This window comes from Jaculus jaculus, chromosome 3, assembly GCF_020740685.1.
Source record: "Jaculus jaculus isolate mJacJac1 chromosome 3, mJacJac1.mat.Y.cur, whole genome shotgun sequence".
Classification (NCBI taxonomy): Eukaryota; Metazoa; Chordata; class Mammalia; order Rodentia; family Dipodidae; genus Jaculus; species Jaculus jaculus.
In genome coordinates, this window is record NC_059104.1 from 172275710 (window position 1) to 172336657 (window position 60948).

Here is a 60948-nt window from a genome sequence, read left to right on the forward strand (position 1 = left end):
GAAGACATGTAAGACATGGAAACATCAAATGTCCCTTCCTCTATGCCAGGCAGGATAAAGCACACTTTCTGTTCACTGATGTCAAGGAAAGTGGTTTATTCTATGGAGCAATGTAAAACTAAGAGCACAGATTTGAGACTAAGAGCGTGGGCTCCTGTCACCCACAAACTGTAACCCGCTTCAGTGCCTGTTCTCCACCTTGACAGTTCAGTGCCGTGCATCTTTGTGTCCATGAGAATTAAATGGCTGCTTTGTAGAGAACGTAGAAGAAATTGAGGGACAAGAATGGAATCAAGACATGGTTTAGAATGCTATTTTGTCTCGTGTGTGAGAGAGAACAGGTACACAGATACCAAGGTGCCAAGGCAAGCATATGGAGACGACAGGACAACTTTTGGGACCATTACTCACCTTTCCACATAATTTGAGGCATGGTTTCTAACAATCTCATGTTCCTTTTTTGCTTTGCTGAGCTCAACACAAGCCTCAGGAACTTCTGTCCCGCCTCCCATCTCCCCCTCAGCACTCTGGGATGACAGAAGCCAGCCACAGCTTGCAGCTGCTTCTCACTGGGATTTGGGGAAGAACTAACTTGAGCGCTCAGGCCGGAATGGTGAGCGCTTCACCCACTGAGCAGCCCCCAAACACTACCTTTTAATAATAAAGTGGAAGTTTATCATTAAAATGAAGTGGCATGTGTCAAACCCAAGCAAAACTGAGTAAAGAGGCTTGGGGGCGGGGTGGAAAACTCTTGATACGCAAGCCTGTGATAAGGGCTTGTATTAATGTATTTGTAACCAAACTTTAGCCAACAACTTTCCAAAGTGTAGCTTGTTATGTGAGTCACAAGGACAGGTTTCTGGAAGGGGAACATGTCTAATAGTTTCCACTAATGAACAGAAGTCAATTCTCCCAAAATAAGCCCCTCTAAGCTGGGCATGGTGGCCCACACCTTTAATCCCAGCACTTAGGAGGCAGAAGTAGGAGGATCACTGTGACTTTGAGGCCAACCTGAGATTATAGTTAATTCTGGGTCAGCCTGGGCCAGAGTGAGACCCTACCTTGAGAAAAACCAAAAAAAAAAAAAAAAAAAAAAAAGTCCCTGTAAATCAATGTTTTGTCTCAAATCAACTTATGAAACTGTCCTTGTTTTCTGCCTGTAGAAACCCTTGCCTTCCTTTGCCTCCTTGAATATGCCAATTTACATGGCACAAGCATTCCAGTAAGACTCATAATGTTGGAGAATCACTCTCCATTACGTAAAGTGACATCAGTGATTTGAAGAGCGTGTGGATCTTGTGCCTTGCTCGCGAGCCGCCCCAGCTTTTCTCCCCTCCTCCTCCCACTGACCTCCTTCCTATTCTCCTAATAGTCCCCTTTCTGCATAACTAGGTTCTACACATGAGACAGCAGGCAGTATTTGTCTTTCTTTCCCATCTTTGTCTTTTATGAAGTCCAAGTTGAAAGATTGCCACATAGGGCAGATAGGTGGAGACCTTAGGAAGTTGGATAAATCGTAACGTTTAATTCAGTACATTTTCATGCTCATCTCTACTTCACTTTTGGAAAAATATTTTTATTTACTTAAGAGAGAATGGGAAGGGGGTTGGAGCGAAGGTTTAGCAGTTAAGGCACTTACCTGCAAAGCCAAAGGACCTTGGTTTGATTCCCCAGGACCCACATAAGCCAGATGCACAGGGTGGCACATGCATCGTCTGAAGTTCATTTGCGGTGCTTGGAGGCCCTGGCAAACCCATTCTCTCTCTCTCTCTCTCTCGTAAATAAATAATGTAAAAATATTGTATAGAGAAAGAGATGGGAGCAGAGAAAGAGAGAGTATATGAATGCACCGGGGCCTGTTGACACTGCAAACAAAATCCAAATACATGCACCACTTTGTGCATCTGACTTCACATGAGTACTGGGAAAGTGAACCCAGGCAAGAAGGCTTTGTAAGCAAGCACCTTTAACTACTGAGCCTTGTCCCCAGCCCCTACTCCTTAACTTCCATGACTATTAAATGAGTGTAACCATCACCTACTTTTTATTCTTGTGCTCCCTTAAATAGCTTAGTGGCTCCTGTACCATTCCTCTGGCATGTTAGTCCCGTGTAACTTGCCTTGAAATCTGTGTCTAGTATCTTTTTTTTTTTTTCAAGGTAGGGTCTCACTCTAGCTCAGGCTGACCTGGAAATCACTCTGATCACTCTATAGTCTCAGGGTGGCCTCAAACTCATGGCAATCCCCCTACCTCTGCCTTCCAAGTGCTGAGATTAAAGGCATGCGCCACCATGCCCAGCTGTATCTAGTATCTTGTTTGAAGCAGTTAACCAATATTTTCCATGCACTGACTCCACCTCTATCAAACAGAAATATAAGCCCTTTCTAATTCTAGCCTTCCCAGGCTGACAGTATTTACTCCCAAGGGTCCCTCTGAACCGTGCTCACTCACGATCTGAGTGTACAGAGGTGCACTGATGCATAGAAGACTACTGCAGTCAAGAAGCAGCCTAGGGCTGGAGGGATGGCTTCGTGGCTAAGGCACTTGCCTGCAAAGCCAAAGGACTCAGGTTTGATTTCCCTAGGACCAGCGTAAGCCAGATGCACTAGATGGCACGTGCATCTGGAGTTTGTTTACAGTGGCTGGAGGCCCTCTCTATCTCTTTCTGTCTCAAGTAAGTAAATAAAAACATTAAAAAGAGAAGGAGGAGGAGATGGAAGAGAAGCTTAAAAGCCGTCTGCACACATGTGGCTAGTCCCAGCCTCTCTCAACTTGTTTCTACAGGTATAAAAAGAAAATAACACCCTGTGCCTATACCTTGAAGGCAATTCAAAGAAATAGCTATATGTTTTTTTAAAAAATATATATTTTATTTATTTGAGAGTGAGAGAGAGAAAGAGAGAGAGGGAGGCAGAGGTATGCAGAATGAGTATTCCAGGGCCTCCAGCCGCTGCAAATGAACTCCAGATGCATGCACCATCCTGTGCATGTGGCTTATGTGGGCTCTGGGGAATCAAAACCTGGGTCCTTAGACTTTGTAGGCAAATGCCTTAATTGCTAGGCCATTTTTCCAGCCCCCAAATAGCTACATCTTAAAAGCAAGTGGCTTCTAGTGGTTAAGGAGCAGTTGCTAGCATTGTCATTCCCAGCTTTCTGGCTGTGTCTCAAGTGTGCCATCACATGTTTTCCTGAGAACAGTTAACACTGACAACATATATTTCTAAAGGTGGGATGCTGAGCGAAATAGCAGTGTTTTAGTTGCATTTCCTTTGATATTACTAACATATTGTGTGAATTTCTTTTGTTTTACATTTCTGGGTGTGAATAGATGTCTTCATGCCAACTCTGCCTATGATTGAATCGCTCATGATTTTGTATAGCACACCTGCGGCTGGTATATGGCAGACATTCTATAGATAGGTACTACTGAATAAAGATAATTTATAAAGATAAGTATATTATATATTGATAGAAATGTATGTTTAACATCTATGTATTAAAACTCCTTGTAGGCTAATGTTATATCCTCCATGTAACTTAGTATTTGTTTATTTACAAGCAGAGTGAGAGAAGGAGCACCAGGGCCTCCAGCCACTGCAAATGAACTCCAGATGCACCACCTTGTCCATCTGGCTTTATGTGGGTACCATAGAATTAAACCCAGGTCGTTAGGCTTTGCAGGAAAGTGCCTTAATCACTGAGCCATTTCTCCAGCCCTTTTTCTTTCTTTCTTTCTTTCTTTCTTTCTTTATTTCTTTCTTTCTTTCTTTATTTTTTTTTTAATTTTTTTTTGTTCATTTTTTTATTTATTTGAGAGCGACAGACACAGAGAGAAAGACAGATAGAGGGAGAGAGAGAGAATGGGCGCGCCAGGGCTTCCAGCCTCTGCAAACGAACTCCAGACACGTGCGCCCCCTTCTGCATCTGGCTAACGTGGGACCTGGGGAACCGAGCCTTGAACCGGGGTCCTTAGGCTTCACAGGCAAGCGCTTAACCGCTAAGCCATCTCTCCAGCCCTATTTATTTATTTACAAACAGAGAAAAACAGAGATTCCATGTTATCTAGCCTTACTTTCATGAACAATTGATTCCACTTCATGCCTCAGTGAACATTGTGCATGGTCATATGGGTTGATTCATGGAGATTCGATTGAGTATTGTGGAATTCCACCCAATCATTCTTTGCAGTATCCTTCCTTGTTTCCTAAAATTTTCATCTTACTGCAGCACTGGCAGAACTCTCCCAGTTCTGGCTTCTTCAGTAACTATTCACCCTCCTTTTCCCTGCTAGAAAGGTAACCTTGAGGGACCTGTCTACATCCTCCACTCTGAGCAGGTACCACAGGGAAATAGCTCAGACAATTGCCCTGCATAATTTCCCCTTTGTGACAAACGCTAGAGCTTGCATTCACCACAGGTGAGAGATGGGTTGTTCTTCAGTCTGGCTAGAAAGTCTACTCCGTAAAGTTCTGTGTTTTGTTCCTTTAACCATCCTGCAGGAATAATGCATTATCTCTTTTGGTACAAGGAAAGATTTGTAAACCAGGAGTGATGGCACACACCTTTAATCCTAGCACTACCCAGGAGGCAGAGGTAAGAGGATCATTGTAAATGCAAGGCCAACCTGGGACTACATAGTGAATTCCAGGTCAGCCTGGGCTACCTTAAAAAAAGAAAACAAGAAAAGGAAAAATTTGCGGAAACCAATAGACTGTTATCCATCAAAGCGTAGCAGGGTTCAGCACCCAGAAAGAATACTCACAATAATTCAATGTCTTCTATTCTGCTTACAGGTCTAGCAACTGGAGCCTGTGTAATGCTAGATTAAGGAATCCCAGAATATTTCTCTTCTGATCCTCTACCCCCTTCCTTAGGTACTCTCAGGGGATACTTCCTTAGTACCCCCTGGAGCCAAGCTGAACTAGGAAATTCAGACCAACATGTTGATGCTACAGGAAAACAAAGAGTAAAGTACATGCCCACTTCATTGCTGGAACATGATAAGCCAGAAATATGTGGTAGACACCCCCTGACCTTCACAACATTTGAGTCTCTAGGAACATGGAGCATCACAACACAATTAAGAATTCAGCCAGGGGTTAGAGAGATGGCTTAGTGGTTAATTGCTTTCCCTTGAAGCCTGAGGACCCCAGTTCGAGGCTCGATTCCCCAGGACTCACATTAGCCATATGCACAAGGGGGCACACACATCTGGAGTTCGTTTGCAGTGGCTAGAGGCCCTGGCGCACCCATTCTCTCTCTCTCTCTCTCTCTCTCTCTCTCTCTCTCTCTCTCTCTCCCTCTTTTTTCTGTCACTCTCAAATAAATAAAAATAAAAAATATTAAAAAAAAAAAAGAATTCAGTCAGGGCTGGAGAGATGGCTTAGCAGTTAAGGCACTTGCCTGTGAAGCCTAAGGACCCATGTTCTACTCTCAAGATCCCACATAAGCCAGACACACAAAAGTGAGGCAAGTGCAAGGTCACACATGCCCACTAGGTGATGCAATCATCTGGGGTTCGATTGCAGTGGCTTGGGCCCTAGCAGGCCAATTCTCTCTCTCTAAAATAACATTAAAAAAATAATTAAGTCAGTGTCTACCTCAGAGATGTCAGCCCTCCCCAGCCAACAGCTTGAGACTCAAATGCACATCAGCCAGGTTTCACTGGCTCCTGAGGCTGATAACAAACTTTTTATGTCATTTCTTCTTAAATATTTTTCAAAATATGCTCTCCAGCAGCCCCATTTTCCCACCACCTTGTTTCATGCTACATGGTTGTGTTTGGCCACTGATAATCTGTTAGCATGCTCCATCTTCCTGTTCTATGAGTCATATGACTAACAAATCACAAGGTAACAGGAGAGGTGCTTGGGTGTATTAGAAAACTATTACTTTCACTAAAATAAAGCAAACACAGGGTTTAGAGTAGGAATGGACAGGGGAAAGATGCCAAACTATACTCAGACATTCTAAGACAGAAACGCCCTAGATGCCAGGTGTGGTGGTGCACACCTTTAAGCCTGGCACTCAGGAGGCAGAGGTAAGAGGATTGCAGTGAGTTTGAGGCCAGCCTGAGGCTACATAGTGAATTTCCAGATCAACCTGGGTTAGAGTGAGACCTTACCATGAAAAGAAAAGAAAAAAAAGAAAGCCTCCTCCCAATAAACTGTCTGCTGCTCCCACAATGCATAACTCACAACCCCATGGCGAGCACCGGCAAACCCGCTGAGGGCGGCCCCAGAGAAACAGGGGCAGGGAGAAGGGGAAGTATGGCACCAACACATGGCGTATCCATACAAAGAATATTCTTCATGAACAAAGAAGAAACTCCCCTAAGATAGCCAAAGTGAAGGCCAGTGTACTGGAGAAAGTACAAAAACTCAAATATTAGACTAAGAGATTCAGGAAGCATGAGTGTAAGAACCAGAACTTTGGCTTTGAAAATGGCCAAATTCTCTGAGACGAGATTTTTTTTTTAATTGATGTAATTAATATACCTCAGGAAGCACTATTAGGGAGTAGGTCTTTTTTAGACCAAAGAAAGCATCTTAAAAATAAAATACTGGGAGCTGGGCTACAGAGAGGACTCCATGATTACGAGGACTTCCTGTGCAAGCCTGAGGGCCTGAGGAGGCCTGAGACGGCTGAGTGTGGTCCCCTGGGCCCACAAAGGCAGCTGGGTGCGTCCACGCATAACCCCAGTCCAGTGAGCAGCAGAGATCAGAGAACTTCCAGGGCTCAGGAAGAAAATAAACAAATAACAGCAAGTTCCTGGATCAGTAAGACACTCGGGCTCAAGTAAAAGTGGGCAGAAGTTGGAGAGGGACACCCACATCCCCATCCAGCCACTGCAATGATGCACATCCAACTGTAGACAAATGAACGGACCCCCACCACACACACACACACACACACACACACACACACACACACACACACACTACATTACACACACATCTGTGGGGAAAAAAAAGATACAGTAGAACAAATTCTAAAGATAAAGACGATAGGTTTTAGAAAGTTGTGAGGAAAATTCTGACATCACTGACCTCACTCCCTGATTGCAGAGGGTCATCCAACATCGCCCCTGGAAAGGAGACACAACAAATTCAAAGACAAAAAAGTCAATAGCTGCTAAGGTGGCAGAGCCAACCACTTTGTAAGAGAAAGGGGAGGACCCTGTAGAGGACAGAATGGCTCTCAGAAGCCGGACCCCAAGGGAAGCAGGCGTGAGAGGGAGAGCTCCAGCCCAGAGGATCAGAGCCTGGCCCTGAAAGAGAGAGAAGCAGGAAGGCAAAGCAGTGAGAGGTCTCAAGAGGCCGAAAGGAAGCCGTGACTTCTTGGAGGAGCCACAGTCAGATTCCTTCCCCCAGGCGTAGCATGGAGTAGTCCATGGTGATGACGATGTCGGTGATGTTGGCCAGAGGCTGGGTACCAAACATAAGCAAAGACACCACAAATCTCAGAGGCTCAAAGCACTTGCTGGGCAAGTGATGACCACAGTGTGGACGCACGGAAAGCCAGACGCAGTGGCACACGTGGCTGGGATCCCAACGCGCAAATCCACAGCAGTGGGAAGCAGAGTCAGGAGAAACCCAAAGCTCCCAGGCCGGCTGGTCTGGCCTGGGCAGCAGCGAGTGAGAGAGACTGTCTCACCACCGGCTTCAGGTACAGGACACGCGGAAAAATCCAGCAGGAGCTCAGCTGAAAACCTGCTGCCCGCTGTCATGGTGCCAGAAAGTGCCATGCAGACTGACGGGACGGGAAAGCCATCCACAGTCTCACCCGACAGCGGACCCTGAAACTGACCAAGCAGGAAAGATGTGCTGGTGCCGTGGTAGCAAGACCCGCATGCGGGAAGACAACTGCCCTCTGATTGGATTTAAGGCCTGTTCCACAGGAAGGAACTCATGCCTGGGACTGAAAACCTAGCTGGGAAGGTCACAGGCCCTAGGAGGGAAGCTACTGCTTTTGTTTGGTTAAATGGCCCTCAACTTGCCTTTGCATATGTATATTTATTCCCATATATTAGCGCTACCCTCAGCTTTTGTCAGAAGTCAGAGGCCTGAGGATAAACAGCACAGCCCTAAAACAGCACACATCAACCCTTCTCCAAAGACTGTGCCCCTTGTTCACCCAGCCGCAGAATCTACAACACAATAGATGCAAGCTATCTTCTTTAATGTAGAACAGGCGTGGGTGGCAGCAAGAGAAATGTGCCCATAATCCAAGTAGGAGGAATTCCTAAAATAAGTACCTACCCTTCCCTTCCCCATTTCCTCCCTCTCCACGGGATGGTGCGTCAGTGAGGTCAGCTGGAGAGACCTAGGCTTGTGGAGCCCCTAGAAGCTTCTCTATAGCAGCGGGGATATCTCCATCTGTGGCTATCAGGGCCTGCAGGTTTGCATCCCGATTCGCAAACCCCAAGGCTTTCAGCTGCTCCAGTTCTTGCTGGTAGCGACCTTCAGTGAGGAGGGACAACGGCTGAGTCGACAGGGAACTGGCGTTGGCCAGTGCGTGGAGGAGCTGAAGAACAGCCCAAGTGGGCTGCGCAGGCTCCTCTCTGTGGCCTTGTCTCCTACCCCGAGTTTCTGGAGCTCCTCTGGCCCCACGTGGTCGCGCTGGGTCCCTTAAGAGAGGTCCCAGCTCGGGCACCTCCCTGGTCAGTATCTGTAGACCTTGTTCTATCTGCAGCAGTGCCTGCAGAGCCCGGGGGTTGGTGAGGATGGGGAGAAGAGGCACGTGGTGGAACAAGGAGCTGCCGCTTGTCAGCTGGTATAGCAGAGCTGGATTTTGCTGCAAGATATTCAAGGCTCGGCGTAAGACGGTGGGTGAGAGTCTCAGCTGACCAAGGAGAAGGCTTCTGTCTACTGGTGGGTGACCATCTTGGGAGGGAAGATCGGGGCCCGGACATAAGTCTGCCATACCAGTTCTGCCACCTGGACTGGCCTGACTTGAGGGCATGGCCTTGACCTGGGAAACTCCTCCTGTACTGGCCTCTTGGATCCACGGCTTGGCTGGGACCGAGGTGGTGGGGATGGTGGTGGTGTCAGAATCGCTGTGACCATTGACTTCTCCTCGGCAAGGCTCTGCACCGGAAACCTGACCTTTGGAAGCAACCAACAGAGCCAGAGTGGAAAGCATGCGTTGCTGGATATCAGAGCAGACCGGACGCATGGCATTGTCACCCCCAGGCACGGCCTTCAGAGCCTCCAGTCGCCGCTTGTCGTCCTTCAGGAGCTCCTGTTGCCGGGCGGGCTTCTGGAAAGCTTCTGGAGGCTTAGGAGCTGGGTCTCGTTTCTGTCCTGGCCTGGAGGATTCAGGAATGTGGCTGCCATTGGTTTGTTTGTCATTTGCAAAGCCTTGAGCCAGAGGGTCTTCCAAGAGCTGCACTGCAGACTCTGGCACCGTGGTCAGTATTTGAATAAGCTGGCAAAAGAAATCAGCTAGGTCGGGGGAGCTCCGGGCCAGGCGGCCCAGCCTGGCCAGCGCTCGAGCACCCTCAGAGGCTGATGGCTCAGAACGCTGGGTGCAGTGGCTTGTGGGGCCTGGCAGTGTTCCGGGACACGTTGATCCTTTCAAACGAGTTCTCACCACCACGTGGACCGTGGAGCCGTCGAGGATTCCACGCTGGTTCAGGATGTCTTGATCCTGGAGGATCTTCCCGGTGAAGATGAGCACCAGTCGGTCAGTGTTGCAGCGAAGACGTTTGGAGATCAGCTTCCTGAGGTGGCAGACACTGCTATTTTCTGCCAGTAAGAAATCCTGGCAGCCCTGTGGGGCTTTCACAGACACTCTGATGATACGTGACGATGGCTCCCGACCAGACACCAGCTGGCTGTCCCCTGCTTCTTCCCTGGCCCGTGCCATATTTCCTTGAGAAGAGAATGCTGGGTTACCTGAGGCCACTGCGGAGTGCACACCTGCAGAAGCTTAGATGAGGCACTGAGCACACCTGGGTGCAGGGGCCAGTAGGTGTCCGGTGATGTCCTTTCACCCACGTCCTGCAGATGCCACCTCCCAGTGTAGCTCTACAGCACCTGGCTCCCATAGAGGGACAGCTGCTTCTCTCTTGGACAAGCTTTAGAGGCTCTGGTGTCAGTGACGAGGTCACAGTTGAAAGGGGGACCTGAGTGGGGGAGGGGCAGAGGTCTCTTCCATCTGCCTGAGGTTGGGTGTTCTTCATGATTTCGTTTAAACACCAAAGGGGGCAGGGGGTGTTGTCACTGTCTAGAGACATTTTTCATATAAACCTACTCCACTGTTGAAAATCCTAACTTTTAAATTTATTTTTTAGTGGTATACAAAATTTGGGTTTCTTGATGGTGTTTTCGGACAATATGCCTTCTTTCTCTTCCCCTCTGCCTCTCTTCTCCCTCTGTCCTTGTGGCCTCTTCTCCAACTTGGCCTCATTTCCGTGGTCATACTACGTGTTTCCTGCTGTCATCCTCCCTTCCTTGTTTCCTCTTGTTCCCCTCCTGGGGTCTCTCTCGAATCATAGCTCACCCTTATCCTCACATCCTCTTATTTACATTCAAACAATAAAAAGTCGGGTGTCTGCATATGAGAGAGATCTTTTCTTTCTGGGCTTGGGTTCCCTCACTTCGTATAATTTTTTCCAAATCCATCTCTTTGAAACTTTAATAACTTCATAAAAACCTAACATCTGAGTTTGTTGACTATGCTTGAGTAAGAGAGGCATGGGACTAATTGTTAGAACAGGAATTTAGTGAAAGCGCTAAATTACTGTATACTGTGGATCATGGTCCAGCCAAGGCCTCAAGACCCTGTTTCTACCTGAACAGTGCAAAGCTGTATAATTAGCACAGGTAATGAATCCACACAATCTCGGTGGGAGGGTGGGTTTCTCCCTGTGGGCCCTCCAGGATGAGCAGTCCTTCCCTATGACTCTAAACACCTCATATTCCCAAAGATTTTGTAAGCAAAGTTTCTCTCAGAGACATACACTATTGTCTTTATACAAAGGTTCAGGGAGAAGAGAAATCATAGCAGTGATTTGAATCCAGGTTAATATGATTTGACAACGATTAGGTTTAAAGCAGTCAAAGGAAATAGGAGACATGTCACTGGAAGGGGACATTTCTGCCTTGTTTGGGCCACTCTCGGCAGGTAGGGCCCTAAGGAACATCACTCCCCACAGCAAGTATCTGTGACTGTGAGGATGGATGACCTTGTCTGGTTTGTATCCTAATTGTGATTTCGCACAGCCCTTTCTCCTGGTTCTCTGCCTAGAATGCCACCTCTACATGGAGCCTGCTAGAGGTGAGCAACATGGGCATCTAGAATGATCCCTTTATAGCCGCATTCCTTATTATATATTGTTTATATTCTTAAATTTTGATTTGCTTAAGTCAGGATCTCTAGTAGACAACCAATATCAAGACCTGAGTTGTAATTCCGGTCTGAAAGAGCGTCCCACTCCCAGGAACTTGCATAGGTGTCTGTGGGTGGCTAGTGCCTAGCCAGACTGCTGGACCTCTCCTGATAATGCCCAGATTTCAGAACAACTTCTACCATATGAGTGTTATTGCATAAGCATCTCCAGCAAAGACTCTCTTTGCACTGCCCCCGGCAGGATCAAACACTCAAATTAACGTCCAGCTTTTCCTTAGAGAACACATTAATGTATGTCAGTAGTTAAAGAACATTCTAGGTGGCAATCAAGAGCCCCCTTTGCATATCTCATTTTTCCAGGGATGGCCCCAAACAACAGGCTCTAAGGGAGCCTATCCCTGACTCTTCTTCCCACGGGCTCTAACAAGAACTAGAGAGAAGTAAGTTCTACAAGGGAAATCAAGAATACCAGTAGGCCATATTTAGCTTAAGATCCCTGTTAGATTCAAGTGAGTGACAGCCCTGAACCTGATGCAGGTCACAGCTGGGGCAGTGGCCCTGCTATTCCTCAGTGTGGATGGTGTTATCGAAATCCATAGCACCATGGCCTAGACAGAGTAAAGATAAAAAAAAAAAAAAAAAAAGTAAACAGGTGTGCAGCCCACGGTCAACCCAAATTTATGACTACTTGGTTTCACAGGATTAATTCTTAGAAACAGAATTACTCTTAAACCACAGTAACCAAACTTTTAAGCTTGTTTAGCAATTCAAGGTGCCCCTGAAGAATCTGCATCTCATCTCCCCACCACCATTAAGGCAGCAGAGAAAGGCACTGGGGCCAATTTTTCATAAGAAAAAATGTAAAAGACTACATAGTTCAGAACATCAAGATGGAAGACCTCAGCGCTCGCCTTCCTTCTCAGCGTGCACTCCGTTCTAGAAATTTGCCATATGAATATCACCACTTAGGATTTTCTTAGGGACTTTAGGTTCAAAAGTGTCCCATGACAGAAAAGTAGGCTTAAGAGATGACAAGGACTAAGCGTGGTGGTGCATGCCTTTAATTCCAGAATTCAGGAGGCAGAGGTAAAGGGATTGCTGTGGATGTGAGTTCCAGGTCAGCCTGAGCTAGAGTGAAATCCTACCTTAGGGGAAAAAAAAAACAGAGAAAGAGAGGACAAGGGATGATATTGTGGTTGAAGTAACGGCCTTGAAACAGGAAGTCGCTTCCTCCTCCTTTTCCTCCTATCAGCTAAGTGCAGAAACGAAGTATCAGTTTGACGGGGCTCCACACCTGAAACAGGAGGAGAAAGTGAGGTGTCATGGGAAGAAGTCACCTGACACTTAGGTGGCTGTAAGTCCAAGAGAAAGCAAAGAAAGAAAGCCAGGTGTAGCAGACATAGAACTTACTGATTTAAATGTCTAAAAAGGGGAAGAAAATTAAAGTTAATTATGTATGCATATAGTCTAACAATGTAATACATAATAAATTATCTATGTCTATACATAAAATATAACTAAACTAAAACAAAGGTTTAAGAACACATCAATCAATTATCTAAGAGTGAAATATTTACTGGTTTCTGACTGAATAAGAACAGTAGTTTTAGGGCTGGAGAGATGGCATAGCAGTTAAGGCACTTGGGTGCAAAGCCAAAGTATGCAGGTTTAATTCCCCCGTATGCATGTAAGCCAGATGCACAAGGTAGCACATGAGTCTGGAGTTTGTTTGCAGTGGCTAAAGGCCCTGGTGTGTCCATTCTCTCTCTTGCTCACTCTCTATCTCTCTCTCTCTCTCAAATAAATAAATAAATAAAAATTTTAAAAAGATAGTAGTTTTAGCAACATTGGGTATTGGATGTGTGGGCCCCTGGTGGATAGCTATGAGGTCAAAATAATATACCATAGTAGCCTTAGCAGTAAGTAATAGACTACTCTTTTTCTCTAGAGTTATGAACAGGCATTACTTGGCCATCAAATAGAGAACTCCTATTGGTGCAAGAATACAGCAGTGACCATACATGTTTCTTGCTTTAAGAAATGTACAATGGGGCCGGAGAAATTGCTCAGTGGTTCAAGGTGCTTGCAAAGCCTAATGGCATGGGCTTTATTCCCCAGTACCCATGTAGAGCCAGATGCACAAAGTGGTGTATGTATCTTGAATTTGTTTGCAGTGGCAGAAGGCCCTGGCATTGCCCATTCTCACACATTCTTTCCGTCTGCTTCTTTCTGTTTCTCTCTCAAGTAAATAAAGAAAACATATTTTTATAAAAGAAATGTACAAATGAAGGTTATAAAAGAGTGCCTAACTGATCTAAAGCCTTGCCCCTCCAAGGGCCTGCACCAGCTCAACCTCCGTCACTGACCAAGGGAGGCAAACTACAGCTTTTCCAAAGTGTTCTCTTCCAGGCTGTCAGCCCATAAGAATCAATGAGATTTTCCAGCCAGAAAAATATAAAAACCAAAAATAAATAAATAAATTCCAGGAGATTACCAATGGGAAAAGAAAAGAGGATAGCTTGACTACCACTCAGAGAAAGCAGAACAGTGCCTCATTTAACTCACTTCCAAGGCCTAACACCTCTCTGTATTATCAACTCCTTAGAGCAAGAAACATATGTCACCACTGTATCCTCACAACAAATACTTTCAAGCATAAATATTTATTGAAATAATTAATTGCAAGTGGCTATCTACTATCTTGGAATTTTATGACATATTACTAAATTTTAAAGATTAATTAGGACTGGAGGGATGGTTTGATTCTCCAGGTCCCACGTAAGCCAGATACACGTGGTGGCACATGCATCTGGAGTTCATTTGCAGTGGCTAGAGGTGCGGGCGTGCCCATTCTCTCTTTCTTTCTCTCTTCCTCCCTCTCTTTGTCTCAAATAACTAAATAAATAAATAAATAAACAAACAAACAAACAAACTGGTTAATTAGAAAGCTAGGTATAGCCAGGCCTGGTGGGGCTTGCCCTTAATCCCAGCACCCAGGAGGCAGAGGTAGGTGTATCGCCATGAATTTGAGGCCATCCTGAGACTCCATAGTGAATTCTAGGTCAGCCTGAGCTAGAATGAGACCCTACCTCAAGAAAAAAAAAAAAAGAAACAAACAAACAAACAAACAAAAGTATAAAATGGCCATAAACATAAACATATAAGAAAATGTTCAGCATCCTTATCCATCAGGGAAATGTAAATTATACATTCTCACCTTAGTGAGAACTGCTGTCAACAAGAAAATAAATGACAACAAATGCTGGTGAAGATCTGAAGAAAGAAAAAAAAAAACTGAAATGTAAACTGGGGCACTTACTATGGAAATCAATATAGAGTGGCTTCAACATAGTGCTGAGAAGATGTGACAGAGGACTGCTCAGCACTGAGACATCTCTATCACACCCTCCACGGCTCAGGGTCCACTGCAGAAGGGGTAATGGAAAGAATGCAAAAGCTAGGGGATGGAGAGATGGCTTAGCAGTTAAATGCTTGCCTGTGAAGCCTGAGGACTCTGGTTCAAGACTCGATTCCCCAGTACCCACATAAGCCAGATGCACAAGGTGGCACATGTGTCTAGAGTTCATTTGCAGTGGCTGGAGGCACGTCCATTCTCTCTCTCTATGTGTCTTTAGCTCTCAATTAAATAAATAAAAAAAAAAAAAGAAAGAATGTAAGAGCCAAAGGAAGGGTAGGACTCCTTACAATGCAATTGTCCAGACATAAACTGGCTTTGATATCCATGACCTTCACAAGACCCTCATAACAGGAGGAAAAGATGATGACATCAAAATAAAAGAGAGAGAGAAGGGATATGATAGAGTGTGTATTTGTGAAGGGGAAAATGGAGGAGTGGAGGGAATTATCATAGCTTATTGTCTGTAAGTATGGAAGCTGTCAATAAAAACATGAATGAAAAAATACAGAGGTATCTCAAAAAACTAAAATTGGGACTACCCTATGACCCAGCTGAGCCGCTCCTGTCAGTAGACAACAGAGATAATTACATGATAATTACAGGTCTATAGAAGAAAGGGATACTCTGATCTGAGCTGTGAAGATAGCTCAGTGATTAAAGGCACTTGTTTGCAAAGCCACCCAGGTTCAATGCCCCAGCACCCATGTAAAGCCAGATACACAAAGTGGTTCATTGAGTTTGTTTGCAGTGGTAAGAGATGCTGGCATGGCCATTCTCTTGGTTTGTATCTTTCTCTCTCTTCTTATATAAAATTATTTTTATTCATTTATTTTCAAGCACATAGAGAATGGGCACACCAGAGCCTCCAGCTGCTGCCAACTCCAGATGCATGTGCCACTATTCATCTGGCATTATGTGGGTACTGGGGAATCAAACCCAGGTTTTAGGATTTGCAAGCAAGAGCCTCAGCTGCTGAGCCATCTCTCCAGCCCCCACCTTGTTATAGCACTTGCCACGGATTATAACTGTGTATAAATTGATTTTCGTCAAGTATCTCCTCTGAAGAGCTACTGCAACTGGATCATTTGTTCATGAGGGCTGGGTTATGTCTACTTTACTCACATTGGCTTCCTAATAGCTACCAGATGCTGAGTAACAGGCTGGCTACCCAATTTTTGAGCTAGAAGTTGCAAGGTAACAACTCCGAATCTTGCTAACAGGGACATTTAAACCTGGGTGAGATTCAGGGAATCTTAGAATCAGCCTGAATCCTTGCTGCTCTATCTCTTACCCACTCGGGTATTAGTAGCAAGTCCTGAAGTGACAGCCATCAGTGAATAATAAATATAAGCAACTATGTTCATTCTTCAGTAAGGCAGACAATAAGGAACCTCCCACAGGACATGAAATCTAGAAGATTTTGGGGGGAGATGGTTCAGTAGTTAAAGGCATTTAGTTATAAAACCTAACGGCTTGGATTTGATTCCCCAGTACCTACATAAAGCCAGATACACAAAGTAGAAAGGTCACCCAGGGCTAAGGCAAGGTGCTCTCCGTCTCCATGCCTTTGGCTCCTCTAACTTCAAACCTTTTTTAGTATTTGCTACAGTCAGAGAGAGAGAGAGAGAATGGGCATGCCAGATCTTCCAGCCCCTGCATACAAACTCCAGAAGCATGCGCCACCATGAGCATCTGGCTTATGTGGGACTTGGAGAATCAAATCTGGGTCCTAAGGCTGTGCAGGCATGCACCTTAACCCTTAGGCCATCTCTCCAACCCCCCAAACCTTTTTTTAAAAAAAATATTTTTATTTATTTATCAGAGAAAGAAAGAGAATGGGCGCACCAGGGCTCCAGTCACTACAAACGAACTCTAGGCACGTGTGCCCCCTTGTGCATTTGGCTTACATGGGTCCTGGAGAACTGAACCTGGGTCCTTTGGTTTTGCAGACAGACACCTTAACTGCTAAGCCATCTCTCCTGCCCAAACCTTTGAGCTTCTCTCCACTAAGCCCTTCCCTCCATATCATTTGCTCATTTCCCATACCTTCCCCTTGTCCCCAGCCCACAATAATCAAACGCAGGCAACAGTTGGTACTGGAGATTGGATGTAATTGCATCTCAAGACAGGCAGAGGCAGAGGCACAGTGAAGGGCCCCACGGCAGGAGAGTGGCAGGCATGGTCACACACGGCACCCCCACCCAGTTTCTGGCTCTTAGTCTTCTTCGTGACTCTGGAACATTGTCTCCACAGTAAAGAGCATCGTAGTGAATTTGGTTTATAGTGCAGCTATATTCACGAATAGGAGAAGGAGGGCAACAGGACATGGGGGAAAGGCACAGAGGAAAAGGTATGATGCAAATAACTAGGGCTCCGAAGACTTCCTCAGCTTCTCCACGGCGGCATCGACATCACCCCCCGTGGCGAGGAGGGCTTGAAGATTGGCTTCAGGATTCAGGAAGCCCATGGCCCGCAGTTGCTCTAACTGCGCCCGGAAGTGAGCCTCGGGCTGTCGCTGCTGGGCGTTAGCAGTAGCTAAAGTTTGCAACACCTGGAGGAGGTGCGTGGACTGGAAGCCTACGTCCGCTGAGCTGTGGGGTGGAGACACGTGAGGAGCTGGGGCTGGGCAGGGATCTTCTCTAGACTCTGTACCTCCTGACGCTCCACTCAGCCCTGCCAAGCACGGCATAAGCCAGAGCAGGAGGCGAGGAGCTTCGGTAGCCAGAACCTGCAGACCCTGCTCGATCTGCAACAGGGCCTGCATGGCCCGGGAGTTCGTCATGGCTGCCTGGAGGTGCAGCAGCAGGGGCAGCTGTTGGTGCACCTCACTCTGCATTCGAGGGGCTGGATTCATGCCAGCCGGCCTCAGAGATCTTGGGTAACCTGGTGAGGGCAGCCAGGGAGACTCGGGGACGACTGGAGGAGATGCCACAGGGGAAGGTGGTGTAGAAACCAATGGGGCCCTGTTGGCAGGATCTCCTAGCCCAGAGACAAGGTCAGGCAAGCTCGTGCTCTGGCCAGGAGAGCTCCTCCCGGTGTCTTGTAGGCCTCCACCTTGCCCAGGACTGCTCTCGGAGGGGTGTCTCAAGAAAGCCGGGCAGGAGGACTTTCCTTTGATTGCAACGGACTCCTTGGACAGGGGCTGGCCTGACCCTGGTTTCTGGGATGAGGGTAAAGTTGGGGGGACTCTGTTTCCTGGTAGTGGTGGTTTGTGGCTTGGACTTGGAATGGGCGCGGTAGTACCTTGTAGATAAGATCCCAGGGACTGAGGAATCTCGTGTAATTGCTGGAGGTAATCAAAGAGCCCTATGTTACCCAGAAAGTTTGGAACCCTGTTTCTAGTTTCAGCTGCATTCTGGTTCCCTGGTTGCCTCCCTTGCCTGCTCCCTGACCTTCCATATGTGGAAGTCCAGGGGTTGGGAAGAGGGTCACAGTTCTCTGTCCTTGAAGGTCGGCTGCTGCTGGTGGTGGCATCAGCAGTCGTGGCGGTGGCAAAAGGATTGCCACCAAACTGCTCCTGAACGGCATTGAGCATGGGATCCATGATGTCTGTGTACATGGTGCGAAGCACGTTGTAGCCCCCAGGGATGCTCTCCAGGTTACTGAGTGCGCGGTCCTGGCTACGCATCATCTCCTGCATCATGGAAGGGTTCCGCAGAAACTCCAGCGTCTGCCTCATGATCTCGGGGTTGTTGAGAATGTGCCCGATCTCAGGGTTCTGCTGGATCAGCTGCTGCATATGGGGGTTGTCCAGAACCAGCTGACGCACCAGGCTTGTGTTGGACATCAGACCCTGGATGAAGGGGTCATCGATGAGATGAGCCACAAGCTCAGGCACTGAGACCTGCTGCCACATCAGTGAGCCTGGCTGGTTGGAGAAGCTACCTGAGGTCAGGCTCAGCCCACTGAGGCCTGTGAGGAGGCCTAAGCTGAAGGAAGGAGACCCATCCACAGAGTAAATAGAATTTGGCTGAGGGAGTGGGCCAGGACTTGGGCTTGGGGTAGAGACTGAGGGAGCTGGGCACTCGGTTCCCGTGGCGCGACGCTGCATCTTGATGACCAGGTGGACGGTGAGGCCATCTTGCACTCCACACTGTGCCAATGAGTCAGTGTCCTTGAGGATTTTACCAGCAAAGATTAGGACCAGCTGATTAGGATGGGCCTTAAAACGTTGCGAAATCTCTTCCTTCAGCTGCTGGATGGTGCTTGTGTCTGTGACTGAGAAATCTTCCTTGTCTTTGGGAGTCTTCACTGTCACCCTGATGAGGTGGGGATCCTGGGATGGCACTGGACTGCCCCGTGGCAGAGCCTCTCCACTTTTGGCCATGGTGGGCAGCAGGAGGCCCAGATCTGTGGGGACACAGCTGGAGGATGGGGATGGGAGACCAAGTTCACCCTTTCGAACAGAACAAAGGTGAAAGTCTTGAAAGGAGTGTGGGGAGGGCCTCAAGGTCAGGACAGGGGGAACTTTGGGGTTCACATGGAGGGAACCCTGAGATCCTCCGGGAAGGACGTTTGGGACGGATTATATAATTGAGGGATTATTGGTCAGGGAAGGGAAATTTAGAGCTGGGGGGAAGTAGTCTTCAGTGTTAATGAATGAGGGAGCAAAGAGAGAATGGAGGTGCCAGTGTGGGGAATACATACCAATCTGCTGTGGCCCCGTCCTTCCCCTTAGGCAGGGCTCCAAACTGCCCTCATCTTGCTACACAGCCACCTCATAGGCCTTCTGGGCTGGAACCCGCTCTATCAGGCGACCTCTGTGACCTCAGTGCTGACATCACAGCCTCACATCATGGAATCCAGAGACTCCCTTATGTGACTTCTTTTTTCCTTTATCTCAGCTCTGTTCTTATAATGAGGGCATTGGACCTAGCGCCCTCTTCCACGTAGGTCCATGTGTAGTAAATGAAGACTCAGGCCGGAACTGGAGCAAAGTTCCTTAGACCTGGCTGCCCCATTAAGAACTGAAAAGTTAGCTGGGCGTGGTGGCGCACGCCTTTAATCCCAGCACTCGGGAGGCAGAGGTAGGAGGATCACCGTGAGTTCGAGGCCACCCTGAGACTCCATAGTGAATTCCAGGTCAGCCTGGGCTAGAGTGAGACCTTACCTCAAAAACCAAAAAAAAAAAAAAAAAGAAGAAGAAGAACTGAAAAGTTCCTTAGTCTTGTCTGCCCCCATTAACAACGGAATTTAGCTCCTGTTTGAAGCTTTCCTTCCTGGCACACTTTGTCCCTGTTTTCTGTGTGACTCATCTTCAATCGCCTCTATAATTCTTTGTATATTTTCAAACTATTAATTGGCTGATGGATTAAAGGTGAAGTGTGAGAGAGAGGTTAAGGATGACTTGAAGTATTTTACTTTCCAGGGCCCAGGAAGCAGTGCAGAGGAGATAGGAGTGCCGCTGTCACTGCCGACCAGAGATCTCCCCCAGGGAGACGGCGAGAGACACTGAGGACACTGAAAACTCATCACAGCTCAGTACTGTGAGGAAACCTACAACATACCTTCCAAGCTCAGGAAACGCACACAGGAGGGGAGAAAGGAACGTAAGAGCCACGGGGCAGGAAGGAGTCCTGTGAGGTACCGTCCTCCCATGGGAACTGACTGGGGTGTTCATGACCCCACCATGACTGTGGCACCCTTCACTGAGGAGGGCCCTGAGTGGAATGGGGGAAAGGGAGGGGGTCAAAAGAGAGCAGATCAATAGGAATATGACCAACTTGCAGTATGTTCATATACTGAAGTTCCCAATAAAAATTATTTTAAGGGCTGGAGAGGTGGCTTAGCAGTTAAGGTGTTGGTCTGTGAAGCCAAAGGACCCAGGTTCAATTCCCCAGGACCCATGTAAGCCCGATATACAAGGTGGCACATGCATCTGGAGTTTGGTTACAGCAGCTGAATGCCCTGGCATGCTCATTCTCTTCCTCCTCCCTCTCTTTCTCTCTCTTTCTCAAATAAATAAAATTTTTAAAAATTATTTTAATTTTATTTTAATTTTAATTATTATAAAAATTGAAGAAGCCCCCAGCATCTCCTTTTGGCCTCTACATACATATGTGCACATGTCCCTGCACACACATGCACCCACCCATGAACACATATGCATGCAAAAATAAAATTAGTTAAGTTGACTCCAGGGAATAGATTGTTAAGCAGAAAACTGTCATGTTTTCTGTATATTTGAGGTGTCTGTTTTATATTTAAATGGAGTCTTGGAAAGGTAGTTGAAAACTAAGTTTATCAACATTTAGAGAATACTAGAAATAAGGACTGGTTATAACTAGCTAGTTAATATATAAAACAGCATAGGGATCAAATACTAAACCTTGTGATTATACATAAGATTAGCAGTTAGGGGCTGAAGAGATGGCTTAGTGGTTAAGGTGCTTGCCTGCAAAGTCAAGGGACCAAGGTTTGATTCCCCAGCATGCACGTAAGCCAAATGCACAAGGTGGCACAAGCATCTGGAGTTTGTTTGCAGTAGCTGAAGGCCCTGACTTGCCCATTCTCTCTCTCTCTCTCTTTCTCTCTCTCTCTTTCTCTCTCTCCTCAAATAAATACAAAACATTAAAAGGGGGGAAAGAAACAAGAAATAAATAAGGCAGACGAAGAAAGAGGAGTCAAATGAAGAATTTCAAAGTGGAGAGAAGATACAAGTATGTCAAATGATGCCCATAATTTAAAAGAGCAAGGACTGAAAATTGACTACTAAATCTGATCAAAGAAAGCAGAAGCCCATGGCAAGACCAGCTTTGGAACAGTGGCGGTGTCCAGAAGCCTGACTGGATGGTGTTTGAGAAGAAATAAGTCAGAAAGCAAACAGAGGACACTTGGCTATCTCAGTCAGTAAAGCATCAGACTCTGCAGGGCTGAAGAGATGGCTCAGTGGTTAAAGTCGTTTGCTTACAAAGCCTACCGGGATGGGTTTAAGTCCCCAACACCCACGTGAAGCTGGACAGGCATTCATTTGTAGTGGCAAGAGACCGTGGCACTGCCTTCCCCTCCCCCGAATACACACACATCACATGTAAATAAAAACTGTTTTAAAAGAAAGCAAATGGGGAAAATGAGACCAATTCAAATGGGAGGAGGGAGCTGGTGGCTTAAGTCAAAATCCAGAGTTGAAAAGCTTTTTGCTTTTTTATTTTTTTTTTTCCTTCAAATGAGACTAGCATGTGATGGTTTTATTCTGCTGGGGATTACTAAAAGATCAATGAAGGCTTCTGGTCATTTGTGTCAATAGAACTATTCAGCAGAGTTGTAAGCTTGCTTCTCTCTGCCTACGCAGACATGAGGCAGAAGTGAGTGTAAGTGTGACCGTTACACTAAAATAATCCCGTTAGTGGATCATGGCATCATCCTGAAGCTAGAGAACTTGGGTCAAGAGACATCCAGAAGGTACAAGAACAACACCTACCCACGTCTGAGAAGAAGAGCCGCAGCGCTGTGCAGAGGAAGCAGTGATTTCACGGGGAGTGCATCTCTGTAGCAAACAGGTAAAGGGGCCTTTGAAAGAAGGTTGTATTACAAACAAGGGCTCCTTGGGCTTCGCTAAATTATGTGTTCCAAATCGTAAGCTGGAACGGTTTGGAGAATTGCTGACCATGGGTAGAAAATAGGATCAGGTCACATGTGCTCAGAGCATATTGAGATGAAAAAATAAGAATAATGACATAGCACTAGACATGATGGCATGTGACTATAATGCTACCACTTGGGAGGATGAGTTTCAGGCAAGGCTGGTCCACGCAGCAAGATCCTATTACACACACACACACACACACACATACACACACACACAGAGAGAGAGAGCATGGAGATCTGGGCTGCTTATATAAACTGAGGCAAATGTGAAGTAGCTACCGTTTCTTTACTGAAACACATTATTGGAAGTACTCTTTCTGGAGACACTGGACATTTGGCAGGCCTGTCCCTTGACACTTGCTGACAGTAGGTAACGTCAAGTCTGCAGGGAGGGTTAAGGTCCTGTGGGTCCCTGGCTGTTCCTTCCTTCCACTCTTCCCACCTCAGTCCGCAGACACCGCACCTTCCACCCGCCGTGTTACAAAGACCTAGTGCTTCCCCTCCCTGCGTCTTGCTCTTCCTCTTCCCCTCCCTGCGTCTTGCTCTTCCTCTTCCCCTCCCTGCGTCTTGCTCTTCCTCTTCCTCTCCCTGCGTCTTGCTCTTCCTCTTCCTCTCCCTGCGTCTTGCTCTTCCTCTTCCCCTCCCTGCGTCTTGCTCTTCCTCTTCCCCTCCCTGAGTCTTGCTCTTCCTCCGCCTCAGTCTATTCACCACTCAGCAAACAAAGCGGCAAGTTGAATTGCATCACTCCATTCCTTTGCTCAAAACACACCAATGACCCTTCTTTTGTGAAATACCTTCTTTATAAAATTTAGTATTTTTAATATTTTATGTATGTATTTGAGAGAGTCCTATAATCATGGAAAGGCCGATGAGAAAGAGGCCCCAACTGTAAATTGTCATCAACACCTCGTGGACTGGCAATCTATTCATACTTGGACCCATCGGGGTTTTCTTTTTCTTTTTCTTTCTTTCTCTCTTTCTCTCTCTTTCCCTTTCTTTCTTTCGTTTCAAGATAGGGTCTCACTCTGGTCCAGGCTGACCTGGAATTCACTCTGTAGTCTCAGGGTGGCCTTGAACTCATGGCAGTCCCCCTACCTCTGCCTCCCAAGTGCTGGGATTAAAGGCGTGCGCCACCACGCCCGGCTTGTCATTCATTTTTCGCTTTCAAACTTAATTCGGCTTGGGGTATATGTGACCGAACATGAACTCTTTAGGATCCGTCTTTACAATTAAACACCTGGGCTGGGGTGATGCCTCTCCTCCTGCCATGCTGTTCTACAGTCATCCTCCCTCACCCTCCCTACACGTGGGTCTATTTAGTTATCACTGGGTACTTGTGCGTAGCTGTGTGAACACGCATCTTACATTATATGAATTTGTTCTAAAATGCTTGAGCATTATAAATGCAGAGAGTGATTATTTTTATTTATGCAAGCATGTTGTGTGTGTCTATGGCAGAGCAACCAGAGACATCAAACATATTCAGATGCTTTCCTGTAAAAGAGACAAACCCCAACCTATGCACAGTGCGCACACCTGCAACCACAGCACTTGAGAGGCAGAGGCAGGGGGATTGCCAATGGTTCAATGCTAAGGCTAGCCTGCCTAGCAAGACCCAGTCTCAAAACACAAAAGCAAAACAAAGCCAAACCTCAGATGACGGCAAGTAAGTGGAGCCATTTTATTGACAGATCTTCCAGCCATGACCAGTGGTCTAGTAGAACTCAGGTGAGCAAACATTGGGTAGTTTCCTTGTCCAGGCGTTTTCCTGTTGGAAGCAATAGGAAAGGTGGGAAAAAAAACAATGAGGTGGTCAGATGGGTCAGCAAACATGTAGACAGGGAAGTCATAATCCCTGGAGTCTCTTGAGCTTGCAAATGGCCGCATTGGTGTGGCCTTAGTAGCAATGCGTGCTTGCAGATTAGCATGATGATTCACAAACACCGTGGCCTGGAGACACTCCTTCTCCTGGCTGTAACCAACCGCAGAGGCTGGGAGAGTGTGGGAAGGTGCTATAGATAGGGGCTATAACCTCTGCTGGATGGTTCCAGATTTCTGGCAGCACTCAGGCCGCTTAGGCTCAGCCATATCTGGTATGGTCCAGGTGTCAGGGTAGCTGCAGCTGGGGCCAGAAAGCCAACCGAGGTTCCACAGACAAGGCTCAACCCAAGGCAGAAGGATGGGGGCCTCCGTAGCCAGCAGCTGCAGCCCATGCTCGATCTGTAATATGGCTTGTGATGCTTTCGGATTGGCTAAGGCTAGCAGCAGGTCGGCCAGCTGCGCGGGCGGGCAGGAAGCGGGCAGCTGCTGCCTCCGCTCACTGCTCAGCTGGGGCACGCTCATGAACAGCATCATTTGAGCTGCCATGTGGGGCTGGTTCTTAAGCAACCTCATCAAGCCTCCTGTGGCCTGAGAGTGTGCCTGCTCCTTTGAAAGCTTCACATCTTTCTCTAACCCCTGGTCCGGGCTACCCAGAGAGATAGCGGCATCCTGCTCACGTGCCCAGGGCTCCTGGGTGACTTCTGTGCTAGGCAAATCTGGCATCCCAGAGGGCTGCTGAGCCATACAGAGATGGCTTTGACCTCTGTTGTTGATTGGAGCAAGATTTCCCCTAGAAGTATGATTGGCCCGGCTGGGGGTGGCATTGTTTGAGGTAAGCGAGGAGAAACCACAAGAACTCTTATCGTAAGTGAGTCCAGGCCAGAGGAGCTGGTTGCGTGGCTCCCGGGATGAGGGTGGAGGTGGAGGTGGAGACCGGACTTGTTCTAGCACCTGTCCTGCCAAAAGAGCTGTAAACGGGTTAACTCCCGCATCTTGTCTGCTGTTAAGTATTTGGCCCTTGATCTCAGCGTGGCTGTGGCCCACAGCATTGCTCCCACATGGAATTGTCTCCAAGCCCAGAAATGGCTGTGGATTTAGCGGCGGCTCAAGGTTCTGTGCAGGGTGCTGGAGCTGCATTATCTCCTGAATGATGGCTAGGTACCTGACCAGTTCCAAAGTCTGCCCTAGGATCTCGGAACTGTCGAGGAGATGGGAGAGTTCGGGGTTCTGCTTTACCAGCTGCTGCATGTCCGGGTGTTCCGAGACTAGTTGCTGCATGAACTCCATACTGGATAGCAGTCTCTGGACGCTTGGGTTCTCCAGCATCTGCTCGATGTGCTCTGGACTGCCCACTGCCCTGGGTGCATCAGAGTCCACGGGGAGAGCTGATTCCACTTTGGCTTGGCTCCTGCCAGCAGATTGACACACCCCACTGCCGTTTCCTTTGACGTGTCTGTCCTGGTGCTCACTGGCTGAGAGGTTCCCGGAGGAATGGACCAAGGATCTGGAGTTAAGTTTGGACCTGATGACCAGGTGGATAGTGTGGCCGTCTATGATGCCCCGCTGCCTCAGCGTGTCATGGTCTTTGAGAAGACGACCCATGAAGACCAGCACTAGCTGGTCCTTTTGGCATTTGAAGTAAATAGACAGCTTCTCCTTGAACTGCTTCACTGAGATAGCATCAGGTACTGTAAAGTCTTTCTGGCTGCCTGGTGTCTTCACGATCACTCGAATGGCCCTTGAGGAGATGTACCTGTCTGCAGGCACACTTGAAGGGCGCCTACTCAGGGGCATCCTGGGTATTCGAGAGCTAAAGTGCGGCATAGACCTCAGTGGGTGGGGCAGAGGAGGAGCAGGAAGAAGCAGGGGCAGAGGGGTGAGGGCAGGCAGATGTTCTTGCTGGTCTTCGTTGCAGGTGTGAGTTCTGAGGCCACAGATTAGTTTCCTTGGTGCCCAAAGAGAGATAAGTGGGCCGAGGCCAGTATTCTGTGATGTTACACCCTCACCCCGGTTCTCCAGATGTGGCCCAGCCGAGGCCTGGCCTGGCTACTGAGTCATGCTTGGCATAAGCTGGACTAAGTGGTGATGGCCTCCTCAAAGCTGCTCCACCTCCTGCCCCACCCCCAGGGGCATGATTTATTCAGAAAAGGGATATTGTGATGTCAACCTTAACCTCACAGGATGTCAGGATGAGCTGGGGAAAGTCAAATTTGCTGAGAGGAGTGTCTATCTTCATAATAAAATAAGATAATTTTTAAAAAGAATAAAGGCAGGGGCTGGAGAGATGGCTTAGCGGTTAAGCGCTTGCCTGTGAAGCCTAAGGACCACGGTTCAAGGCTCAATTCCCCAGGACCCACATTAGCCAGATGCACAAGGGAGAGCACGCATCTCGAGTTCGTTTGCAATGGCTGGAGGCCCTGGTGCGCCCATTCTGTCTCTCTCTCTCTCTCTCTCTGTCTGCCTCTTTCTCTCTCTGTCTGTCTGTCACTCTCAAGTAAATAAATAAAAATAAAACAAAAAGGGCTGGAGAGATGGATTAGCGGTTAAGAGCTTGCCTGTAAAGCCTGAGGACCCCGGTTCGAGGCTCAATTCTCCAGGACCCACATTAGCCAGATGCACAGAGGGCGCACGCGTCTGGAGTTCGCTTGCAGTGGCTGGAGGCCCTGGAATGCCCATTCTCTCTCTCTGCCTCTTTCTCTGTCACTCTCAAATAAATAAAAATAAACAAAAAAATATATTTTTTAATTTTTTTAAAAGAATAAAGGCAAAGTTTCCCAGTAAACAACAATAATAAAAATAATAACATAGATGTGGAATGCATGTTTTTTTACAGTATTATGTACAAAAGAGGTCTCTAATAAGGATGTCAGATTTGTTGCATAAAATGTTGAACTGAGAATGGAATTTCAAAGGGGAAAGTGGTGGGGGGAGGGAGGGAATTACCATGGCATATTTTTTTATAATCATGGAAAATGCTAATAATTTTTTTTTAAAAAAGACAAAATAATGTTGAACTGAAAAAGGGACACATTCTTGAAAGTGACACTGAAGTTTATGTCACCAAAGGGAGCTTATTAATTTTGCTAGTGATATGGGAAAGGTAGACATTAGGACAATGGAACAAGAACAAAGGTCTGGCATGAGAGGGGAAGCTATGTTCTTCTCCAGCGTAGACCGTGGGATTCTAGACTTAGATGAGAGAAAAGACTTTCCTTCCCTGGGTAGCGTGCACGGAGCTGCTCAAGAAGACTCCCAGCTTGGCGTGGTGGCGCATGGCTCGGGAAGCAAAGGTAAGAGGATTGCCATGAGCTTGAGGCCTCCCTGAGACTATATAGTGAATTCCAGGTCAGCCTGGGCTACAGTGAGACCCTACCTCAACAACAACAAAAAAAAAAAAAAGACTCCTGGTAGGGACTCTGCAAATTGAACTGCTACTTGCAACACACTTTCCACTCACATAACTTACATGGGGCTTTTTAAAATTGTTATTTGTATCTGTGATACTTTCATATATGTGTATTCTGTATTTGGTCTAGTTCTCTTCTAATTATCCTCTCCTATACCTATCCACCTCCAACTAAAGCTCTTCTTGCCAATTAATCTTCACTTGTGTTTGGGTTGTTTTTTGGGGGCTGGGGTTGACAGATCCAGTTAAATTAGATTTGCAAACATGAGCATGAACGGGGGTTACTTACTGGAGTATGGGTAACTTACCAATGGCTTTGCTACTCAAGAACAAGACCCCCTCTGTCAGCAACAACGAGCTGCCATTAGCTCCTCTGGGAGGTGAGCGGTCCTAGGAGACCTTCTCCCACCCAAGAGGACATATTGACAGGCTCAGTTCTGCAGGAAACCACAGACTTGATCTTTCCTACATGCCCTCATGACAGGTCTTTTTGTTTGTTTTTTGTTTTTTTCTGAGGTAGGGTCTCACTCTAGTTCAGGCTGACCTGGAATTCACTATGTAGCCTCAGGGTGGCCTTGAACTCATGGCGGTCCTCCTACCTCTGCCTCATAACAGATTTTTCAGACTGATTTATTCCAAGGTTTTTACTGTCTTAAGTGCTGACACTTCCATTAGTGCACCAAGTGGAAGAGGTACCTGTAAGTCAAGAGGTGTGAATGAAAGTGGCTCACAGTGCATCTCCCAAGGGAACAGGCCCAGGTACATAAAAAGGCTGATTCTCAGGGCCTTGAATTTTTTGGAGCTAATATTTGATTTTTTTTTTCATAGGCCAGCTGATGAATTCACTATTGGTGGTTATGTTAAAATGTCTATGTGAATATTTAGTTGTAGACAGAATGACTGCAAATAAACACATGTTTTATTGGAAGCAAACTTGGGAATGAACGCATTGTGCGAGTGTATGCATAATCTGTGACTGGGAAAGCTCCAAGGTCTGAATCCTTATCCATTCCACCCAACCGCCTGGAGGGAGAGGAGCTCTGAGCAGACAAAGGCTGTGCGCAGCTCGTGTCCCAGTGTCCTCAGCACACTGAAGAGGGCAAAGACACAACAAAAACTGGACAGAAGACTTCCTGCAATCTTACGGAAAATGCTTTATTGAGAATGTCTTGAACACCAGCCCAATCCATAGCTTCCAATCATCCTTAAAATTAAGATTGGTTGGGACAGTGAAATATCTATCTATAGGATTCTGCCTCCTCTCTCCTCAGGTAACCCTGGGGTTGATGGGAGTATCAGAGGGAACGTCGGTGTCCCATTCAGCTTCGCGGGTCTTATGTGCAGGAATCAGATGCTCTCAGCTTGACCTGGCTCGGTGAAGGTCACATGATCCTAGAACTCTAGGAGCTGGATTGATTAGCTTGAAACCTCTAACAGGAGACGCCAAAACATCAGAGAGTATCACATTTCTCTAGTTAACTTTTTAAGACTATATTTTGGTGCAGGGGATTGAAGCCCTGACTCGGTATATGCGAGGCACATGCTACACCGCCCCCCCAGCCCTTCCTTCCCTAGCTAAAATTGCATTGTGTTTCTCAATCAAACCCTCCAAGACTAGCACTAAAGAGTACCTTAATGTGTTGATTAGGGTATTAATCACATAACTAGATAAAATCTCTATCTCTTAATCACCAGAGCGGATGGCCATTTGGGAGAGTGTCCCTCCCAGAGGTGTCCAAGGTGTTAGGCTTCTCCTAACACCTTGCCCAGCCCTGGGGCCTCAGGTCCTAGAGGGCTTATTGGGCATGATAGGTTCAAGTGGAGCCTGAACCCCAGAGGGCTTTTTAACGGGAGGTCTTGGCAGCATCAGGAAGGTGAGGTCGTAAGTCATCAGGAAACCATCATTGTAGACATAAAGTTTGTGGTCCCAGGGGCAGTAATTGATACCATGCAGCGTTTCCAGCATCTTGTCCAGCAGGATGCTGAGGCGGCGTTCTTGCCCAGTGGAGGTGTCGAAAGCATAGAAGATCTCCTCCTGGCGTGTGCTCAGTGAGCGTAAGGCATAGAGCACCCCACAGGCCATGAAAGCCCCGGACAGGGCTGGCTTATACTGACTGGTAAGCCAGGTTTGCTCGACTTCTAAGGTGCTGTCGTTGAGACGACTCACCACCAGGTTGCCCTTACTCTCCTCAGTGGCATAGAGCACCCACAGCCCCTTCTCATCACCAGCAAAATCCAAGTCGGTCCAGGGCACGCCAGCGTAGGAGAAGCGGTTGTTGTAGGTGGCGCCCGGTAGGGGGCGCCGCAGCACTAGCGTGTTGGAGGAAAGGTCCACCTTGGCCATGTCATTTGTGCCGTAGTAATTAAAGTACATGAAGTTCTGGTACACGGTGTTGCCGCTGCCGTCGCCGTAGCCCATCTTCCACTGCTCATAGTGCTTCAGCAGCACCAGGTCATTGTAGGACTTGTGCAGCTGATAAAGGTCAAAGTACCTAGGCCAACCCCCCCCCCCCCCAACGACAGAGCCATTAGGTAATAGCAATAACCAGGGCAGTGAAGAGCTTTAAAATGGGACAGCATCAGGTGCCAGTTAGGAACAGGGACTTTGGATTCAAATGCAAATTTTAGTCCATCTTCTTTTACTTACTACGAACAATGACAAAACAGTCACTTTAAAAATGACAGTGGGATGGGCTGGAGAGATGGCTTAGTGGTTAAGTGCTTGCCTGTGAAGCCTAAGGACCCCGGTTCAAGGCTTGATTCCCCAGAACCCATGTTACCCAGATGCACAAGGGGGCGCACGCGTCTGGAGTTCGTTTGCAGTGGCTGGAGGCCCTAGCACGCCCATTCTCTCTCTTTCTCTCTCTGTCTGTTGCCCTCAAATAAATAAATAAAAATGAACAAAATGTTTTAAAAAAAAAAAATGACAGTGGGAGCCGGGCGTGGTGGCGCACGCCTTTAATTCCAGCACTCGGGAGGCAGAGGTAGGAGGATCACCGTGAATTCAAGGCCACCCTGAGAATGCAGAGTGAATTCCAGGTCAGCCTGGGCTAGAGTGAGACCCTACCTTGAAAAAACAAAACAAAACAAAACAAAAAAAAAACCTGTAGGGCTGGAGAGATGGCTTAGCAGTTAAGGCACTTGCCCACAAAACCTAAGGACCTCAGTTTGATTCCAAAGTACCCACATAAGAGCCAGCTGCACAAAATGGTGTGTTCACCTGGAATTAATTTGCAGTGACTAGAGACCCTGGTGCACCCATTCCCTCTGTTTCTCTCTATATATATCTTTCTATCTTCTTGCAAAATAGATAAAGGAATTTTTAAAAATAAATAAATAATTATAGTCATCATAATAAAAAACAACAGCTACTGGGCTGGAGAGATGGATTAGTGGTTAAGTGCTTGCCTGTGAAGCCTAAGGGCCCCGGTTCGAGGCTCGATTCCTCAGGACCCACGTTAGCCAGATGCACAAAGGGGCGCATGTGTCTGGAGTTTGTTTGCAGTGGCTGGAAGCCCTAGCATGCCCATTCTCTCTTTATCTGTCTCTCTCCCTCTCTCTCTCTGTCACTCTCAAATAAATAAATAATAATAATAAAAAAACAGCTACAATGCCTGTTAATCACATAGAGGCATTAACCCATTTAATCATACTAAAAGTATTATAAGGTAGATTTTATCCTCAAAGATCTACAGGGTAGCTTCTCATAAATGCCAGGTACTTTATTCAAGGCCACACAGCTTATAAGTTCAGTCTGTCAAAGGAGCAATGGAGGGAGCTGCAGAGATGGCTTAGGGCACTTGCCTGCAAAGCCTAACAACCAGGGTGTGATTGCCCAGCACCCACATAAAGCCAGATGCACAAAGTGGCACTGGATGCATCTGGAGTTCGTTTGCAGTGGCTAGACACCCTGGCATGCCCATTCACACCTCCCCCCTTCTCTGTCTGTCTCTCTGCTTACAAATTAATAAATAAAATATTTTTTAATGAAAGGAGTAACAAAGGAATCTACTTCATTGGCTGTCGGGACTAACCAAGATAATGCAAAAAAAAAAAATAGTATGGTATTCATCTCAAACTGAGCAAGCAACCAGTAGTAGGTATGAGTGGTCTTCTGCATGGACACTACCCTGAGCCCAGATTGCACTGCCTGCCACCTGCCCTTGAGATGCAGGTCTCCTGTCATGGGAATAGTTCCAGAACTACATGCAAAGAGGATTGGATTTAATTATTTCTGAGTTATGAGTGTTCTCATTTCTTACCACTGGGTGGTAAACTCCAGATTGCCATCTACAACTCTGAGAGGATTCAAGAGTAAAAAGCACAGTGATGTGCCTCACGTGCTATGGGGGGGAGCATTGTTGCCACTAATGTTAATCTTTGGAAGATAAGTTTCAAGTGGGACTCCTAACGACTCACTTTACTCATACTTTTCCTTCTCACCCATGGCCTTCGCTGCAACTGCGTCCTCACCACCACGTTGCCACGTATGCGGACTTCAATTACTCTGAGAGCTGTGCTCACCTTCCCAGCCAGGCTGGCGCGCTGAAGGTTCATTCATCTACTCATGGATCCCTTAGGCCCATGAATACTTGCTGCACCTGCTGCATTACCCACACTTTTCTATGAAATCTCATGCATTCAACTATTGTCATGCTGCAAATGGAAAAGAATGGGCCCGTTTATCTGAAGCGTCAGTAGCAGTGATCATTCTCACATCAGCTTCACCCCAGGTCTCAAGGTTGGCTGGGGTCACTCTCTAAACAGAAAGCTACGACTCCAAGGCCAGGCTACACAAGAGTTTGTCCTTCAGTTAGGATCAGACTAGAGTCATCCTTGCCTCATGAGAGATTAAAAGACTCAGAGTAGATTTGTTTCCCTTTCTCACCTTTTTATTTCTTTTTTTTTCCTTTTTCTGTTTTTAAAAAACTTTTTATCAACAGCATGCATACATATAAACAATATACCATGATCATACCTCCCACCACCTTCCAGTTTCCTCCCTCTTGTACGCCCCCTACACTGACTGGGTCCTTCTTTCTAGCTAGTCCCTCTTGTATCTTTATTAACAATATTTATATATGTACAAAGTTTGTTTCTATTTTATTTTATTTTTATTTTATTTTTGAAGTAAGGTCTTACCCTGTAAGCCCAGGATAGCCTAAACCTCACAACAATTCCCTGCCACAGCCTCCCGGGTTCTGGGACGAAAGGTGCGCGCCACCACGCTTGTTTCCTCCATTCATGCACCCCATCCTCCCCTAAACCTTCCCACCTCCAGTAACCCACCTGTCAACTTTCATATCCCACGTGTTCTACTTTCTCCTTCCCTTAAGTCCTCTCTCTTTCCCCACCTCTCGCGGCCTGTTTCTAGCTCCTTAACCTCCATTGACTCAGAGAGTGTATTTTTCAGGTAGCTCAGAGCAGTCTGAGCCGTATGCATCCCGCAAGAAGTGTCAGGAGGCAATGTGCCAGGCCTCGGCAAGGTCGGCCCTGGAGCATGCACTGAAACTACAAGGAAACCTGTGGGGGTCAGGCAGGGGAGCACATGGAGTGAATCTGGGTGCAGGGAGCACCCGGGACTTACCTGCCATCTGCACGCAGAGGGGCCACCCAGTAAAGGGAAGAGGGCGGGTTGGGCGCTGAGTCTCGGCCCCAAGCGCCAGCCTTGTGTGAGAAGCCTCTCCAGTTGAGCTTCAGCACGAGGGGTCTGCTGACTTTCTGCAGTCCTCCATGGGCACAAGAACCTACATAGGAGCGCGTGTAAGATATGAGCAAGGGCCGGGCGTGGTGGCGCACGCCTTTAATCCCAGCACTTGGGAAGCAGAGATAGGAGGATCGCTGTGAGTGCGAATCTACTCTGAGACAACATAATCAATTCCAGGTCAGCCTGGAATTTGAGGTAGTGAGACCCTACCTCAAAAAACCAAAACCCAGGCTGAAGAGATGGTTTAGTGGTTAAGTGCTTGCCTGGGAAGCCTAAGGACCCCAGTTCAAGGCTCCATTCCCCAGGACCCACGTTAGCCATATGCACAAGAGGGTGCACACATCTGGAGTTCGTTTGCAGTGGCTGGAGGTCCTGGCCCGTCCATTCTCCCTCTCTCTCTATCTGCCTCTTTCTGTCTGTCACTCTCAAATAAATAAATTAATTTTAAAAAAAACAACAACACCAAAACCGGACTAGAGAGATAGCTTAACCATTAAGGCACTTGCCAGCAAAGCCAAAGGACCTCAGGTTCTACTCCCCAGGACCCATGTAAGCCAGATGCACAAAGGGACACATGCATCTAGAGTTCCTTTGCAGTGGCTGGAGACCCTGGTGGGCCCATTCTCTCTCTACCTGCCTATTTCTGTATATATTTCTCTCTCAAATAAATAAATAAAAATAGTAAAAAAAAAAAAAAAAAAAGATATGAGCAAGGTGCCCAGCCCACAACCCACAGAAAGCAGAGTGTGTGCCGTAACACGCATGTGTGCACTCAAGACACTGTCCTATGTACACCAGGACAGAAGGGCACACACAAGTGCCTAAGCAGGCTGGTTTTGCACAGGTGGAGATGAGTATGTATGCCGGCTATGCGTTCTCATGTCTCTGTGTACAGGTATGACTAAGTGTGAAAATAGACCAGTCTTGATTTGCACCCCCTCGGGGGCGCGCAAAACAAAGAAAATGAAGATTCCTTCCCTATAAAAGGTCTTCGCTGGCCTCCCCTCAGCACACCCATCCTGCAGTCAGGCCAGACGTTGAGGAAAGAAGGAGGTGGGGAATGCGGTCTGTGAACTCACCAGGGGCAAGGGGCGGGCGAGGGTATCTGGAGGCCTGTTCCCGCTCCTTCTCCAACTCACACTCGCTCAGGCGGCCGTCCAGGACCTCCACCTCCTGCTGGAGAGCACGGGAGCTGCGGAGGTCAGACTCAGCCAGAAGCTTCAGGGCGAGGCTGGCGTTCGTCACCTAGGGAACGTGGGGTCGCAGGTCTTGAGAACTAGCTCACACTCTCTTATATCTCATCTCAGGGTCTTCTCCAGAAAGTTGTTTTGGAAATCACCAAACATGTGTGGTCAAATAGGACAGGAGGTTGTAAAAGGAGGGAAGGCTCCTTATCTGGCCACATACCTGGCCCTGGAGTTGGTGGAGGAGGTCTGCGGTCCCACTAAGGCCTCCCTTGGTCTTAAGCTGGGCTGCCAGCTCCTGCACTGCTTCCAGCTCCAGGTACAGCAGGTTGAAGGCTGGGTTCTCATAAAGAGATGCAGTGGTCCTGGGGTTCCTGGACTCCAGCCTTTGGTTCACTTCCAAGGCCTGGTTTTCTTGATCTTCAATGCTGAGTGCATAGTCCCTGGCCTGGGCATGGGAAGATAGACAGGTCAAGAACCCTATCCCTCAAAAATCAACTGCAAATGAATCATGACCTTTAATGTTGGACTTGAAACTCTTAAGCATTTAGAGGAGAATATAGACATAAGAAAATCAAGACATAGGCATTGGAAAGGACTTTCTGAATAGGTCCCTAGTTGCCCAGGAAATGAAACAACCAATCAACAAGTGGAAGTTCATGAAACTAAAAAGCTATTGTAGGGCTGGAGGGATGGCTTAGTGGTTAAGGCGTTTGCCTGCAAAGCCAAAGGACCCAGATTTGATTCCCCAGGACCCTCAATAGCCAGATGCACAAGGGGGCACACACACATGTGGAGTTTGTCTGCAGTGACTGGAGGCCCTGGCGAGCCCATTCTCTCCCCCTCCCCTTTCTCTGTCAAATAAATAAATAAATAAAAATAGGATTTTTAAAAGCTATTGTACAGCTAAGGAAACTATCAACCTACAGTGTGGGAAAACTTCTTTACCAGCTATGTGTCTAACAAGATGATTAATGTTTAGAATAGACAGAGTTCAAATAAAACTAAGCAATGAAAACGCAAACAACCCAATGAAAAGATGGGCTATGGAACTGACCAGAGTTCTAAAAAAAAAAAAAAAATATATATATATATATATATATATATACACACAAATGACCAATAAATATTTCTTTTTAATTTTCAACATCTTTAACCGTCAGGGAAATGTAAAGTTAGGCTACTTTGAGATTCCATCTAATTCAAGTCAGGATGGCTATTATTAAAATAACAAATGACAGCAAATGCTGGCGTGGGTGTGGGTAGAAAGGAGCCCTTATTTACCATGGATGGGAGTATAAACCAATGCAGCCAATATGGAAATCAGTGTAGAGGTTCCTTAAAAATCCTAAAATAGGGGGGGCTGGAGAGATGGCTTAGCGGTTAAGCGCTTGCCTATGAAGCCTAAGGACCCCAGTTCGAGGCTCGGTTCCCCAGGTCCCACGTTAGCCAGATGCACAAGGGGGCGCACGCGTCTGGAGTTTGTTTGCAGAGGCTGGAAGCCCTGGCGCGCCCATTCTCTCTCTCCCTCTATCTGTCTTTCTCTCTGTGTCTGTTGCTCTCAAATAAATAAATAAATAAATAAATAAAAATTTAAAAAAAAAATCCTAAAATAGGGCTGGAGAGATGGCTTAGTGGTTAAGCACTTGCCTGTGAAAACTAAGGACCCCGGTTCAAGGCTCGATTCCCCAGGACCCACGTTAGCCAGATGCACAAGGGGGCACATGCATCTGGAGTTCGTTTGCAGTGGCTGGAAGCCCTGGCGTGCCCATTCTCTCTCTCTCTCTATCTGCCTCTTTCTCTCTCAAATAAATAAATAAAAATCTTTTTAAAAAAATCCTAACATAGATATGACCTATTACCTAGCTATACCATTTTTGGGCATATACCCAAAAGATGCCACACTTTACTACAGACACTTGCTCAGGCTTGTTTGTTGCTCTGAATTCAAAATAGCTAGTGGAGAGAATCAGCCCAGATGCCCATCAGCTGATGAATGGATAATGAAGCTGTGGTACACATACATAATAAATATTATTCAGCTGTAAAGGGAAAAAATGAGATAATGAAGCCGGGTGTGGTGGCACACGCCTTTAATCCCAGCACTCGGGAGGCAGAGGTAGGAGGATCACCGTGAGTTCAAGGCTGCCCTGAAACTACATAATGAATTCCAGGTCAGCCTGGACTAGCGTCAAACCCTACCTCAAAAAAAAAAAAAAGAAAAAGAAAGAAAGAAAAGAAAGAGAGAGAGAAAATTTTCAGGAAAATGGATGTAACTGAAAAATAATTATTCTGAGGTAACATGTAACAAGGGCTGAGAAAGACAAATGGGTCATATTTACATATTTTCTTTCATAAGCAGATTGATCAAATGTTTAGACCTGTATGAAGATTGGAGCAGGAGTCGGCAGAGGTCAGGAAGCTGGAAAGGAGCCATGGGGGTGTGAGAGGGTTCTGCTCAAGAGGGGGGGCTGGGAGATCTGTAAGCTGAGGGACAGACTAGTGGGGGTAGCAAAGCTAAAATGCAGCTGGGGAGGGAAATGGAAGGGAAGGGTTGATCAAAACAAGATACTATAGCCGGGCGTGGTGGCGCACGCCTTAAATCCCAGCACTGAAGAGGCAGAGGTAGGAGGATTGCCATGAGTTCAAGGCCACCCTGAGACTCCATAGTGAATTCCAGGTCAGCCTGCACTAGAGTGAGACCCTACCTCGAAAAAAAAAAAAAAAAGATGCTATGAAAAAGCCAGAGGGGACCTACTTCTTTGTTAATTAATTTAAAATATAATTAAGGAAAAGAGAGCCCTAGTTAAGGAAAAAAAGTCCTATGAGGGTAAATAATGCTACTTGAAGAAGACAAGAGTTTTTGAAGGACAATCTCAGAGCCGCTGACGAGAAGCCTTCCTCTGAGTTGTGGGTAATGGGGGCCCCCGCGACCCCCAAAACAATGCAGGCTTTTACTAAACCTCTGGGATGCCCACTGAAACTAGATAGTACGACACTATTTCTAAAGACAAAATATGCATCCGTGTCAGGACACTGGAAAATCAAGCTAGAATTAAGTTGGAAGCCTCCTTCCCCGGCACCATCCCCTGCTAGCTGGCGTAGTGTTGAAAAGTCTACTCGGGCTTATCCAACTGCTGAATAGCCCTGTGATCTACGTAAGTGACTAGCCAGGCAAGATGTGCCCACTGGTACAGTAGTAGAATGACTGGTGTAAGGGTAACCACCTGCTCTCTGATCAGATCTAAGCCCTTCTCCGCGGGAGAAAATGCATACACCAAATCTGCACCAAAATCTATGATTGCCAAGGTCGTAGAACCGCAAACCGTTGACTGACTAAATGGATATGCTGTGCCCATCAATTTTCCCTCTAAATATTTTTATTGCGTTTATCCCCATAGGTTGGTGCCAGTTGCACCTTTGGTCAGAAAAAAACATCTTTTTTGCAGGTGGCAGTGACTACTGGGAAGACTCAAAGTGCTGAGAATAAGTAAAGCTTGAGTGCTCAGAGGTAACAGAGACATCTAGAACATTCCTTCCAACACTGAGGATATTGTAGAAGAGTGGGCTATAAGAATACAAGAGCCAAAAGACAGGGGTCTTCCTGACACAAAGTGACCATTGCGTTACAACCTCATAGCAGCTGTCGCCACTTCCACAAGACCTTACCAAAAAAAGCATTTTTCAACATTTCAAAGTGAATGCTAAAAAAAAAAAAAAAACGAACAAAAAAAATGTTGTCAAATTAGGAAAGGGCCTTGTTAGAAATGAGTTTGGTTAAAGGAATGTGGGTGAGGTAGGAGCAAATGAATGTAGTGAGAAGGTAGGATGATCAGATTACATTATCCTCATGGATAGAAATTGCCAATAAAAAAAAACAATTCTGTGCCTCTTTCCATCCATTCACCTCCTCCCAGAGCCACACAGCTCACAAAACAACACAGGTATTTTGTCTGTCATCTCATTCGCGATGAGCAGTAAACAGTGTCACCCGTGTTACCACTGAGGACATTCGGGTCTTTTATCTGAAGGAAACTATGTCTCGTGTGTGCACGATTTATGTAAAACTTCTTCTCCTCTTTCTGGTTACAGCCACCGCCAGGACTGGTTAGGACAGAATCCGGGCTCTCACTCTGGCCACATCCCACCAAGCTTTGCTGGGAGCTCAGCAAGTGATGGCTTCACACTGAGGATGCGGTACTTCTAGTCATTTGTCCTATGGGGTCAGCGCAGGCTTCCCAGCCCAGCCCACGCGCCCTTTCATGCGATGCCTCGAGATCACCTCTTTAGTGTAAACCTTGCCCTGCCTCCCTTGTGTGGACCATCCTACGTTGCAAGCAAGTGTTTTTAGCCACTGGGCCATTTCCCCATCCCTGGTCATCCGACATTGAAGCCTTTGATTAGTCTCTGAGTGTGCCTAAATTCCCCGCTTCTTGTCTCTCAGTGCACCCATGTCCATTAATTTGCTTGTTAATGTAGAAAACAGCCCTAAATGTTCAGAAGCCCGCCTTGATTGTCACTACTAGCGGGGATCCCAATAACTACCAATTTCCCTTCATCCTTGCGGTTAATCTCGAAGACAGGTACCAACCCTGTGGCCTCGTTCCCATGTTGAATCTCATAGACACTTGCCAAGATACACCTATCAGCCCCAAGCCCAGGGGCCCGCGGCCGGGCACTCACCCTGGACACCGCCTGCTCGTACTTGCCAGCGAGCTCCTGCACGGCCCTTTGCAGCCGCTCCAGATGCTGCGCGAGGGTGGAGTTGCTGGGCAGGTCGACCACGCAGCGGAGTGTGCCACTCTCGGCCGCCCGGGGTGCTGTACTCCCCACCAGCTGCAAAAGCGTGGCCAGAGACGGGTGATGAAGCATGTTTTATTTTATTTTATTTTATTTTATTATTTATTTACATTGGTTTTCTAAGGTAGGGTCTCACTCTAGCTCAGGCTGACCTGGAATTCACTATGTATTCTCAGGATGGCTTCAAACTCTCAGCGATCCTCCTACCTCTGCCTCCCCAGTGCTGGGATTAAAGGCGTGCGCCACCACGCCCGGCTCGGTTCAGTTACTTTTAACTCAGTCCACTTCTAGCCTCCATAATGTGGGCCACCCTCACCCTGCCTCATGTGCTGACTGGATATAGCTCCATGAGTGTCATTTCTCGACAGTGATCCCACTCTTGGACAATGACAGATTCTCACAACTTCACTCTATCCTGAAGAAAGCAGATAAGAGTTCCTAATCAGCAAGGGAATCGGCACCAATGCCACCTTGAGGCACTGGGGTCTAGATGAGCAAGTAACATTCATAAGAACATAGACGAGGTAAGTGGTGACCTGTGTTTTATACTTGGAAACAAGAGGATCTACACAGTCACATGATTAGTAAATGTCAAGGCTGCAAGCTTCCCGTATGTTTCCCTTTACCCTACACCCTACACAGTTCTAAGCTATTGGTGAGTATTCATCACAGGCCCAGCAGGTCAGGGTTGGAGGAAGCTCGCTGGCCTCAGTGAAGAACAGGGGAGGCTCTGGGGCTAAGGGAGGCACAATGTAGAATCGTGTTCCCCTTCCCTAGTATATGACTTTCATGTTCACAGATCAAAGCCTATTAATTATTAATTAATTATATTAATTATAGAGCCAAATTTTTGTTTGTTTGTGTGTTTTGTTTTTCAAGGTAGGGTCTCCTCCATCCCAGGCTGACCTGGAATTCACTATGTAGTTTCAGGGCAGCCTCAAACTCATGGCAATCCTCTTTCCTCTTCCTCCCGAGTGCTGGGATTAAAGGTGTGAACCACCACGCCCAGCAAATTTCTTACTCTCTGTGTGCCACGGGGCCTTCAGGAGCATGTGGGTGGAAATTATGGCATTTACCTTATTGCTTTATTTTAAGATAAATAAATGATAGATAACAAATAGACTACTTATAATGTAATTAAAATGGTGCTTATCTGCCTGTCTGCTTATAGCAGAGTCCCTTGTATTAGTTATTATAATTCTTTAAGTCTCTTTCTTTATGCTAATTTTGAAACTACATGAACTAGCACTTGATTGAAAATTCCTATTCACTTTTTTTTTAATTAGACCTGTGGTACCAGCTGTGACTTTTTCTTTTTACATATAGAATCTTTAAGAGTTAGGTCTAGAGAAATACCCCGATGTTTAAGGCACTTACTTGCAAAGCCTGCTGGCCCAGGTTCAATTCCCAAGCACCCAAGTAAAGCCAGACCCAAAAGTCACCCATGTGTCTGAAGTTCACTTGTAGCGAGCAGCAAGAGACCTTGGCATCCATACATACATGCAAGCACACACACACACACACACACACACACACACACACACACACACAATTTTTTTTAAAGATATGTGGCCCCTGTAACCTCCCTAAGAAGCTCTCATCTACCCTGCAGCTCCTTTGGGTCATGACATCCATAGCTTACTCTGGTTATGACTTCAGCCTGAAACTCACTCCTAGTGGTTTAGGTTTGAGCAGAAAAATGAAGCAATGTGGGCTGGAGAGATGGCTTCGCGGTGAAGCGCTTGCCTGTGAAGCCTAAGGACCCTGGTTCGAGGCTCGACTCCCCAGGACCCATGTTAGCCAGATGCACAAGGGGGCGCACGCATCTGGAGTTCGTTTGCAGTGGCTGGAGGCCCTGGCGCGCCCATTCTTTCTCTCTATCTGCCTCTTTCTCTGTCTGTTGCTGTCAAATAAATAAATTTTTTAAAAAAATGAAGCAATGTCCTGGGCTGACCACCCTTACCTCCAGACAGGAAGAACGTGCATAATTTGTGCAGAAAATATGGGCTCATGACAATAGGGTATGTAACCCAGAGTTCTGTCACCTATTGTATTTCTCTAGTTTTTCTCTCTCTCTCTCTCCACACCACCCAAGGGGAAGTCAAAACAAAACTCTTGCCTCCTTCTCCAGTTCTCTCTGCCTTCACTCTCACCAAGTATCAGGGAATTCTTTTTTTATTAATATTTTATTTTTATTTATGCGTTTATTTGGCAGGGAAAGAGAGAGAGAGAATGGGCATACCAGGTCCTGCAGCAACTGCAAACGAACTCCAGACACATGCACCCCCTTGTACATCTGGCTAACATGGACCTGGGGAATCAAACCTGGGTCATTTGGCTTTGCAGGCAAATGCCTCAGCCGCCAAGCCATCCCCCCAGCCCAGGGATCGGGGCATTCCTGAACAGGAGCAGACTGGACAGGGGAATCATCCCTCCACCCATACCTGAGACTTTCCTGGGATCAGCAGGGGTAGCAGCAGGAAAGAGGTCAGGAGAGCTGGGGCAGGCTGCATGTTGGTCCAGCTGCATGGATGGAGTAAATCCCAGGGGCCCCCTTGGCTTTTTATCTCCAGTCCACGTGCAAAGTCCCGGTAGGAGGGGATGTAGATTTTGGCATCTAAAATGACTGGGAATCTGAGATGTGGGGAGGATCTGGGTGGGTGAGGCAGAGGATTGTGACACACTGGTATCTCCAAACACAAGGCAGAAATTTGTCTTTACTATGAAAACAGGGTTGCTCTCATCCATCCTCAAGCTAAGATTTGTCCCCACCTGGCCAGGCCCTCCTGTCCAAATAGATTAAGGCAAATATGAGACATCCTAGGGGAGGGGAGAGGAGGGCTTGGGATGGGTTCCTTTCAAAAGAGATTATGGTTTTTCCTTCAACTTTCAGGGAAGGAAGATTCTAGAAGGAAATGCAACCTAACCTGTCCAATCTTTAGGACAGAAGCTTTTTACTTATCCGTGTGTCCTTGGATAAGAGCCAGTGTGTGTGTGTGTGTGTGTGTGGACTCTGACTGCCATTTCATTGTAATTATTTTTCTCAAGAGTGACCCAACCACCCCTCCCAATTACCACATTCCTAGAATGATCCAGACCACTTACTCTCACTATCTCTTTCCTGGAATGGGCCAGACCACCTGTCCAATTATCATTTTCTTGTAGTGGCCCAAGCCCTGAAGCAAGATGGACTGCTCTGGAACCAAGGACCTCCAGTGACCCCCACTGCCCCTAAGTATCCCCTAGTCTGTAAGGGAAGTGGCTTCTGACCTGTCTGGTTAGAATCCTTCTCAGGGATTTCTCCCTGAATAAAACCTGTCTGTGCTATTGTTCTGATTTTCCCTCTCATTTCATTTCCCACTTTTCCTAACAACATGCCCCGTCTCACCCCTAGCAGTTTACCTCCTCCGACTAGCCTGGAAACTCTAAACTTTTCTATCCCACTCCATTTCCAAATGCTCTCGTAATTCTCCTAGGCTGGATTCCCATGGCCCCCACTCCCTTCTCTAATTCATCACAGGCGGCTCTGAAGCCTCCACTTCGCCAACTCCCCATAAAGGTTGCTTTAAAGAAGGTAGGATTGGGTCTTGAGGCCTCAACACAGATTCTCAGTTCAGAGTTCTCATTGCAGGCCACCCTAATTCTCTCTCCTCTGTCATCTCATCAGGCAGTGTAATTGTCTGCAATTGTCATAGGTCCCGTGAAAGTGTATCATTTCCTATGAAGACTGTATCATTCTTTTTTTTTTTTTCCCCCGAGGTAGAGTCTCATTCCAGCCCAGGCTGACCTGGAAATCACTATGTAGTCTCAAGGTGGCCTCAAACTCATGGTGATCCTCCTAGCTCTGCCTCCCGAGTGCTGGGATTAAAGGTGTGCGCCACCAACCCTGGCCTGTTGTATCATTCCATTTTTATTGAGGAGTTTGGTACCTGTAACTTTACTGTCAATACCTATTGCTGCTCCCCTATGTCTCATAGTGTCCCCAACTTTAGATACTGGGGTCACTTAGCACATCGCTCATCTTTTGGGATGCTTTCTGTGTCCTACACCCTGGCAAAGAAAGGCATGTGATGCCTCTGCTTCCTCCTCTGGAAAGGATTCCAGGACATAGGTGGATGTAATTCTCTACTAGAGCCCAGGGCTCTACTGGAGAATGCCGGATGTGAGATCACGTCTTTATCTTGCTTTGCAGTTTGTCATCTTCTGGTTCCTTGCTCAAAACCAGGGGTCCTCTTTCCATCAAATCCTATAACGTGGCCTTGCTGTTCCCATGTGTGTCTCCATGTGCCGTGGAGTCCAGAGAAACTGAGAGATCAGGCTTCCAGGTGATTCCCCCAAGTCCCAAGAGATGGGTGTGAATGGAAAGAAAGTACATGGTGTACAAAAACGTCCGGGATCACGTTCCAGAGGGTGTCATTAGATCTATATGGAGGAAAAGGTGGAGGGAAGGCAGACGGGAGGATGACAGCGGATGACGCGTGACAAAGGCACTGGCATTATCTTCCCGTGTTATGCCAACTACACTAGCCGGAGGTACCAGTGAAAAGGCGGAGCTCCTCTGACACCTGATCGTGACGGGGGAAACGGCACGGAGGGACAGAGGGACAGCCACAGCACTTCTCACCAGGCTCCCAGAGCCCTGGGTATTAATCACCCAGGTCAGAAACCAACTTTCTTTCCAGAGCTGTGTATTTTATTCATTTTGCACCCTCCTCTCACCACTGCCCCCAAGCCCCATCCCATACCCTACCCTTAACCCTGCCTTCACCCCTTCAGGAAACATTGAGGTCCTGCTCAGTACCAGACACTGTGCAGAGGCCCCACCCTTAGATTTCTATCTTTGACCAATTTTTTTTATCTTTTTTTTTTTTTTTTTAAATCTTTGACTGGCTCTGTCTGGAGAAGGATGTATGCTGGACCTCCTTGTCTGTCACAGTAGGAATCAACCTCTTCTATTATTGGTGTGATTCATGGGGGGGCGGGGGGGGGGGGTCGGTACCGTGTTTTAAGGAGCCAGAGTTTAAGTAGGCAGGGAGATCAGCAGCTGCCTGGCTACAGGACTAACTGAGAGCAGGGTAACAATCGCGCCCCCTGGTGGCCGAACATGGAACTCTGACTCTCCATAAAGAGAAGGAAGAGTTTGCTTCTTAAGGCCTCGACACAGAGTCTCAGTTCAGAGTTCTCAGTGCAGGCCACCCTAAATCTCTCTCTCCTCTGTCATCCTGTGTGAGTACTTCTCAGGCAGCGTGGTGTCAAATTACTGCAACTGTCATATGACCCTTGAAAGTGCATCTTTTCCTGTGAAGACTGTACCATTCCATTTTTTCTTAATTTTATTTATTTATTTGAGAGAGAGAAACAGGAGAAGAGAAAGAGAGAGAGAGAGAGAATGGGCACAACAGGGCCTCCAGCCACTGTAAATGAACTCGATGCTTGCACCCCCTGTGCATTTGGCTTATGTGGGTCCTGGAGAATCAAACGGGGATCCTTTGGCTTTGCTGGCAAATGCTTTAACTGCTAAGCCATCTCTGCAGCACCTATATTTCCATTTTTATTGAGGAGTTTGGTACCTGTAGCTTTACTGTCAATACCCATTGTTGCGCCCCTATTTCGCATAGTGTCCCCAACTTTGGATATTGGGGGTCACAGAGGTCCTCACTCATCCTTCCATGTTTTGAGTCAGAGCTCCTAAGAAAATGGAAAACGCACTCATTCCTGCTCCCAGGCCCTTTCAGGAGCCACCTTCCTTGCTGCTCCTCTCCAAAGAGCTGAAGCAAGCGCCGCAGCCTCTGAGCAGTCGGCTGGGTGTGAACTCCATAGACCACAGGATTGAGGGCCGGCAGGACCACCACGTGGAGGATAGTCATAAGAGGTGGATCGGGCTGGGCACTGCACGATGGCCAAAACGGTGAGCCAGGAAGAAGAGAGCGGGTGTGTAGAGAACAATGACTCCAGCGTGGGCCCCACAGGTACCCAGGGTCTTGTGCGGGGCACCGAGGGAGGGCAGGCGGCAGATATGGGAAACACTTAGGAGCCCTAAATCTAGGGCTGGGGACAGCAGTGTGGTGGCCAGTCTGTACCAGATGTTGGAACGTGTGTCTCCACATGCCAGGCAAGCCACTCCCATGTGCCCACAGTTGGTGTGGGGCAGTTCCCTCTGCCCACAATAAGACAGTCTCTGGAGAAGGACCACAGGGGGTGCCATGACACAGGCACCATGAGTCACAGCCGCTACAGCCACCACGCCTACCACGCGCTGGGTCAGCAAAGCCCTGTAGCGCAGAGGCTGGCAAATGGCCAAGTAGAGGTCCATGGCTGCCCCAGCCAGCCGGGAGTTGAATAAGGACCTGAGGAGAAGCTAACCTGAGTGAAAAAAGGCAAACAGACACAAGAAGGAGACCATGCTAGGTGTTTGACAAGGCCTCAAGAGTTTATTCTTACATGTAGGTTTATATAAGGTTGTAGGGGAAAGGGGACGTGGTCAGGGCAAGGAGTTGTAGGGGGAAGGGGACGTAGTTAGGGCAAAGATCACAGAGATACTGGTTAAACCGCAATGCCTTTGTTTCTTCATCAGCTACCGGCAGGATGGGGGCGTGTTCAGCCAGGCGTACGATCCCATTGTTTCTGGTAGTTGAATATTAGGTGAGGAAGTAGAAACTTAACTTGCTATATGGTGGTTTCTGTTAACATGGCCGAGGTCTGGTTCATAGCTCCCAACACATGGCCATGGCCAGCAGCACTGAGGATTCAGTGATGAAGGCCACATGGGCAACAAAGAGCTGAGCTAGAAAAGTCCCAGAGGAGAGCCCCTCAGACAAGCCCCAGAGATCCCCTCAGACAAGTCCCAGAGGAGATCCCCTCAGACAAGCCCCAGAAGAGATCCACTCAGACAAGCCCCAGAGGAGATCCCCTCAGACAAGCCCCAGAGATCCCCTCAGACAAGCCCCAGAGATCCCCTCAGACAAGTCCCAGAGGAGATTCCCTCAGACAAGCCCCAGAGATCCCTTCAGACAAGTCCCAGAGGAGATCCCCTCAGACAAGTCCCAGAGGAGATCCCCTCAGACAAGTCCCAGAGGAGATTCCCTCAGACAAGCCCCAGAGATCCCTTCAGACAAGTCCCAGAGGAGATCCCCTCAGACAAGCCCCAGAGATCCCTTCAGACAAGTCCCAGAGGAGATCCCCTCAGACAAGTCCCAGAGGAGATCCCCTCAGACAAGTCCCAGAGGAGATTCCCTCAGACAAGCCCCAGAGATCCCTTCAGACAAGTCCCAGAGGAGATCCCCTCAGACAAGCCCCAGAGATCCCTTCAGACAAGTCCCAGAGGAGATTCCCTCAGACAAGCCCCAGAGATCCCTTCAGACAAGTCCCAGAGGAGATCCCCTCAGACAACCCCCCAGAGGAGATTCCCTCAGACAAGTCCCAAAGGAGATCTTCTCAGACAAGTCCCAGAGGAGATCTACTCAGACAAGCCCCCAGAGGAGATCCCCTCAGACAAGCCCCCAGAGGAGATCCCCTCAGACAAGCCCCCAGAGGAGATCCCCTCAGACAAGCCCCAGAGCACAGCCGGGGCCTTGGGCACTGCAGAGGTGGCCAGAATCAAGTCAGGCACTGCCAAGAGCCCCAGCAGCTGGTCCAAGGGAGCCCCAAGTGCTTTGTCAACGGCCACCAGCCCCAGTAGGAGGGCATTCCCTGCCAAGGCTGCCATGTACGGCAGGCACACAGGCACGGAGAGCCAGGCATGCAAAGCCTTCAGTCCCCGCGCTCCCAGCAGCACAGAGGGCCCAGGCCCAGGGAGGGCAGCAGGCAGTCCAAGATCCGCCTCCATCTTCGGACCCCACAGGGAAGGAATGCAGTCTACAGAGTGAGGTAGGGGCGAGGATCATGGGTGAGGCTGTTGTAGGATTTTTCTGAGCACTAAATCAGCCACTGTTGTGGAGATCTATCAGGTACCAAATGATAACAGTCCACATGATGGGTCAAAGAATTTGGCATCTAAGCAGTTAATAGCCACACCACCCCTCACGTTGCTGGTAAATCGAGTTAGGATTCAAGTCAAAAGGCATCCCGCTTGACACCATGCTCCCTGACGGCCCTCCTCTCTGGATGGAATGGGCCCCCATCACCGCGGGTAGTTATCTGAACACATCCGCTTCCGTGCGTTCCCTGCACCCTGTGATGTAAGCCAAAAGAAGGAGGTTAGGAATGTCTAGTTTCCAGTCAGTTCCTGTTCCGTGATGCGTTCCCCACGGTGCTTTTCCTACGTTCAGACCAGCTCCACGAAGCGCTGCGCGGTGCAGGGGTCAGCCTCCTGCGGTGTCACTTCCTCTCGTGCTGCCCTGATGGGGGGAGCGCAAGTCTTTCCGTGACCAGTACTGACGTCTGTCCTCACACCCTGCTTCGTGGCTACCCTTTCCTCTGTCCTTTGTGGATAGGAAGTCATGATGGGTTTTATGGAATCACTCTGGGAAAACCAAGCACACAGGTGATTAAGCCTTGGCTGTGGGGGAAGGGACAGGATGGAGTGCGGAGCTTACACTGCAGCCGGTGGCCAGGTCGAAATGGTGGTGCTGAGAGAGGATGACAGACTTTACTTAGCTGAGTTTAAGTGTAATCCCAGCACTTGGGAAACTGAGGCTGAACCATAAGCCCTACGTCAAAAAATAAATAAAACACACACACACGCACACAATTTCCTGGGAGGTGGGATGTGGTGTGCTGATCCTTGTCCTACAGTGTGAGGAGCCTGGAGCGGGAGAGCAGAGAACAGGGCCTCCTACGCTATTCAAGATTCTGGGTCTTCACTCACATACCCTCACCCGGACTCCACAGAGCAGAGACACATTAAAACTCAAACTAACTGCCGGGTGTGGTGGCGCACGCCTTTAATCCCAGCACTCTGGAGGCAGAGGTAGGAGGATCGCCGTGAGTTCAAGGCCACCCTGAGACTACAGAGTGAATTCCAGGTCAGCCTGGACTAGAAAGAAACCCTACCTCGAACAAAAAAAGAAGAAAGAAAATTCAAACTAGTGAGTTGGAGAGATGGCTTAGCGGTGAAGGCACATGCCTGTGAAGCCTACGGACCCTGGTTCAGTTCTCCAGGTCCCACGCTACCCAGACGCATAAGGGGGCGCATGCGTCTGGAGTTCGTTTGCAGTGGCTAGAGGCTCTGACGCACCCATTCTCACTCTCTCTCTCTCTCTTCCTCCCTCTCTCTGTCTTAATAAATCAATAAATAAAAATAAGATCTTTAAAATTCAGATTAGAGTTTCCCACATGGTAGTCTTACTGGCTTAGGAATTAGAGCTTCTTTCTGATGGGTGAGGCTTTGCCATGTCATGAGGCCCAGCCTTGACCCCTCACCACAGGGCCCCACAGGCTCCTCTGGACCTTGAGAACATTTTGCTGACGGGGTGGGGGTCACTTACCACAGGGCAGGTTACCAGGAACAGAAGATATGAATTCCCTCAGTAACTGGGCACATCTGTTCCCAAACCACAAGGCAAGCACAGCCTGTACCCTGGCAAGGGCCTCAACATTAAGCCCTGTACTCAAAGTGCGGGCTCTACTAACATACTTCCCCTTGGAAGCATTCCAGGGACAGCTCACCTAGTTCCTTCATAGCCACAGCACATGCTGCTCCTTCCATCTGTCCCTATAAGCTAAGTGAGGAGGAGGGGAAAGCGGGGGACTCACGTCGCCCCTTCAGCCTCAGAGCCGACCTGGCTCTCTGTAGGCCCGACGAAGCCCCCATCTTCTGCCTGCCCACTCTGCTGGCTCTCTTACCACACTCCGCGCAGGCCTCACCATGGCAGCTTCCTTTGAAAACCCAGTTTCTCCAAGGGGCATGCAGAGGAAGGAAGGAAGGAAGGAAGGAAGGAAGGAAGGAAGGAAGGAAGGAAGGAAGGAAGGAAGGAAGGAAGGAAGGAAGTAAGTAGGGTCTCTTCTCCCTGAACTCCCAAGACAGGACTGGCTGTGGATCATGATGCTTTTGCAGGCATGCTGTGCTTTTTCATGCTCCTTCCAAGGATCAGGAAACCCAGACGCCGAGAGGACGAGCTCCCTCAGAGCCGGGGCCGCATACAAGACCCACACTTGGTCCTGCAGCAGGACCGTTCCTTCTTCAGGCTCCTAGCCTCCTTCACAGGACAACAGTGTTCTTCTCAGCAGAAACCGCCTGTGCCACTCACCTAGATTCTAACCCTCTATCTGACTTTGCCTCTCCTCTTCTAACCTAAGGCTCTTACACAGCACTCACATGTGAACTCTTTACCAATACCCGTCCCCGGGACACCGCTCATCCAGGAGCCAGCTGGGGACTAACATTGACCCCTACCCTCTGCTGTCTCCTCCTCCACATGATTCCAGACCAAAGCTGACAAAGAAGACACCATCTCCCTGACCTCTTTCCTGTTGATCCTCCTCAGGTCAGCCCTCAGCTCCTCTGAGCCACTCCAAGTCAGAGCGACTCACATGTCCAGTCCTGCGTAAGAGACTGGAGGGACAGGGTCTTCCCTCCAGGTCAGAGCAGAGAACAGAAGCACTTACTAAGGGCAGGGTAGAAGAAGACATAGAGGAGCTGCGCAGATAGCTTAGTGAATAAGAGTACTTGCTGAGCAAGCATGAGGACCTGAATTTGATCCCTAGCACCCACATAAAAAGCTAGGTGGGAGCTGGAGGGATGGCTTAGCAGTTAAGGCATTTGCCTACAAAGCCAAAGGATCTGGGTTTGATTCCCCAGGTCCCACATTAGCCAGATGCACAAGGAGACACACATGTCACATGTCTGGAGTTCATTTGCAGTGGCTGGAGGCCCTAAGCGCACCCATTCTCCCCCCTCTCCCCCTCCCTCCCTCCCTCCCTCCCTCTTTCTCTGTCAAATGAATAAAAAGCTAGGTGGGGTTGTGTATTCCAGAATCCCCAGAAGTGAAGGAAAGTAGAGCCAGGAGGCTCTTTGGGGCATGCTGCTCAGCCAGTCCCAGTGCAAACCAGCACAAGCTCTGGGTTCAGCGAGAGACTCCGCCTCGAGGAAGTAAGGTAGAAGAGTGACAGAGAAGGTCCCAAGGTCCTCCAGCCCCTGCATGTGCGCACACAAAGCATACACATTTGCACACACGTGTGCGTGCACCACATAAGCTCATACACATTACCCATACCCCAAAGAAGAAAAGGAAGAGGGGAGGAAACAAAAGAAGGATAGTGAAAAAGTTGAAGAAGTAAGCATGAAATGGTCCCTTTTTTCCCTCTACAATTTGAGGAGACTCTGCAGCGTGGAGCCCTAGTTTAACAGAAGAGCAGCCCTCCCCTGATTTTGGAAATGGAAGAGGTAGGATGGTACAAAGGTATGTGTTTCTTGTTCCTATTTATTCTCATTTCAGGACGTTGTTACGATCCAGAGCAGGCTCTCTCTGGATGCCAGGCTGTCTAGGTGTCCTGGTTCTGCATGAACTTGGACATGATCTTGACCCTTTCTTTGGGCCTTAATTTTCTCATGTCTAAATTGAAGATAACCAAAGATACATCTACTTTACACAGGACATTGTAAGGGACAAATCGGAGACGTGTAATGTAATGTAGTGAATCTAACTACATGCGGCTGCACAGCGCTTTCAACGTAGTAACCAATTGGCACACGTTGTTATTATTGCGGTCATCCCTTTCGTTGCCCTTCACTGAATCCTTTTATGAACTTTTCTGCTGTATTCTTAGTTCTCAGTCTCATAATGAAGAGTCTTTTAATAATCTTAATTTTAAAAAAGTGTCACGGGTTGGGGAACTAAAGTAAAGATTTTTCAACAACAGAATTGGCCTCAGTTTTTTTTGTTTTGTTTTGTTTTTAACTGACTCGAAGACAGAATGAAAGATTTTGGTTACATCGGGATAGGTAAAAGAGAGGACTTCTTTTGCCAATAGAGACAGTCGAAATGGGCTGGTTATAAGACTAAATAAAGTGAGAAACACTGTGGTGCTGTCCTAAAACTCTCTCTTTCCTCACCATTGTGACCCAAGACACTGAGACAGAGAAAGGATGGCAAGGGCTCACAGCCCAGCCTCGAGTATGAAAGCACACCGCCCTTCACCCCACCCCGCCGAGGAAGAGAGAGCTGAGCTCAGCGGGGGAAGGAGCGTTCGCTGCAGCCCAGCAGAGCACAGCAGTAGGACCCTACTCCACCTGCTCTCTTTTTGTTGTTCTGTTAAATATATATATCTCATTTCATAGTTTTGACCTTTGGTGTTGGGGTCAGTCGGTCCAGGCAGAGATGAAGGGGGGCATGACTTCTCACCTCTCTGCTGTAGAGGCTGCATTAAAGATGAGAAGGTAGCCCATCCCTAGGCGTCCAGTGCTACCTCCGCCCTTGTTTCTCCAGCTCATCCACTCAGCTGACGGTGCATGTTCCTGTGGTGCACCTGAGAGAAATCAGACACAGGCAAAAAGGATTTATGAGCATCTCCTGTGAGCACCCCGGGGGCCCTAAACTCTAGGCCCCTGTAGGCCTGAGGTCTCAGCTGTGTGGTGTTAGTGAGGAATTAAACCAAGATCCAAGGCTATCTCTATGGACTATTGTTTGTATTCCCGCAGAGTACCCGGATGGAAAAAACAGCCTGGGCTTTTGAATGAAGCTTTGCTACTGTGCATCCTGATCACTTGCCTTAACTCATCTGAGCTTAAATATTTCTCTGTATAATAAGGATTACATACCTTCCTCGCCCCCCCACCAAAAAAAAAGTGGCTGTGAAATTAATAACATACACAATGCACCAACAAATGCCTTGGGCTCATGAGTTAGGAGAGCACTAAAAAGGCTGTTTGACTTGGCAACAGTATCTAGAAGACCAACTCTACCTGAGATGCCAGCTAGACCCACAGAGAAGAGCTTGTGTCCCAATAATAGGTACTGTTGTCACATAGCACTTCCCCTACCTCAAAAAACATACAACCTTCTATTTAGAGGCACTTAATAGCTTTCTAAAAATGTCACCACAGAGATCTAAGTTCATACTTGCTTTTAGTCCCTGGCTGATATGAAGTTTTAACTGGGTATATACTCAGAGGACAAACTCATAACTTAACAAATATAACCTTTGTAAAAACAAAAAATAAAGAAATAAATAGGGCTGGGGATATGGCTTAGCAGTTAAGGCATTTGCCTCAGAAGCCTAAGGATCCAGGTTCAATTCCGCAGGACCCACGTCAGCCAGATGCCTCATGTGTCTGGAGTTTATTTGCAGTGGCTGGAGGCCCAGGCATGTCCATTATTGCTTTCTCTCTATCTACCTCTTTCTCTCTCTCTCTCTCTCAAATAAATGAATAAATAAAATATTTTGAAAAAAGAAATAAATAGCTGGGTGTGGTGGCACACGCCTTTAATCCCAGCACTCGGGAAGCAGAGGTAGGAGGATTGCCATGAGTTCGAGGCCACCCTGAGGCTCCATAGTGAATTCCAGGTTAGCCTGGGCTAGAGTGAGACCCTACCTCAAAAACCAAAAAAATAAATAAAAATAACAACAGCAAAAAATATTATACAAGTGGCTGGGACATGGCTCAGTAGGTAAGAGTGCTGACAAGCAAGCATGAGATTCTGAGGGTCTGATTCACCCTGAGCTCAATTCTCAGCACCCTTATAAACAGCTGGGCATGGCCACACATGCCTGCAACCACAGTCATGTGGGGAACAGAGACTAGAGAGCAACCGGGGCTTGTTGGTCAGCCAATCTTAAGTAAAAGGGCAGCTCTGAATTTAGTGAGAGACTCTATCTCTAGGAAAAATGCAGATGAGAAACAGAAGAGGACGTCTAACATTCTTCTCTGGCCTCCACATATGCATGGGACTCACACCTCTGTATGCACACATCACACCACACCATACATACCACACACACGCACATCCATGCATACACATGTGCAAAAGTAAAATAAGCATGAAAAATTATACAATTATACATTTGTTATTGTAAAATGCTCTGATAACTTCTCATATTGAGCTTCTTCCTTATGGAGTGGTTTGTGTGTGTGCGTGTGTGTGTGTGTGCATGTGTGCTTCTATGCTTATTATAACCTAGAGCATATGGAAGTATTATTATGATAGAGTCCAGAGGGCATAAAGGGCAATCCCAGTGTGCAAATGTGAGGACTTGGTCCTGGGACCCTCAGTGAAGAGCCTAGCTTGTACTATTTCTTGTAATACATGAAGAAAAGTACAATTTAGTTATTAACTAGAGAAATGATCCCTGAAAGAAAGTGGTGCATATACATAATGGATTTTTTAATTTTTTATTGACAACTTCTATACTTACAGACAATAAACTATGATCATTCCCTTCCCCTCCCCCCACTTTCCCTCTCTCCATTAGTCTGTCTTTAATTTTGATGTCATCGACATATGGATTTTTTTTCAGCCAGAAATAGAATGAAGTCGTATCATTCACAGAAAAATAGATGCAACTGGGAAAGATCACATTAGATCAATTAAACCAGTCTCAGAGAGACAAATATCATCTGTTTCTTCTCGTTTGTGGTTCCTAGATTGTATATAGGTATATAAAATTGTGTGTGCGTATATGACATGAAGTACAAGTGAAATTGCCTAGTGGAACAAAGGGGATTAACAGGAAAGAGAAGGGCATGGAAAGGAAGAGTGGGGGGTTTCAGGGGTGTGCTCAATGTAAAGTATACACTTGTATAAAATAGTTCAGCCACAAATTATAGCCTTGAAGACTTGTAGCTATCAGTCCATATGAGTTAGATAAATTAAGAGGCAAGAGGCAAGCTCATTTGACAGGTATTGATAGACACAGTATTATGGGCGTACAGGTAGTGTTTGTTCTAGGTATAAATTCAGTTGTCTAGGTTGAGGTGGGAGCAAATGAGATTAGGAAATGAGTATGAATAAAATCCAAGAAACAACAGAAATATAATATACAATACAACTGAAGAATAGGACTGGAGAGATCGCTCAGCAAATAAAAGGGCTTGCTGTGTAAGCTTGAGGACCTAAATTCAATCCCCTGCACCCATGTAGAAAGCCTAATGCTGCCGGACAGGGTGGTGCATGCCTTTAATCCCAGCACTTGGGAGGCAGTAGGAGGAGGATTACTGTGAGTTCGAGGCCACCCTGAGACTACGTAGTGAATTTCAGGTCAGCCTGGGCAAGAGCAGGACCCTACCTTGAAAAACAAAAACAGGGCTGGAGAGATGGTTTAGCGGTTAAGTGCTTGCCTGTGAAGCCTAAGGACCCCAGTTCAAGGCTCTATTCCCCAGGACCCACATTAGCCAGATGCACAAGGGGGCACACGCGTCTGGAGTTCGTTCTCTCTCTCTGCCTCTTTCTCTGTCTGTCGCTCTCAAATAAATAAATAAAAATAAAACCAAAAAAAATTAAAAAAAAAAAAGCCCAGTGCCAAATACGGTGGAGACAAGAGAACTTCTGACCTCACTGGTGAGCGAGTCTGACAATAAATAAATAAACGGCGGCTCTAGGGTTAATGGGAGACTCTGTCTCAAGGAAGCAACATGGAGAAGCTACAGAGGGGCTGGAGAGATGGCTTAGTGGCTAAGGTGCTTGCTTGCAAAACCTAAGGACCCAGGTTCCACTCCTCACATCCCACATAGGCCAGATGCACAAGGCAATGTGAGCATAGAAGGTGGTGCATGCATCTAGACTTCAATTGCAACGGCTGGGGCCCTAGCACACCAATTCTCTCACTCTCTCTCTCTCTCTCTTTCCTCTCTCTCTTGTTCTCTCTCATTAAAACGTGTGCCACCACACCCAGCAAAAAAAAAAAAAATCTATAGAGGGGGACATATACATCTGCACAGACATTATACCACACACACACACACACAAAAAAAATCACTAAAACATAGTTACCCATGGAAAGTCTGAAAGAGAAAATGTTAGAAGCAATTAATTATCTCTACTATTTGTAGAAAACTACTAAATTCTGAAGATGGAAAGGCAAAACAAATCATAATGTATTGGTAGAGTCTTATGGCTTAAATGTGAATGCCCCCACAGGCCATGTGGTTCCCAGATGGTGGCTCTGTTTGGGGGGCCAGGCTGTGGGAGATGAGTCACCGTCCACCTTGCTTCTGGTCCCACCCTCTGCTGCCTGGCCCACCAAGACTTGAATGAGTCATGCTGACAGCTCCCACAGCCATGATCCAAGCTGCTCCATCCACCATAACTTTTTCTGCCACCATGACAAACTCTATACTCTTTGAGGTAAAATAAATAAATAAATAAATAAATAAATAAATAAATAAATAAATAAAATAACCCTCTCCTCACTTAAGTTGTATTTGTTGAAATTTCCACCCCCAAAGAGGAGTAAAGCGACCCATGCAGGTCTGTAATATATGGTGAGGAATTTGTATAAGAAGAGAAATTTTCACAAAGTGTATATGTGTGTGTGTGTTCGTGTGTCTGTGTATAATTAAACAAATTTATGCATGAGTTACCGACTGATTTTTGCACCATCATCATTTTGTCAGTTTCAGATCGTAACACTGTCATCCCATTCATGATCAGATAATGGAACAGAAAATTTACCAACTGCCACACCAGCAAAAGCCATGTACAGTTATGGCTATAAATCTAATCTTTGGGAAAGAGAAACTCCACCTAACCTTTTTTCTTCTCTCATGAACACTAAAGAATGGGTGGAGGGGGCTGGAGGGATGGCTTAGCGGTTACGACGTTTGCCTGCAAAGCCAAAGGACCCAGGTTCGACTCCCCAGGACCCACATTAGCCAGACGCACAAGGGGGTGCACGTGTCTGGAGTTCATTTGCAGTGGCTGGAGGCTCTGACATGCCCATTCTCTCTCTCTCTCTCTCTCTCTCCCTCTTTCTCTGTCAAATAAATAAATATAAATTAAAAAAAAAAAAGAACGGGTAGAGGAGGCATTTAAAATGAAAACAATGAATACTTAGTTTGAACGCTATGGACAGTGACTCACCTATTTTCTCCTTTTAGCTCTGATCTTCAGAGGTAAGAAAGTAAACATTAAAAAATCAGAAAGGTCACATGTGAAAACTGAGATGCATATAGGGTTGTCAACAAAGAGGCCATATAGATGCAGAAAGAAATATGTATTCTCTAGGGGAGGAGGTGGGAACCATAATAACAGATATTTGGGCCAGAGACAGCGAGTGGGAGGAGGAAGACAAGAGTGCAGACAATGGTCCCTTCTTTTTAAATCCCGTCTTCTTTCATGAAAGCCATTCATGCATGCTATGAATAATCTTGAGGCCGAGCACCTACAAAATGAACAAGGGTATGTGCTTTCAAGTTGCCTCAGTTCACCATCTATCCTCACATCCTCAGGAAGCTTTTAGAAACATCTACTCTGGACTAATCCACGTTCTCAGCATGGTGGAAATTACCAGAAAGGAGTAAAAATACCAGAAAATCTTCTGGAATCTATGAACACATTTAGCCATCTGGCCCAAAAAACATAATTCTCATAAAGTATGATGAGGCTTAAATTAATATAACTAGGTTTCTGTGTGTCTGGCTTTCCATGGGTACTGAGGAATTAAACCCAGACACATAGGCTTTGCAAGCAAGCCATTCAACCACTTAGCCATCTCCCCAGCCATAAGATAATCAGTTTTCTGATAGAAGTGTCTTCCTTACCTAGTCACTATATTCATCATTATCCTTTTATTTGTAAAGCTGCTGCTTTTATTTATTTACTCTTTTAATTATATTTTCTGGGTGTCACTATTCCAAGGCTGACCTGGAATTCACTCTGTGGATCCAAACTAGACTTGAACTCATGATGATCCTCCTATCTTAGCCTTCTAAATTCTGGAATTAAAGGCATGCACCCCACTAGGCTGTTATTTGAAAGTACTGAATTTACTACTTTGTGTGATTGCTTAGTTGTCATAAGCTCCACAGCAGCAAGGCAGGGCCTCCTCTGCAGTCAGCCTTCTCAATTCTCAGCGCTTAAAACAATATCAAGAATTCAGCAAATTCTCAACGATTTTCTAAATAAAATGATAAATTTCAAAAGAAGCCAAATTACCTAGGAACTTGAAATTCAAGCTAGATAATTGTGGGTCTGCAGTGATCTACAGAAAGAACACAAGGGGGCTAGTGACGTGGCTCAGTTGGCTTACCTAGAATGCACTCCAACACAAGGAAACCAGGTGTGGTCCACCCAACCGTAATCCCAGCACCTGCAAGATACAGCAGGGTGACCAGGAGTTCGAAGTTATTCTTGACTACATAGTGAATTTGATGCTGAGGGAAAGAGAGAGAGAGAAGGAGAGAGAAAGAACTTCTCTTCACACACCTTGAGAAGTATTGTAGAAACTCCTCAGAACCCAGCTCCTCATAACAGGCTTGAAAACCACTGGGCTCCATCTATTCCACATGTTAGTGGTCTGTAACTACGCTTCTCTGATCCTCCTTTGGAAAACACGTTGTATTTTCTAAATCCTTGCATGAGGGCTTTGCAGTGGCTTACTGAGATGAGGAAGTGTCACTTTATTGTGATCTTCCCTCCTCATGCCTCCTCTTCACTACTGAAATGTCCCTGTGGTCTCTTACAATCAAAGAGCTGCAAGTCTGCAGAAGAGAGCTTCACAGGTCTTCTGACCTGTGTGGTTGAATCTTGCGCTTTAGTGTCTGGGGAAGCTGGCTTGAGGTCTAAGTACTGTGGGAAGTCTAACCCTTTATCCGGATTTCTTTTCTGTGGTTATATTTTCATGGCACAACCTCTGTGGTTCACATTCTCGATGTATGTTGGAACCCCGAAGCTCTTCTCCCAACCCAGCACCGTAGCCAGCACCCCCAGCACAGATACACATAATAACTCTCCCATTCCTGTTGCAACATGCTGACTGAGTTGATTATGGTAGACGTGGACCAAAGGGTTTGGGGAAGGAATGGAGAACATATTTAATGGTAATTATACAAAAGCATAAAATGTACAATTAAATAGGATGAAATATCACCATACGTGTTCTAAATATCAGCATCCAGTGGAAAAGTGTTAGGGGAGGAGGGAGGGAATTACCATGAGATTTTTTTTTATAATCATGGAAAATGTTAATAAAAATTAAAAATAAATAAATAAATATCAGCATCCATCTGCTAATCTCTTTTTTGTATTTTATTATTTATTTGTTTGTTTGAGAGACAGAGAGAGAGAGAGAGAGAATAAATGCACCAGGGAGACCAGCCACTGCAAACAAACTCCAGATGCATGCACCACCTAGTGCATCTGGCTTATGTGGATTCTGGGGAGTCTAACCTGGGTCCTGAGGATTCACAAAGGTAGGTGTGTCAGCAAGAACCCATCTGGGAGGACGATTCAGAAACATTGGAAGGAGATGCTCACCGTGATCCTGATGATAGTCTTGGGAGTCAAGATGGAGGTGTATCTCAATGGGGAGCAGATGGTCATGTAGCGACCAAACGCCATGGGCATCAGGATAGCTGAAGCCAGGACAAAACTGTGGTGGAGGACGAACACTTGTGTCAGGCATCCTGGGAATGTGACTTCTCAAGCCCCCAGCCAAAAGGTACCGAGTGTTTCAGACACCCCAGCCGTGGACATCATGAGATCATTCATGACCAGCGTGGAAGAACGCAGGTTCGGGAAGGCTCCATGGCACGGAGGTAGAGGAGGATGCATGCCCTACAGCAGCTGGGACACAGATGGCACCGAACGGAATCCCAATCAAGCCATGGAATTGCTCCAGGCCTGGGGACTCCACCAAAGTGAAGGGCCCTGGGTCGTAACTGCTCAAGTTGAAGGTGACCATGACAGACCAAGATGGCACCAAGCCTCAGGTCCTAAGAACAGAGAATGATAAAGGACATTTGGGGTCACTTGAGTCACTCTCACCTTCAACCAAATCATCAACATCAACTCCTAAACTCAGAGTAACAAAATAATATAGAATAAATATGTGGTGGTTTGAGTCAGGTGTCCCCCATAAACTTAAGTGTTCTGAATGCTAGGTTCCCAGCTGATGGAGATTTGGGAATTAATGTCTCCTGGAGGGCGGACCTATGGGTATTAAAGCCAGTTTCCCCTTGCCAGTGTTTGGCACATCCTCCTGTTGCTGTGGTCCACCTTATGTTGGTCAGGAGGTGATGTCCACCCTCTGCTCATGCCATCGTTTTCCCCTGCCATCGTGGAGCTTCCCCTCGAGCCTGTAAGCCAAAATAAATCTTTTTCCCAGAAACTACTCTTGGTTGGGTGATTTCTACCAGCAAGGCGAACCTGACTGCAACAAAATATATCATGCACAGGAAAGTCAAAAGAAATCAGCATTAATAACGTACTGCCTGAAACTTTTTCCCTGGGGAGACACAGACACACGTCACCCAGATGGGGCACAGATGACAGAGTGAAGCACAATTACAATAAAACTGATTTTGGTGAGCTCACCCTCACATAGGTTGTGACTCACAGAAGTTGCATCTCTCAAACTCACTGTGTGCCCTGCAGGTAGCCAGAGAGGGTTGAAGAGTCTCCCTCCAAGCAGACACTACATAGAACCTTAGGGTGGAGCTCAGGACCTTTATGTTTTAGCTTTCTCAGGCTTGTGAACCGACTGGGTCTCCTGAGTATTCCCTCCCCAGGAGGGAATATTTCAATTCCAAAGAAACTACTTTGCAACATAATGGTAGCGGCAGCTTGCATAAACAAGGTAGTCCTAGACACATCAATGTAGATCATTTCTATATAAAGAAAATCTTTTTTTTTCCAGCCAAGTTTTCCAGAGAGCTTTCTACTTTGTTTATGCTCTAGATTACATACTGTCTTCTGATAAAAGTTTCATTACAGGATGCACTTTGCCATGGGTAAGTAGCTTACGGTTTTCAGAACTTATGGATATCATTACTTAAGAGCTGCTTGCCTGACACAATAGAACACCCATCAGTGAAAATACTTGCTGATGGGCTAGAGAGATGGCCTCACAGTTAGGGTGTTTGCCTGCAAAGCCCAAGGGCCCAGGTTCGATTCCCCAAGACCCATGTAAGCCAGATGCACAAGGGGCATATACATCTGGAGTTCATCTGCAGTGGCGTGCCCATTCTATCAGAGAAGACTCTGTCCAAAAGGCAGTGTTTCTTTGTAAACACAAGTTCTGTTAGACACAAGCCTTGTGCTTTCTCAGTGCACATGAACGTGTGGCACACTTACTTTCTCTCATACATTTCACCATCATATGCCCACACATAATGGGCATGGTTATAAATTCTATACACACACACACTCACGCTCACACACACAAAAATATCAACATAGGGGCTGGAGAGATGGCTTAAAGGTTAGTGCATTTGCCTGCAAAGCCAAAGGATCCCAATTCTATTCTCCAGGATCCACATAAACCAGATGCAATGGGGGCGCATGCATCTGGAGTTCATTTACAGCGACTAGATGCCCTGGTCTGCCCAGTCTCTCTCTCTCACACACATACACACACAAATAAATAAATAACATATATTTTAAAAAAAAATATCTCTACATAGTGTTTGTGACTAGATTTTGTCACTGCCATATGCTTTTCTTGGACTCAGCTCAAAGAGTCTTCCATTCACCAGACTATAACTTAGTTAACTACTCTTCCACCTTAGTTCTTTCGCTCTCTTCTCTCTCTTTTCTTCTCTTCTGGCTTTCCAATACTTCCTCACCTATGTATAAAA

General features: G+C 47.0%; 4 protein-coding genes and 1 pseudogene across 4 annotated transcripts; all 5 read right to left on the reverse strand.

Annotated features, from left to right (window-relative positions):
• Nucleotides 1-8325: 8325 nt before the first annotated feature.
• LOC101613106 (ubiquilin-3-like) lies at nt 8326-9870 on the reverse strand. The gene has a single exon (XM_004650730.2). The coding sequence runs from the start codon at nt 9868-9870 to the stop codon at nt 8326-8328; it is 1545 nt and encodes a 514-aa protein (XP_004650787.2).
• A 7268-nt stretch (nt 9871-17138) lies between these two features.
• Nucleotides 17139-19162, reverse strand: LOC101612809 (ubiquilin-3). Its single transcript, XM_004650729.2, has one exon. The coding sequence runs from the start codon at nt 19098-19100 to the stop codon at nt 17139-17141; it is 1962 nt and encodes a 653-aa protein (XP_004650786.2). The 5' UTR covers nt 19101-19162.
• Nucleotides 19163-24206: 5044 nt separating this feature from the next.
• Ubqlnl (ubiquilin like) lies at nt 24207-26005 on the reverse strand. The gene is given in 2 exon segments (XM_004673153.2): nt 24207-24259; nt 24262-26005. Coding segments are annotated over 2 exon segments (1797 nt in total).
• A 3362-nt stretch (nt 26006-29367) lies between these two features.
• On the reverse strand, nt 29368-41791 carry LOC101612518 (olfactomedin-4). Its single transcript, XM_045146133.1, has 6 exons — nt 41723-41791; nt 39162-39314; nt 34702-34926; nt 34374-34539; nt 33175-33334; nt 29368-30079 (listed from the first exon to the last, which is right to left on the reverse strand). The coding sequence occupies exons 1-6, from the start codon at nt 41789-41791 to the stop codon at nt 29368-29370; spliced, it is 1485 nt and encodes a 494-aa protein (XP_045002068.1).
• A 3350-nt stretch (nt 41792-45141) lies between these two features.
• On the reverse strand, nt 45142-58924 carry LOC101612229 (annotated as a pseudogene).
• Nucleotides 58925-60948: the final 2024 nt, after the last annotated feature.

Excerpts from the sequence above, each read along its gene's own strand:
- LOC101612518 (XM_045146133.1), bottom strand. The coding sequence starts at position 41,791 with ATGCAGCCTGCCCCAGCTCTCCTGACCTCTTTCCTGCTGCTACCCCTG. Across the intron at positions 39,315-41,722 it reads TGATCCCAGGAAAGTCTCAG|CTGGTGGGGAGTACAGCACC; the intron begins GTATGGGTGGAG and ends ACGCTTTTGCAG. Across the intron at positions 30,080-33,174 it reads CCTCTGCGTGCAGATGGCAG|GTACTTTGACCTTTATCAGC; the intron begins GTAAGTCCCGGG and ends GGGTTGGCCTAG.
- LOC101612809 (XM_004650729.2), bottom strand. The coding sequence starts at position 19,100 with ATGGCCAAAAGTGGAGAGGCTCTGCCACGGGGCAGTCCAGTGCCATCC.
- LOC101613106 (XM_004650730.2), bottom strand. The coding sequence starts at position 9,870 with ATGGCACGGGCCAGGGAAGAAGCAGGGGACAGCCAGCTGGTGTCTGGT.